At 38.1% G+C, this 72,089-nt stretch overlaps 1 protein-coding gene across 1 annotated transcript; it reads right to left on the bottom strand.

Annotated features, from left to right (window-relative positions):
- Window positions 1-26,869: 26,869 nt before the first annotated feature.
- Window positions 26,870-62,560, bottom strand: LOC101446863 (E3 ubiquitin-protein ligase RMND5A-like). Its single transcript, XM_071218256.1, is given in 5 exon segments — window positions 26,870-27,620; window positions 27,841-28,018; window positions 28,020-28,398; window positions 51,874-52,009; window positions 62,359-62,560. Coding segments are annotated over 5 exon segments (1,617 nt in total). The 3' UTR covers window positions 26,870-26,898.
- Window positions 62,561-72,089: the final 9,529 nt, after the last annotated feature.

The following is a 72,089-nucleotide window of genomic DNA, read 5'->3' as shown; positions in this document are numbered from 1 at the left end:
TCCCATTTTGAGGATTTCATTTACATTCTATTATTTCCTTGGTCGTTTTAGGTTCCCTACACAAAAACACAACATACCAAATAATATTGGGCTGCTCAATTTCCCCTGAACTCAGAGTATGCCTGCCATGACTGTTCAGAAGTTGTGCGTACCACCTCCATTTGGCATTGCAATTACATTACATAATTACACACTTGAAAACCCACAGAGGGAAGGTGGCTTTGTTCAAATGAAATTATAAACACTGATCTAAGCTGAAATTATATAGAAATGTGCACTTTTATTATCTTGTGGTTTAATTCACTCTCAAATGCACTCTGCCTAAAAATTTAAAGTAATACAATCTATAAGGTGAGAACTTTTGAGCTGGTTACCTTAGCTTATTTTTAGAACAAGAAAGTTGCATGGAAATATACAATTTCTAAAATACCTTTGTCATAGATATAATTACTGCCTAGCATCAGTGCAGCATTTCTGGAGAATGATTCTCAAATTACAAACAAATTGAAGACAATCACTGGAAAAATCATAATATGAGCAGCTACCAATGTTTAACTACTTAGGTAATAACTCATGACTTCAGAGACATAGAGTAAAACTCTTCTTTCCCCTTTAAACAGTAATGACTCTTAGAGAGACATAGCATGTCTATCTATGGAACATGATTTTTTATGCAATAGAAATGTATGTAACATTGCAAACTACATATTGGGCAGGTGATATTTATGTTAGATAATCATGCTGTGAATTTTATTAGAACTTCAACAGCATGACAGGAGTGAAGGGGAGCCAATTGGTGTGCTGGGAATGTTTAATTAAGATTACATTGCAAAAGGAAATATTAATATTTTCACTTGAGAAGAAAAGTGCTGATCAGAAAATAAATCCCTCTTTTATTGGTTCAAAAATATTAACGTATCAGATATTGTCAGTGCAATGAATATAACTACCTGAATTTGAGAACCTTGGTGTAGAGAGAAGTATATTACTATATACTTAAGTAGTACATTTATTCATTCATTTAGAGAATATTTTATATATGTAATATTCTTAGTTTAAGTAACTTTTTCCAATCTCCTTCCCAGCTGAACTTAGATATTGTTTTGTAAAAAAAAAAATGCTTATTTTCTACTTGCATACTAAAAGTTTTTAGTAGAAATCTGGGTAAACTCAAATATTTTCACAATAACTAGTACAGACAAGAGTATTTTCCAGCCACAAACAAGATTATAAAGTGTAGCATTTGTAAAACTTCAATAGACATACCATGTGTGAAGGAGTGAAATTCAAAAAGGTCTTCTGTAACTTAATGCAAAACACTGTTTTACCAGCAAATTTTAGATCCTTCCTCATTTTTATATGAAAATAAGTTCTCTCAAATTTCCTAAGAATTAGAACATTCCATTCAGGCTAAGGAGTAGGGTAACAGGCTAAGGACTAGGGTGAATAGTTAACACATTAGCTTGATTGCCTTACATACCATGAAATTAGAGACTATTTTAGCATTAATATTTATATTGTAGGAATAATACTAGCATATTTCAAAAGTACTGGAAGAAATCATTTTAATAAATAAGAAACTCAAAGATGTCAACAGTATGATTTACGTTGAGAATGATTTTACCTTGCATAGTGGGTCCCTTATTTATTTTTCCAATTGTGAATGTAAATTTGAATATTTTTGTACAGATATTTGTTTGCTAAGCTTAATGTTCATCCATATCACTGTTCCCCTTCCATGATATGGAATCGTCACTCGAAGACAGTGGGATGTGACTCACGATCAGCCCAGGGCAGTTAGGAAGTGAAAATGCCACCTCCAATCTCCCAGCTACCATCTGACAAATGGAGGCCCAGGGGGCATGGAGAAGTTGCTTTGATGGTTCGAGGAACCCTGAATCTCCATGTGCAGGAAACCACACACCAACCAGGAGCCCTCACATCGCACTCTAGAACTTATATCACAGCCTCTTGTCAATGCACCTTCAACATCACACTTTTTCAAACTCCTCTTGAATTGGTGAAACAAAACATCTCTTTCCCTGTCTGGTCCAGATTACCTTTGGCCCCAAGTAGAGAAACTACACATGATATGTGAAATATGGTGGAGGAGGAGAAGCCTTTACCTCTAGAGGCAATCATAGTTTAAGGGGACTTCTGCGCAGATACTTCTTTAGAGGCTCAGGCTGAGATAGCCACCTGCTCAAGCTAGCTTCCTTTGTTGCAAAGCTTCAGAAATCATAGAAGTCACTATTTCCTACATTAAACCTTTATAGACTGACTGATCCCTATCAAGCATGTAAAAAGTCCTACTAGGTAAGCTGGAATTTTAGGTGCATTAGTTATGTGCTGGAATTAATCTAATTAATGATATAATGCATTTTAAAAAATGTTTAATGAAAATGAAAATATTCATCTTCATAATACCCAGGACATCTGTTTCTTTTGGTTGTGTCTTTTCCCAATATTCAACATTAGGTTACATATATTTGCATTTGAATATTTCTCCAAGCCATGCACTTAAATTTGTCCAACCACTGAAAATGATTTATGTTTGTCTGAAATTTTAATTCATGTACACATAGTTAAAATTCTTAACACAAATAGGCCCTTTTACCATTCTTACATTACTCTTTTTCTTGTTTTTGAATATTTATGAGATAAAGCACGATAATAAATCTCAATACTTAGGTGAAATCTCTCTCTTGAACAGTCTAAATTAATTTAAGGGAATAATAAATTCTCTTGACACTCCTTTGAAGAAGAAAAGAATTCAGAAAGAAGAGAAAGGGATTCTCAATGAGATTTCAAATTCCAATTTTCTAATTGATATGACAAAAAATAAAACTTGATGACACAATAAAAATATTTTTTGTCAGAAAACAAAGAAACCAGTGCCATATACATACTGAAAAAAATATAAATGAATAATGATTGTTTGAGGGTTGGATATCCATGAAAAATAAGAATTACAAATAGATGAAATTATTCAAGTTAAAAACTATTTGAGGTAAATAATAAAATTTATGAAGGCACCTGGTTAACAAACTTAATATACAAAAATGAATAACTTTCCTAAATAGAATCAATAGTTAATAAATGTAATGAAATAATATATACCATTTTTAAGAGCAATAAAGATGGATAACATATCTAAGAATAAGATTTACAAGACAAGTAAACCACCAGTAAGAATAAAATTTTTTAAAATGCTTCTGAGGGACATAGAAAATATTTCAATAATAAAATAGCATATCCTATCTCTGGGTTATAAAACACTTGATTGTTTGGAAATCATTTTCCCATAAATTAGCCTATGTATTTAACTAACACCATTAAATGTACAAACAGGATTGTTTTTATATATAGATAAGTTAATCATAGACAATTTATGAAAAGAAAATCTGTATACACAGCTAAAGCACTTTTAAAAAGAAGGTAATGAGCTTGAACTAGAACTACTAGATATTTGTTTTAGTCTACTAAAGGCTGCCAATACAAAATACCAGAAACGGGTTGGCTTTTAAAATGGGAAATTTTTAGGGTAAGAGCTTACAATTCTGAGGCTGTGAAAATGTCCATATCATGGCATCATCAGAGATGCTGTCTCACCAAGGGTCAGCTGTTAGTAATTCTGGACTCCTGCCATATGGTGAAGTAATATGGTAGCTGGTCTCTGCCTTCTCCTCCAGGCTCGCTTTCTTCCCAAACTCAGCTGGGCGTGAAAAGACTTATGGCTTATCTCTCTCCTTTCTCCTTCAGTTTCTGCTGTTCCACTGATTCCAGCAACTGGCCTTTCTCTCAGCCTCTCAAGGTTTGTTTCTCTGTGGCCACAGGTGATCCTGGAGTCCTCTCTCATAAGGCAAGGTAATCTTTGCCTCTCCTCTCTCCTGCATCAATATAGGACTCCAGCCAAAGAATAAGAACTACCCTGGGTCCTGCAATCTAATCAAAGTTCTTTAACAGAAGCAATCTAATCAAAAGTGATCTAATCAAAAGATCCCTGAACTGAATCTAACTAAAAGTCCCACATCAGTAGGTTTACATGCACAGGAATGGGTTCACTTTAAGAAGAGGATATTTCTGGGGTTCACAAAAGACTCAAACCAGCAAAATGTTGAACACAACATAGAAAGATAGTAATTAAAAGAGTGTAGCACTTTAATTTCACTTCTGGCCAAGAAAGAGAAAAGGGCACTGGATTTACCTTCCTGCCTGAAATAACCAAAAACAAAAACAAGAGCAAACAGCTATACAAGTTATGGAAAGGAAACATGTATGAAACCATGGGGTTCCAGATATTGGACCATAGCCAACCAAATCCTGATCCAGGAGAGACAAGAAACACATGAGGTGAGCAGTGAGATTTCCTGAATGTTCTGCCTTGAGAGAATTTCCAGGGGGAACCCAATAGGGTTCCTGAATTGAGAAGATGGATCTGGGATTCCAGGAGACCAAGTCGGCTAGAGTTCATAGGACAGAGTAGCGAAGAGGAGAGACACAGAGATAAAACCTGGGAATCAGCAGAGGTTTCCTTTGAATCTTCAGTAGAGAATTGCAAAGTTCATGCATGTGTGGACACTACCTGAGGCCAGGTAAGGGACCCTTAAAAGAATTAGATGAAAGAGAACTGTGCAGTCACACGGGGCTGGGGATAGTGTGTATTCCCAACAGACAGACAGGAAAACACCACAGTTCACGGGCCATTGGGTAGAGTTTTCAGAAGGGCCTTGTCTTCACAGCGTAGAATAATTAGCTTTGAAATAAACAGAGATTTATTATCTCATAGTTCTGTAGCCTGGAAGTCTGAAATCGAGGTGTCAGCAGGGCTGTCCTTCCTTCAAAGACTGTAATGAAGAACCTGTTTCATTCTTCTTTCCTCTTAGTGACTTGCCAGCAATCCTTGGTGGCATTGGCTCACTATGAGGCAGTGTATTCCACTGTCTCAAACTGAATGTGTCCAGATTTCCTCTTCTTATAAGAACACCAGACATACTGGATTGAGGGCTACCTACTCCAGTATGACCTCATTGCAAATTCCTGGGGATTAGGACTTCAGTACATCTTTTGGGGGGATCCAATTCAACCCATAACACATGGATCTGGTCTTGCCTTCAAATCTTAAAAAGCAAAAACCAAAAGACTCAAATCCTTTCCAAATAGCTCAGCTGCACACCAGAGCAACACTCAAGGGTATTTATAGCCTTTCAAAAGGGAAAGTTTATCTATCATTAGTAAAAACATTTGAGGGAAAAGACAGATGGAGTCAACCACATTTTTAAGAAAGGGGAAGAGGTTGACAAATAAACAAAAATAAGTAGTAACAGACATAAAAAAAGCCAAAGCCATCCACAGACAAACAACTAGACATATATTTACAAAACATTTACCTATGCCAAACAAAAGGCATGGGGATTCTATTTTTATTTCTTCATTAGAATAAGGAACTCTATTCATTTATTACATTCATTCAGGAACAAAACTCCCAGTGCAAAGAATGTGCCTGTTAAAGTTCTGTCCTTGTAAACCTTGGGATCCAACAGGACAACACAGGTGAGAAGAGGAATGGTAGCTGCAGATGAAACCAGATGGATTCCACAGGTACGGGGGCAGGAGGTGCAGGTACCAAGCAGAGTGAGGGTTCCCAGCAATAAACAATGTTAAAGAATCTTTGCAAAAGAAGATTCTCCCCCAGGGAAAGACCAAGGAGAGGTGAAACCTGTTTCAGAGTAAACATATATAAAGCATGGAAAGACTAGAGGAGGCCTCCAAGGGAAATGAGCATGCGTGTGAAACATTATTCCTGGCTGCTCATTTGCTTAAATGTGGACAGGCAGAAATGTCCCCAGATTTGTCCACGCCTTCCTCCACATTGCTCATGGCTAAGATGCCAGGTAAACCTGACCTCAAGGGGATGCCCAGCAGAGTCCAGGTTGCTATTTTATTTTTGTTTCTGTCACAGAATTTCTTCCTTTGTAGATTTTACTATTAACCTTGTGTCTAAGCACATAACAAAGTGAGAACTTTCTTCGCTCAGTTATTAGTCTTGAAGGAATGTTGGGAGTCCTTGACCATATCTGGAAAAGTAATTTAAATTATTCAAGTGGTTCTACACAGTATGAAAAAGCTGAGGGATTTATAAATTCAAATAAACAATGGAGTACTAGGCAACTATGGCATAAGAAAAGCAACTGTTCGACATTAAATACTAGTGATAAAAAGGGGCGGCATAGAACCCCCCCTAAAATTTTTGAATACCCAGTGAAGCCACATTACCCATCAGCTGGAGGAGCTTCTAGTCCATGCAAGTAAACTGCACAGATGTGGACATATGAAATGTCAGGACCTGAAAGCTTCCAATGTGTAAGAATCCCACTTTTAGACATATACCTCAAAGAATTGAAAGCAGAACTTCAAACAAATATTTGTCCACCAATTTTCACAGCAACATTAACCACACTTGCCAGAAGATGGAAGCAACCCAAATGCCCATCTACAGATGAATGGATAAACAAAATGTGGTATATAAATGCAATGGAATATAATTCAGTTATAAAAAGGGATGAAGTGACAACAAGGATATATACTAATAGTTGAATGAAATGAGCCAGGCACAAAATGACAAATAGTGAATGGAATCACTGATACTAAATAATTAGGATAAGCAAACTCATAGTCAGAAACTAGAATATAGGTTATCAGGGGCCAGAGTGAGAGTTGAGAATGGGGAGTTAATCCTTAAGTTGTATAGAGTTTCTATTTGGGCTGTTGGAAAAGTTTTGGTATTGGATGATGGTGATGGTGGGACCACATTGTGCATGTAATTGATAGCTCTGAATTATATCTGTGAATGTGGTTAAAAAGGGTAAAGTTTAGGTTGTATATATGTTACTTGAGTAAAACTTTAAAAATACAAGCAATGAACTCTAATATAATCCAGGAGTTATTAGTTAATAGTACAATTATAAAAATGTTCTTTTATCAGTTTTAACAAAAGTACCACAATAATACAGGTTGTTAATAATAGGAAGGTAAATAGGAACTCTATATTTTATGTATGATTTTTCTGTAAACCTACAACCTTTCTAATAAAAAAATATTGAAAGTAAAGAACCCCAGTACTGCAGATTCTCAACTCTAGTAATAGCACAGTTTAAGAATGTGACATAATTTAGTCTAACTACTCAATGTATTAGTTATTAAACCTATTCCTATGAGCATTTTTCATTTACAATGTAAATACGTTCATGAATATAGCATCCTTCTTTCTAAAATAATACTTACAACATTAATACAGTTAGTACAAATTCTGGATTGATAATAATGGGATTATTGATCTGAGAGACAGAATATGGAACAAATCATTTGCTTCTGTCCAGAACTATTCTTATAGGAAAACCTGGGAGAAGGCTTCATGAATTATGCCAGCTTTTACATTACATATGGGCCTTCGCCTCCTCCTTCAGGCACTGCCCCATTGCTTCTGTCTCAGGACTTTAAAGCTTCCAGTAGAGGAAAAAGGATCAGATGGGCTCTGCACAGTATAAGATACACACAGTTTTCAGAGATGAAGCATATTCTAACATATTTAGATGTTTTGCAGAAAATGGCAGTGTATATGCAACTAGCCTCCATGTGAAAATGGCCAAGTTTTCTGTTGGTTCTGATTGGTAAAAAAATGCGAGAGAGGTGGGGAAAGTTACTATTGCTAAAATTAGAATCTTTATCTAACCTAGAGGAGAAGGTATAATCTTCGTGATCTACTAGACAGTCTAAAACTGACAGTACAGAAGATCACGTGGGAACTGAAAAAATGTCTGTGGGTTAATACTTATTGAAAAGAGAAGGCCATTGTCTTTCACTTTGTTGCAACAACATGCAGTGTATGAACATGTGAACACAAGTTGAGGGGAATATGTAAGAAATGGAATTTATTATATTGGGAGGTTAAAAATAGAGGTGTAAAGTCTTTGTCTACTTTACCATTTACCTTTATGCTATCTAATATATAAAATTCATGCATTAAATATGTTTTTCTATTTTCCAAAAATAAGACTAATATATGATCTTACAAAAGCCATTAAATATAAAGTGCATGCTTATAATTACATAGAAAAAGAACACGATGTCTTAAGTGATGTGACTTTAAAGATCAGGAATGTTTCCATGATTCTCCAAATGTACCCCGACAGCCTCTCCCACTCCACTGCGAAATACAACCGGCGGTCAGCCACAGCCACCGCTCGGCTCAACCTGAGCACTGCCTTCTCTTACTACAGGGATGGTGCAAATGTTCCCAATTCGTAGAGTGTTGTGAACTTTGAAATATTTATATAAAGCCCTTTGTGGAGTGGCAGAAAAACTACCAAAAACTTTTGCACATGGTCGTAATGGGAAAATTACAACTAATATAGCTTATGGATGATGGTTAACAGTAATAGTGTAATATTTTTCCAGCAATGGCAAAGACGATATTATATCAATTCTACACAAAAACAATAGGGGGTATAAGGGGCATGTGGTTGTTCCTTTTTGAGTAATGAGACCATCCTAAAATTCACTGAGGTGATGACAGCACAACTCTGTGATAAAAAGGGGAGCTACTGAGTGGACACTTTGAATAGATTGTACAAAGCATGGGACTGTATAACACAGGGAATCCAAGGGTGGAAGATGGACTGGGGTTAACAAAACAAATAGAGAATGTTTTCTCCTGAATATAACAAATATATAATACTAGTATAGGTTGTTAATAATCAGGTAGGCTGGGCGAAAATACACCAAATGTAAAATATGCACTATAGTTAGTAGCAATATTTCAAGGTTGTTTTTTCAAAGCTTTTAACAAATATGCAACAATGCAAGTTGTTGCTGGTGGGGTGGTATATGGGACCTCTGTATGATGTCATGAATGTTTGTTTTGTAACTTCACAACTTTTACTATACACGTATTGTTTATGTATGTTCATTTATGAATTATATACCTCAATAAAATTTTAAAAAACCTTTTTTGGATAATAACAATTATTTGGCTTTTAGAAAGTACTTATATCTGGATATTCTATCTATCTGAAAATTAAGTTTTTTTCTGGTCTAATTTAGCAATTATCTAATAATATTCTTGAAAAATATATATTTAACAAAAATAAAAATAATAATTGAAACTTTTAGGCTTTTCTGTGTCTTTGAGCTTATTCCTAAAGGGTGACTTCCCTTTAATTAGTAGGAATAAAACAAGGCATTAAGATGAAATTCTCAGGAGTGGATGTAGATCAAGGGATTGAGTGCCTACTTTCCATGTATGAGGTTGTGGCTCAACCCGTGGTACCTCTTTAAAAAAAGATGAAATTCCAATAGAAGGAAAAGAATTGTTCAATGTGACAAAATACTTAGGCCACCTTTAATTGGATACAATGATTTTGGCACAGCTAACAGATAAATATTTATCTGATTAGTACTTATCATGGAGATGATTATACTAAGATTTATTTTATTGATAACTGTCAGAATTTCTTCTGCTATTAAAACATAAGCCTGGATTATTTACAAGAGCATAATCCATCATCTCTGCTAAATAACATCCACCCTTATGAATGAGACAGCTACTAATGCATGGAATAAGATATCAGTGGGGCCTGAAATTTCAGAGAAAGGCCAAGGGCTGAGATATAGAATTGAAAATTGAACAGGGTGAAATTGCCAGAAAAGGCAGGAACAAAATAGTAGTGCACTGGGGGGGAGGTGGGGGAAGAAGGTTGCTAAATGATACCCAGCTCCGTGGAAATAGAAGTACTTAGCATATAAGATGTGTCTTATCTTCTCAGCAACCTTATGAGACAGAATGAAGGAAAGAGTCTAATTACCCCCTTGCCCAAGATGAGCCAGAACTTGCATGTGGAAGAAAGTGCCACCCAGTATAGTACCAACACCTGCCAGTGTTTTCAAGATTGGACAACAGTGTGGTGTGGCAGTGAGGTGGCGGATGGGAAGGTGTGCCTGGAGGAGCATGGCAGCATAGGAGTAGACGCTTCAGGTCCACCACAATGAGGCTGGAGGACAGGAAGCTGAAAGAGGAATGACCCAAAACTAGATGGTAATTGTTGACATCCTATCACAATGGAATGAGCAGTCTGTTTTTACTGTTCTCCCTCTTGATCCCTCACTACCTTCAAAACAAGGTGAGAACTCAGGGGCAGGCATTCCAAAGTCAGTCTAGGGCAATATTAAGAAGAGAAAGCAACAAGATGGAGTGAAGGTGATGCAGGACCAAGAGCAGACAATTGGGTAGCAGTGATGCAGGAAAAGGGGGATAATTGGCCTTGTTAGCTCCCTCCCTTCTCAGCACATTCAAGCGAATTAATATCACCACGCTGAGCTGAGTACCACATTAACTCTATTTTTTATTAGAAAATGTGAAACAGAATCACCAGTGAGAAGCATTTCTAACCGCTATTCTGCTTGCATAGTTTATTTATTTACCCCAGATGACTCTATCTTGGGCTAGAACTCCGAGTTAATGAGGCATTCGCAGCAAAATCTTCCTAGCAAAGGCAAAGGTGTAAAAGAGATTTTAAACATCTAGCCTCGTGCCAAGTGTGATTAGGAATGGATGCTCTAGGTTTCTCATAAAGAAATGCTCCCTAGACCAAGATTTTCATGCTAAGGGTAAATTGCACAATTTGATACCTCTCATTGAGTTCATGAGTCTGCAGTTAGGTTGAATAGAATTTGTTCTTACAAGGTAAAAAAGAAGGCGTTTAGAACTCCATTTCCCTTCTTGCTTTACAATGCAGCCCACATTTATTTATTTGCGTTCTAAGATTGTACCCAATAGGAAAGTGGCCTACCTGAGTCTACGGAGATGACATGGAGATTTGCCAGACACAAAGTCTTTCTGAGAATAAAGTCACAAAAGGGATTTTCATCAGGAAGGGCAGACCTTGCTTCCCGTCTTTACGCTGTCTGCTTTGTGAGACTGATTCATCATCATCACGACCCCTGCACAGGGCTGGTTCTAACCGGGACAGATGTGAAGGAAGCAGCTCGGCCAGCCCTGGACGTGCTTCCCCACCCTCCCCCACCGCACATATGTGTCATCTACATGACCTTTTCCTAGGGGATGGTGCTGGGCTTGCAGGATTGGCCTCAGGGTGTAACAGAGACCCCCTTCCCTGGGCTGTCCTCCGTGGTTCCATCAATCTCAGCATCTTCAAGTTGCCGTGGCCAGAAAAGATGGGATTCAGGAATGAAAGAGCTCCCCAAGCACCCACATCACCTCTTCTCCTTCCCACCCACAGAGGACTCACTCCCCAAAGGAAGTGCACTAGGACGCAGATGACATCAGGGGGCACCGGCTGGGGCCAAGGAGACTGACGATCCTACAGTTCAGTCACAAAGGTGAAAACAAACCCACGGAGTCCACAGCCCAGCCTGGCACAATTTCTTCCTTGTCTCTTGCTGAGCAAGGCCCAACCCCTGAGTCCTTTTCAGGTAGCTCAGGACACCAGGGGGCTCTGCTGTCGCTTTTAGCTTTTAGCTCATTTTATTAGAACTGGAGAGAACACCAAATGCTTCCCGAGCAAATCTGAAACTCGACATCCTGGTAACATTTTTGGGAACAGAGCTGGAGTGAGCTGTTACTTCTTTTCCCAGAAAAGCGAAATTGAAATGCTGACAGCTTATCTTGGCCTCTCAACCCCTTTTACCACATATACGACAGCCACAAATTTCTGATCATTTCAGAGTTGCTTTTCATGTATTATTGAGGAATATCAGATAAGAAAAGTTTAAATTTAGAATATGATCCTAGAAAGGCGAAGCTTTCACGTGAAAGACTGTGATGAACGTGCTTTGCTTCAACCTTGCCGGGAGGCCAAGGCAGCTATCCTGGTCATGAGCAGTTTTCAGTAGTTGAAAATGAGTCTTATTGAATTATATTTTAGTCATTTGTTATCAAAGCTCTGATAGAGTAAGCTATGAGAAACGGTGGTGTATGGAGACATTTTTAATGTCTCTAGGGGACCTATCTAAAAAGCATCCATATTTAGATGTAATTAATTATGTGAATAACCTAAACGGGAAGCTAATTTTCTTGGCTGGATATGCTAAGCACAGAAGAAAAACTCAGGGAGAGAAATGGAGAGAAATTGCATTGTTATTTTCAAAGACCTGATTTTTGGAAAAAATTCAAATCCATTTTTCATTTTTTCATAGATTTTTAACAATTACACACAACTTTTAATACAAAGGGAAATCTTAAGGATAAAGTGGCAATATATATGACCTCTTCCATTCATTATTCAGAATGGAAGGAAATTTCCAATGGGTACAATGAGTGAGATTCAATACTGGAAAACTACCTGTGAAACTGTTAAACCAGCTATACCTAAGACCAGGCGTGGAAAGCTGATTTATCTTGGCCCTTTTTTTGTGTCAATAACAGAGAGTGGGATTTGACATTCATGGTATTTGCATGACTTTCTAGCAATTCTGTACATAAAAACTTTTGTTGTAATAAATATACAGCTATTGCACCTTACTTACTATAATAATAAGAAAAAGATATTATTATAATGTATTTGCAAATATTAATCATTAGTAATTTGGCTCCTCTATGCATCATTTTAATGAGATTTAATACTGGAAAACTATATGTGAAACTGTCAAGCCAGTTTCACTTAGAGCCAGGCATAAAAAGCTGATTTATCTTGGACCTTCTTTGCCTCAGTCATAGAAAGTGAGCTGACATTTATGCCATTTGCATGACTTTATAGCAATTCTGTGCAAAAAAACTTTTGCTGTAGTAGGTACATAGCTACTGCATTGTACTTTTAGATACTGTAATAATAACAGGAAAAAGATGTTTTTATAATGTATTTGCAAATATTAATCATTAGTAAATGAACTCCTCTATGGGTCATTTTATCCATAAATAGCATTATAGTATAAAGTGGTTACACACAAAAGAAATTACTTAGTATCAACTTGAAACTCTCCTAATTCCTAAGAGAAGTAACCCTAGGCAGTGAATGTTAAATCTCATCTTTAAACACATAGGCATGTTTGTACCTTGAATAAGATAGTAGAATCCACTGATATATGCCATCATTTTGTAGAGGAATTAGAAATATTAAGGTTATCATGTTATTAAATTATTATTAAAATAACTCTAAGATGTTCTTGCATCAATTCAAATGACAAGAAGGGAGAAAATAACCAGCCTTTTATTATGTGAAGGAGAATTGGTTGTCGAGTCTGAAGAATACCCTGCAAAACTAATGCTTGCATGAAAAAGTGAATTAGGGTAAAAATACAGAAAATTAGATTACACTAAACCTTTACATTCTTTTTATTTTTCTAGGCCAAATAACTTTTAGGAGTTTTAAGTTTTTATTTATATTTTTAAAACAATAAAAATACTGATTTTTCTCCACATTTAACTGACTCCACATTTAACTTTTAAAATAATATTTTTGTCCTTTTTGCTATTGGTTTATTATCAAATTGTGTAGATTCATAATATATTTGAAATGTATGCTGTAAGTTTATTTTCATTAATAATCATAGTATAGTTTCTGTTACAGAAGACAAAAATTGATTAATGATGTGAGAGCAATAAAGTTGTGTGTCTATCGTGAATAATGCCACTATGAACATTGGTCTGCAGGTGTCTGTTCGTGTCTCTGCTCTCAGTTGTTCCGGGTATATGCCTAGTAATGGTGTTGCTGGGTCACATGGCAAGTCTGTATTCAGCTTCTTTAGAAAGTGCCAAACAGTCCTCCGCAGTGGCTGTACCATTCTACATTCCCACCAACAGTGAATAAGCGTTCCTATCTCTCCACATCCTCTCCAACATTTACAGTTGTCTGACTTTTTAATAGTGGCCAGTCTAATTGGTGTGAATGAAACCGCATTGTAGTTTTCATTTGCATTTCCCTGATTGCTAATGATGATAAACATTTTTTTTCAGGGGTTTCTTCAACATTTGTATTTCTTCTTTGGAGAACTGTCTTTTCAAGTCTTTTGCCCATTTATTAATCGGGTCGTTTGTCTTTTTATTGTTGAGTTGTAGCATCTCTTTACATATCATGGATATTAAACCCTTATCGAGTGTGTGATTGCCAAATTTTTCTCCAGGTGAGCTGTCTGCCTTTTCACCCTTTTGACAAAATCCTTTGAGGTACAAAAGTGTTAAATTTTGAGGAGGTCCCATTTATCTAGTTTTTGTTTTGTTGCTCATGCTTTGGGTATAAGGTTCAAGAAACTACCACCTACTAAAAAAACTCAAAGATGTTTTCCTACATTTTCTTCTAGGAGTTTTATGGTTGTTGCTTTTATATTTAGGTCCCTAATCCATTTTAGGTTACCTTTTGTATAAGGTGTGGGATAGGGGTCCTCTTTCTTTCTTTCAGATATGGCTATCCAGTTCTCCCAGCACCATTTGTTGAAGAGACTGTGCTTGCCCAGCTGGGTGGGTTTAACAGCCTTGTCAAAAACCACTTGACTGTGGATGCGAAGGTCTATTTCTGAGTTCTCATGTTCTAATTTCAATTTCATTGGTCTATCTATCTGTCGTTATGCCAGTACCATGCTGTTTTTTACCACTGTAGCTAAATAATATACTTTTTTTTTTGGTATCAGGGCTGGGGTTTGAAACCCGGACCTCAAATGTAAGAAGCCAGTGCTCAATCACTGAGCCACATCGGCTCCCCTGAGTTGGTTTTCTCATTCATTTTGATTGTTGTTGTTTTTTTTTTGTTAGTTCTTAGGAAGCACTGGGAATAGAACCCAGGACCTCCCAGGTGGGGGGCAGGCACTCAACAGCTTGATCCACATCCCTCCCATAAGGAATAGGCTTTAAAGTCCATTACTATAAGTAATAGGCGATAAAGTCAAGGAGTAAGAGTTCTCCAACTTCATTCTTCTTTTTTAAAGATATTTTTGGCTATTTGGGGCCCCTTTCCTTTCCAAATAATTTGTTTATTTCCTTTTTGATTTCTATAAAAAAGACTGTTGGGATTTTTATTGGGATCGCGCTGATTCTGTAAATCAGTTTGGGTAGAAGTGACATCTTAACAATATTTATTCTTCCAATCCATGAACACAGAATGTCCTTCATTTATTTAAGTCTTCTTCCGTTCCTTTTGGCAGTGCTTTGTAGTTTTCTGAATACAGAGCCTTTATGTTCTTGGTTAAGTTTACTCCTGAATATTTGATTGTTTTAGTTGTTATTATAAATGATTTTTTTTTCTGTTTTCCTCTTCAGACTGCGCAGCAGTAGTGTATAGAAACATTACTGATTTTTGCTTATTAATCTTGTATCTCACCACTTTGCTGAACTTGTCTATTAATTCTAATAGCTTTGTTGTGGATTCTTTAGGATTTTCTAGATATAAGATCATATCATCAGCAAATAATGAAAGTTTTACTTTTTCCTTTCCTATTTGGGTGCCTTTTATTTCTTTGTCTAGACTAATTGCTCTAGCTAGAACTTCTAGCCCAATATTGAATAATGATGGTGACAGTGGGCATCCTTGTCTTCTTGCTGATCTCAGCAGGAAAGATTTCACCACTGAGTACAATGCTAGCTGTACTTTTTTTCGTATATGTACTTTACCATACTGAACAAGCTTTCTTCTCTCCCTATCTTTTGGTGTGGCTTTATCAAGAAAAGGGTGCTATGTTTTGTCAAATGCCTTTTCTCTATCAATCAAGAGGATCATGTGAGTTTTCTTCTTCAATTTATTAATGTGGTGCTAAACCAATTTTAAAACTTTAATGCTATACTGGAGAAGAAAAATAATCCGAAGAATGACTTATGTCACCCAGGCATTAAAAGTGAAAGGTAATAATTTTGTGGAAAAAGCAATTTAGAAGACAATAACACCATTTAAAAATATACGTGTAATTTATTTTTTGATGGAATAAGGGAGTTCCATGTAGGCAGACCTAATTTGGCCATCAGTGAAGATTTACTGTGATACATTAAAGTTTACAAATCTATCTCCCTTTCTTTACATGTGAAACCCAACCCACTACGAAAAGCTCATTGCTTTGGTCATGGAAAGCTAGTTCTTTTCCAGCTATATCTCATAGTTAGACTTAACCATCACTCATAGACTTATTGTTATGTTTTCTGCCTCTTGTTCTGACCAATTCATCATTTTAGTAAATGGCCACTGCAATTTGTTCCACTTAATTATCACACCTGTGGCTGTTCTACTTTGGGAAAAGTAATTTATTATATGTGTACCATAAAATACAGAAGAAAGCACAAGAAAAATGTCAGGTTTGAAGATAAATGTGCAAATTGTGAAAGATCTATGTGGACTTTATCTGAATTCTCTGATGAAAGAAGAATAATATATGTATGGGCCTAAATAGAACATATGCTCATGTATTGCCATATATTTGTTAATTTCCACTATCACCTATAAATACTTAAAAATTTTTCAAGAAGCTTGTATTGAATGCAGGCTATCAAAAGTTGCTATCATGCTTCCACTGCCTTGGAATGTTTTTCTCAGTGCTTCTTCTTTTTTTGTTCCTCATCACTGATTTTTTTCTCCACCTGAATGAATGCCATATTGCGGCCACCCCTCGGGCTGAAGTGTGGTTTGCTGGCCTGGCGAGGGGCGGTGGCCACGGTAGGCCTATTCCAAACCGCTGTCCCCATAATAGGGTGGTTGGTCGGGCCCACCGCCACCCCTGAAGGAAGCTCGGCATGGGAGCAGAGTGCCCTCGGGTCTCCCCTTCTCGGCAGCCATGCTTCCGTGGCCACCCCTCCTCCCGGATAGCGCCACACGATGCCTTCTTCTTCTTTCTCCCTGCGCAGGCGCAGGGCGGAAAATTCCAGTCTGCCCTTCCCCCCCTCCCCCCCCACAGCAGCAACAGCCAGGCATGGGCGGGAAACTCCAGTCTGCCCTCCACCCCAGCAACAGCAGCCACCAATCCCTAAACCCTGCCACTTCCCCCAGCAACAGCAGCCACCAATCACTAAACCCTGCCACTTCCCCCAGCAACAGCAACAGCCAATCCCTAACCACCACCCCTCCCCCGTCCAGTACCGCCCACTGACCTTTCTCCGACAACCAATCAGAACAGGGCATAGCTTCGACCAATCAACCTTCCCCAGCCCCTATAAAACTGTTGCCTCTCCCTCAATAAAGTTGGACTTGCGTGTTTACCTTGTCTCCGCGGTAGTTCTTCTGCCGTGCGCCCTCCAGTCCTGAGAGCCCCCGACAAGGGCCTGGCCTCCCTTGTCCCCAGTTCGTCGCCTGCTTCTCCGGGCGACCCCTTCGTCGCCGGCTTCACCGGGCGACCCCGTCAGTCGAACCGCGCAACCCCTGTGAAACCGACCCTTCGTCTGCTGCTGGACCGAACCCTCATCCCAAACGGGACCAATCCCTCGTACCAAGCGGGACCGACCCCTCGTCCTGAACTGGACCGACCCCTCATCCGCAGCCAGACCACACCTCTACCGACCGAGCAAACCGTCACACCATATGTCATTTTGCTTTCCTTTAATAAAGCAAAATTTCTCATTACTAAACATGCCTGGCAGTTTTAAAACTATCCTCCTTATTCCATATTTTTAAAAGTTCCAATCTCTTTAATTTGCGTATATAGACTGATGTCTATCCATATACCCTAGGTCTAATTTTTAAATTTTATCCCTGCCCCTTGCAGCTTTTTGCTTGCTGTCTGCTCTCTGTGTCCATTCACTGTGCATTCTTCTGGGTCTGTATTTATTTTTATTTGTTTCCATCCCCCCTCCTGTGACTTGCTTGCTGTATGCTCTGTGTGTCCATTTACTGTACACTCTTGAGCAATTTTTATTTTTTTTGCCTGTCTCCCTTTTTATTGCATCACTTGCTGAGTCAGCTCTCTGCAGCACTTGCAGGTCGGGCGGCACTCCATGGCACTTGGGGGCCGGTGGCTCTCCGCAGCATGTGGGCGAGCCTGCCTTCACAAGGAGGCCCCAGGATATGAACCCAGGGCCTCCCATATGGTAGACGGGAGCCCAACTTATTGAGCCACAGCTGCTTCCCACCTTGGTCTGATTTTAACTTTATTTTTATTCATCAATGTTAAGAATTCAAGTTATTTTGACACACATGTTAAATACTGTCAAAATAATGTATTATAGCAAAGCTTTGTGGGTGTTGTCCATATTTGAGGCCAACAGTGGCTTTTATTCTGGGATCTTGGTATGTCAGAATATTCCATTCTGCTCAAATAGAAGGAAAGCTTGTAAGAGATGTTAAGCATGTACTGGGTTTAGTGGAGAAGCATGCAAGGTCCAAGTACCCTTTTCTCTACATAAGGCACGGATCTTGTTACCTCTGGAGTGAAGGCAAGAGCATCCTTAAAGTGGCCACCCAGTAATTGGACCCATCTTCCTCCAGGTCGCCTCTGACGAGACACTCAGATCAAAGCTACAGTTGTTCAGCAGGTTGTTGGAGAGATACAGCTATACCTGGGCTCCCTTGTCCCTGTATCTCTGTGACAGAACACAGTAGTATTGGTAACAGCCACCTTTCTCCTGCTGAGTCACCTTGTTTGCCAAGTGCACAGTCAACAGGGAAGGTAGATGTGGGAAAGAGGAAGATGCACGCTAGGAATATTGCACAAGACAGGATTCAATAAGGCAGCCCTTCCCTGCTGGCCTCCTGCTCTTTTCTACTTGTTTCTCCTTCCTCTTGCTTCTTGCTCTATGTTTTAAACTCATTAAACATACAATGTGTCTCTTGTTACTTAATTTGATTGGTGACCCGTTCTGTTCTATAACCTCTGGGAGATCCAGGCTGGCATATGTGGAGGCTACCATTGTGTCAAGGAAATTCCCTATCACCACAGAGAAAATACACACAAGAAATAGGTGGTGGTTCATTTTATTAAAAATGGGGAAAATCCCTATTACTCTAGGGTTGCAAAAATCTCAAGAAAAGTCATTTCCAAGGGGAAAAATATATAAAAATGGTCAATGAAAAAAAGGACAAAAGATAAAGATACAATGAATAGTTACAAAAGTATAACTCATTAAAACTATCAAGATAATAGAAGAAAAGAGGAAAATTTTGTTTTTATCTCAGAGTAGGCAAAAATTTTCTGGATGTGTAGCCACAACATGATTCATAAAATAACACTGATAAATTCGACTTAATCAAATTATGATAAAGTATTTGCAAATATCGTGTCTGATGGAAAACTTACAGACAGAATATATAAAGAATGGTTAAAAGTCAATAATAAAAGACAAATGGGAGGGAAGCAGATGTGACTCAACTGCTCGGTGCCTGCCTACCAGGTCCTGGATTCTGGTCCTGGTACTTCCTAAAAGAAGACAAGCAGATGCTGCAACGGAGCTAGACTCCGCCCTTGCTGCAACAAGAACGGGCCACAAGCCAGCAGACGCCACGGCCGGTGAGGAGTGGATGTGGCTCAGGTGTCAGGCATTCCCCTCTCATGTGGGAGGTCCCAGGTTCAGTTTCCAGTGCCTCTTAGAGCAGGTGAACAAACAATGAGCAAACTATCTAGGGGAAGAGGGAAAATAAAGTAAATAAAATAATAATAAATCTTAAAAAAAAAAAAAGACAAATGGCAAAGTTAAAAATTGGGTGAAAGATGTGAAAAACAGTTCACCAGAGAAGATATAGGTATAACTAATAATCACAAGAGAAGATATTTCACACTGTTAGTCATTAGGGAAGTGTAAGTTTAAATGACAATGATATACTACTACACACACCGTAGAGAGGATACAATAAAAAGCATGGAAAGTGCCAAGTACTGGCAAAGGTGTGGAAAAACTAGATAAATTATACACTGCCGCCTGGAATATGAAATGGCACAGCCACTTCAAAAAAACAGTTTGGCAATTTCTCAAAAAAATTAAGCACTCACCTATCAGATGACTCAACAATCCACTCCTGGGTATGTACACCCCAAAAAAAAAAAAAAAAAACTATGTCCATGCAAAGACTTGTACACAAATGATCACAGCAGCATTATATATTATAGCCAAAAACATGCTCATCCATGGGTAAAGATACACAATATGAACTGCTGATATGTTCAACAACATGGAAGAGCCTCAAATAACACTATGCTAAGTGAAAGAAATCAGACACAAAGACTATTTATGGAATGATTCCATTTATATGATATTTCTAGATAAGGTAAAATTATAGAAACAAATCAGATTTGTAATTGCCTGGGGCAGGGGTTCTTAACAAGGGGTGTGTGAGCTTGAATTGAAATTAAAGAAACAGTCTTGTGGGGGCATGTTGGGGCGGGGTGATATATTTATTTAATAATAAGGGTCTGTGGTTTTCACCTGACTGGCAGAGGGGTCTGTGGAACAGAAAAGGCTAAGAACCCCTGGCCTAGAGTGTGGATTAGATGTGGGGAGTAATCGCAAACAGGTGTAAAAACATTTTGGAGGCAAAAAGAAATGTTCTAAAATTGATTTGTGGTGATGATTGCATGATTACATAAACTTTCACCAAGTGGAATTTGAGTATATAAATTATATTGATAACCCAATACAGCTGTTTAAGAAATCATAGCTTGGGTAAAGTAACCTAGAAGAGTTAATTGCTTGAAAGCACAGATTCTGCCTTAATCCCTTGTGTCCTCAAAGTCCTGCTCTAGTGAGAACAGGTGAGCAAGGGAGTTCTGGTTAGTCTTGTGCACCAATGATGGAATCAGAGTTTCATTCGATTAATATTTTTGACTTTGATCTTTGTGCCAGGCACAGTTCTAAGTGCGGGGAATGAGCCAAAGAAACACATTCACCGCCCAAACAGAGCGACTGTTCTGGTAGGAAAGAAACGTCGGTCTTGGCATTAAATTCAAACATAATGGGGTTCCATGAAAAAACGAAGTGCGGTAGGGGATAAAGAGTGACAGGGAACCTGCGCTAAATCAGTGGTCAGATGATACCCCTCTGCAGAGGGGATATTTGAGCAGAGACTATTTCACAGAGTTCACTGGATTTACTTTGGGGAAATTCAGAATAGAGATTCCAAATAATCGTGATATCCTTCTTCTTACCTATTTCTTTCCTGTCCACGTGGGGAGTTAAGGAAAGATGGTATCCTGACAGAGAGAAAGAGGATGCTAGAAAGACGTCCCTGTGGGTTTGAGCAGTGTTTTCTGGATGCAGGGCCCACTTTCCTTTCTCCTGTGGAGCCCACCCAGGGCTGTGCAGACATAAGGAGAGTAGGAATCTGATTCACCATCCCAGGAGGTCCTAGAGCCCACCCCAGGCTGCATCCCAGGACCACCTACAGGATGCAGGATAGGGACAGAGGAGGTCCCTGGGCTTGCAAAGGGTGAGAGGGCAGTGACCGTGGAGCAGCAATAGAGGGCGCTCTGCTGGGCCAAGACCAAGCCAACCCTTCCAGGAGCTGGGGGGCTCTGGGAAGCCATGAGTGTAAAGCGCAGTCCAGCTCAGAGTTCAGTGAATTTTAGATTGCACTGATAATTTGCTGGTAATTTACCCTTACATTGACTCCCACGTGAGAATTATGTGGGAGTTTACCATATAATTTGTTTTTCACAGGGAACATTTTATGAAAATGTTATGGTCATAGTACCCATGACGCCAGCATGGGGTTTGTGTATCTCTGACGAGGAGTTGGTGAATGATTCCCCCTGCATATATATCTCACTATATAGAGGTGGAGTGGACATCACCATCCCAGGGTCCACAGGTTGGAGGAATAGAGTATGGATTAGAGTGGACCTACTGATAGTCTATTATGGAACTATTGCGATTAGTAGTGGAAAAAATTGTAGCATTGATGTGGAGAAAGTGACCATGGTAGCTGCTGAGGGTAGGGAGAGGGAAGAAAATATGTGATGTGGGGGCATTTTCAGGACTTGGAGTTGTCCTGAGTGGTGCTGCAGGGATAGATGCTGGACATTGTATGTCCTGCCATGGCCCACTGGGTGGACTGGGGAAGAGTGTAAACTACAATGTAAACCATTATCCATGTGGTGCAGCAGTGCTCCAAAATGTATTCACCAAATGCAGTAAATGTGCCATGATGATGAAAGAGGTTGTTGATGTGGGAGTAGTGGGGTGAGGAGGGGGGGGGGGGGAGGTACCTGGGGACCTCTTATATTTTTTGAACGTAACATTTTAAAAAAATAGAGAAAAAAACATAAAGACACACTAACATCCACAGAAAGGCAAACTCTGATTACGAAAATACACCATTAGCCTCTGTCTTCCGTTCAGCCCCAGCTGTCAAAAACAGCTGGGTTCTAACTTTGATTTTGCATAAACTTGGTAGGGAAATGGCGGCCGCCTGATCATTTGGATTTTATCAGTTCAGAATAAGATCAGTTGCTGCAATGTTTAAATTTTCATTTATTTTTAGGGTTTTTTTTTTTTTGAGTGACAATAGATACTAACAGAAAAACATCCTTTCCCCTTAACCTTACAATAACGTAATATGCATTTTACACATTTGGAAATTTTGGACCTCCCTTATTGCCTGATATCAGCATTTTACTGACTATAAAGGCCAAATGCCTTTACATGATCCCTGCAGTAGGGATTCAGTCTTGTAAACTGGCCATTCTTAATGAGCTTAAGAATCATCAAGTTAATCACTCATTTTAACATTAAAATTAGTGAGAATATGCAGTATGGAATGCCCCTGCATTTCCATACTGTAAGCACTTTAAAATAAAGATATTTGTGCAGCTCATGCCTTCCTACACTGACGAAATAATGTTGACTGATGCCTTGAGGGACACTCACATTCTTACCAGAACAATCAAGCAAATCCTGATTGTTCCTCTTGCTTTTATTTACCGAAGATGTGGTGCCATTTTCCAAATGCTTCAAGTTTTAAAAAGCATTTGGATACGTCCATGTCAGATTATGCAGAACAATTCCAAAGCACTAAAAATGCCCTATGTTCGACACAGGCCATTATAACTTTTGTCAAAATCCGTAAAACAGTATGGTGCAAAATGCAACCCATAATGTAAATCATTGACCATGGTTGGTGGCAATGCTTCAATATTTGTTCATCAATTGTAACAATGTACCATACTCATATAAGATGTTTTCAGTAGGGGAAAATGTGACAAGAGGAAGGGTGGAATATAAGGGAATCCCCTGTATTTTCTTTTATTTTTTTCTTTATTTTTTATTAATGTTACATTAAAAAATATGAGGTCCCTATATAGCCCCCACCCCCTTCACTCCACTCCTCCCCCTCAGTGGTTCGAGTACCTGCTACCCTGTCTTTTCGATGTGACTTTTCTGTAACCTAAAGCTTCCTTGAAAATAAAGCAGGAAAAAAATAAGACACAGGGGGAACATATAGAAGAAGTTATCACTGCACATAAAAGAAAACATATGGTAATGAAAGATACAATGAAAAAATTGTTTTTAATATTTTGTACTTTACTGTTTTTTATTATTATTTTATTTTTAATTATTTTTAATCATTTATTTTTAACGTTGTTTTTGGGCAGGTTTTGGACTGCAGAAGGGACACAACTGTGGCAGGGAAGGATGACTGGTGCAGGGTGTGAGTGATGCGGACGTGTAGGGGTGGGTGCACCTGGGGCATCCCTTCAGGGAATGTGAATATGTTCAAGTGGTCATGGGGTATTTTCTCAGTGGGTGTGTCTCTACCACCAACCAGTGATGCATTTGGAAAAAGACCTTGAACAAAAGGGGGAAATATTAAATACAAATGAGTTTTTATGGCTAAGAGATTTATGGCTAAGAGTTTTATGGAGGAGGTCCCTCCAGAGGTTACACTTATGCACATCTCAGGAGGATCTCATTGAATGCCACAGTAAACTGTGCCTCAAAGAGGGTGCTTCTGAGGGCTCTGGAGACCTCTAGACACTATAGATAAGGTAGAAAAATCTCATTGTTCCCCACTGTAACAGTAGAGTAATTTATAATTTCCCTACATATGACTCTTCTGTACCTTTTATTTGAACCTATAATTAGCACTATACCCATTAAAACTTAAATCTTCCAGCTGTTCATATGCCAGCTGAACCTTGAATCGCAGCAGAGTTGCAGCCAACACCCCTCTCCAGTTCATCACACTCTCTCAGTACAACCAACAAAAGGACAACGATGGACAACTTCCATCGCTAAAATCAGAGGGTATCTACAAAAGCAAGCAAGACAGTCCCATCCATCTGCCCCATGGGATATAAGCACCTTCCCAGTGAGAAACAGAGCGGGCATCACCATCCTAAAATCCTTAGTTGCATTCCCACTGTATGTTTGCTCATTCCTCAATCTTCAGGATTTTAGGATGGTGGTAGTTATAGGAAGCAGTACATTTTCCAGGGTTTTTAGGTTAGAATTCTTTTCACTGTATCTGGAAATGGTAAGGCCAGTGTGATTACTGGATTTAAAGATTTTTAAAAATCCTCTTTTGTGGCAATTATGTCTTCTCTGCAGGAAAAACAGAATACCCATAACCCCCAATTCCATAGTTTGGGAAGTCCCAAAACTCCCCAATTCTCTTAAACTGACTCACTGGCATTATTCCACGCAAATAATAAAGCCAGCCTTATGTTCATATTTTTCTATCTTGTCTTTATGAGACTATGCATGTCTGCTGGGACTCCAGTGCTCCGTCACTACTGCCTATAATTATCCTTTCCCAACAGTGGTCTAATATACTTCACCACAGTTTTATTCCCTGAAAATAGACCAGGTTAACAAGTCTTGAAAGATAAATGCTGATAACCGAATTTATACTTTCACAGGTAAGACTTTTAGTGTGGACCACAGGCTATATCTATAGCAGACTCTTGTCACTCAAACTCAGATGTTAAGAAATAAAATATAATAATGATAAAGTTCATTAGAAAAAAATCTATATTTATTTGCTTGATGCTGGGAAAGTAATGATAAGCACGACTGTTCTAGTTGGCTAGGCTGCTGAAAGCAATATACCGTAACGTGGGTGGACTTTTGCAATGGAAGTTTATTAGCTTACAAGCTTAACCAGAAACCGATGCCAGGACCCTCTGACATGGGAGAGAGGCACTCAATCACTTGAGCCACCTCAGCTCCCTGGTTTGTTGTGTCTCACTGCCTTTTTTCTGTGCCTCTTTTTTGTTGCATCATTTTGTTGCGTCATCTTGTTGCCTCAGCTCTCTACTCAGGACAGCTCTCTGCATGGGCCAACTCACCATGCAGGCCAGATTGCCTTCACCAGGAGGCCCAGGAACCCAACCAGGGACCCCCCATATGGCAGATGGAAACCCAATCACTTGAGCTACATCCGCTTCCCAAGCTTATAGTTTTGAAGCCATAAATATGTCCAAACCAAGGTATCATCAAGACAATGATTTCTTCCTGAAGACCTACTGCTGGTGATCCTTGAGTTCTCTGTCAGGCCTAGTAACCGATAGCATCTTGTTCTCTATGACCCAGTCAGTGGTCAGATTCAGGGCTTCCCTCAAGCCCGTGTATTTTATTCAACAATCTTGTTGGGACTGCTTATATATTAATGTTACAAGGATAAAGTCAACCCTAATTAAGCAGATTTTCCAAGCTAGCGGCAGCAGAGTATATTCTCCATAATGGCATACCTATATATATTACACTTGCATACTCTTCTTAAAATATGACATAGTCACACTTCTATCAGTATGCGAGGTCTTGGTTCCCTCCTCTTCAAACTGGGTGGAATTTTGTAGCTCAACCACCAAAGTATGACAGAAGAGATATTGCCTAGAATCATCTGATGGCTCACAGCTCTTGGCTTTTGGCTAAGACCTAGTCTCAGGCTTTTAACTGGGGCACCAACCCGTGACTTCTCCATGTGGCTTGGCCTTCCTCACAACACGCTGCCTGGGTTCAAAAGGCAAGAGTCTTGAGAAAGCCTGAGGACCAGGCAGAAGTCATTTCCCCTTTTTGAACTAGTCCAGATTACCCTTTAATGTCTAATATTAACTCAAGACTTCAGAGATCAAGGTTGTTTTTTTCTTTCAAATTAAGTTTAATATTCTATTTAGTATTTTAAAATATTTTATCTCCATTCCTATTACAATATAAAAAGTGTCTTTTTCATCTGTAAAACAAATACATTTTGTGAGCACAATAGGTAACTCAGTCTTCCTTTGGGACCTAAATTTCTTTTCTATCTTTTGTCAATGCTGTATTGTTTCTCTCTCCCCACTGGATCCTCCCATAAAGAATTTAAAGATGCTTAAGTCTTTGTCACTTTGAAGAGAACAAAATGAAAAATTAACACCTTATTTGGCTCCATGTTTGCTGGAGGCTGCCATTTACTCTCTCCTTGACTTTACGACTAACATTTTGAGTTGTTCACTGTCTATCACATTAATCCTTTAACGTACTATAAATGTTTCTTTTACTTGAAATTCAATTGAAATGTCTCTCACTGAGTTCTCCTTATCTAAATGCCCCCCTTTTATTTTTCTAAAGAATTTTCATTTAATTATGTATACATAACAGGAAATAAAACTTTTTCACAGACATTCTCAAGGCTTACAATTATCAAGAAAATGACAAAAGTAAAAGTGGGAGAAATATTAAACACATGGTGGGGAGGTCAATTTCTGTTTCTACTCTTAAAAAGTGAAAAAAAAATCATCATATAATTAAGTACAAAACCTGCATTGAATGACAGCTGCTGGCATATTTACTTGATTGGAAATGAAGACCAAGACTATAAGAAAGCCCTGTGATAATATTCATCTGGCATCCTCCCCTCAGTGTGTAGATACTAAACTGTTGGCAAAGCTTTCTGGAGCATCAGCTTATATAAACACAGAGTCCTTGGTTAGTTGCGTGAAATTGAACGTTTTCTTCTGAAACACACTCGCAATTGTTTCACTTACAAACTGCCAACTAAAGTTATTCTCTCAGAAAAATATCTGTTTGGCATCTCCTGGACTTTGTTCCATTGGACAATATGGGCATTTTAATTTGCTCCCATTAAGCATTTTATTCAGGGCATCTCTTGATATAATATGACCACAGACCAATCTCATGGGTGGACTGTTATCTGTTGTTTGCTGACCAAGAATGGGACAGGCAAATAGAGAGTGACACCAGCACTTTTCACCAAGGTCCACTTCAATGGGTAATTCATCTTTCTGGTTCCAAACTCCAGGACCCTGCTTCTGTTCAATCACAACTTTGATATTAATTAAAGCTGGCAGCGCCACACAACCTGCTGGGAAACTGACACTGAGAGGGGACTCCACCGCGAGCCCCAGGAGGGCACAGGTGTCCCCTGTGAAGACGTCACAGATGTCAGCCCACTGGTTTGCATCAAGCAGGTGAACATAAGGTGATTTCTCCATCCCTTGTCTCAGACACACGAGGCTTCCCATCAAAACTTGAATATCTTTTTGATGATTTAGGACAAATCGCTGAAAATGTTTAGCATATTGTAATGCTTCTCGCTGATTTGTAGTTCCACCCATTAGCAGGCTAATAAAATACAGTCTGTGTAGCTTAAATTCCAAAGAGCAGTTCTGGGCTATGAGCATTTCTCCGTTTGATACTGCCCACTCCGGAGCAGGTTTCAGAACTCTGACTTTTTATGCTTCTAATGTTTGGTTTAGCTCCACAAATGGTTCTTTTTGTTTTTAATGGTTTTATCTATTTATTTTTTAATGTTGCAATAAAAAAACATGAGGTCCCCGTATACTCCCCACCCGCTCACCCCACTCCTCCCACACCAACAACCTCCTTTATCATGGTGGCACATTCACTGCATTTGGTGAACGCATTTGGGAGCACTGCTGCACCACACGGATAGTGGTTTACATTGTAGTTTACACTCTCCCCCAGTCCACCCAGTGGGCTTTGACTTGGGTCTACAGAAAAGACCAGATTCCTGGGAGAGCTCCTGAGCTCATCCAGCATTCCCCCTGGAAAGCAGAGCTCTGCCCCCAGCCTCATGGAGAAGCCCCTGGTGGCTGCCTGCCCGCAGCCATCTACGGCGACCCTGCTAAGGTCTGAATCAACAGTCTTCATCAACGGCGTTTCCAACCCGAGAAACACTGCTGCGAATGTCTTTGAGGTCCGAGGCCAACTTGGGACCAGTGTCCTTTCTTCTTTCACCGCACTGGGTCAAAACAAGTGAAAGCGTCCCGGCGCCTTCGGCCTCTGGGCGGGGCTCGGCAGGCTCTGGCGCCGGAGGCCGGGGGGGGGAGTCGATGAGCTCCTGCGGGCCGCGCGCGCACCGCTGCCCCGAGCCCCAGAACTCGGGCAGCACCTTCTCTGGCCCTCGCGCCAAGGTCACACGGGGGGCAGGGGGCGCCCCGAGCGGCCCGTGCCCGCCCACGCTCAGGCGCCGGGCCCCGGCCCCCGCATCCCGGCCCCGCTCGCCGCGCTTGGCTGTCCCCGCCGCCCTAAACGCCCCTTAGACTCTTATCCTTCCCTTTGGTAAATTTCCAACAGCAGGTGGCACACCTTGCTGGAAGATGTCACTTCGCTGAATAATGAATGAGGGATAAATGGAGGAGGAGGCTGAATAATTTGCTAATAAAAATAGGCCCTTGGATGATACTTTTGGACTTAACCTAACCCAAATACTTGTATAAAAAGGAAAAAAAATAAGTAAGAAAAAGTGGTCTTTTTAAAAATAAATGTTTTAGATTTTATTGGAATTAAACATGATACAAGTGAATAAAAGGCATTTATTCTATCAGGCATGTACCTCACTTCTAGAACCAGAAGCTATTTATTTTAATGCTCAGATATGTGCTTTAGTATATTGTACTCTCCATTATTCTTTAACAACTTGATGTGGAATAAGATATGACAAAGAGGAATCACCGGGGGTGAAGGAGGACTGTGATGTCAACGGATCGATTAGGGTTAAAGACCTCTTTTAGAGAAGTTTCTATGGTTGCAAACCAAATCATCTAAAACTGATTGGCACAATGTTATTTTTTATGCTTACAGATTTGATGGATAAAGAATTGGAACAGGGCACAGAGGAGCAGGCTTATCTCTGCTAAACTTTGAGGAATAGGGGCAACTTAAAATAGGGGCACCGTGGGGAGTGGATGTGGCTCAAACGGCTGTGTGCCTGCCTCCCATATGCGAAGCCCTGGGTTTGGATCCCTCTGCCTCCTAAAACAAAGCAAACACCACAGACACAAAAAATGAACAAGAGAAACAAATGAAGAAACCAGCCAGGGAGTGGCTCAGGGGTTGAGCGTCTGCTTCTCACATACGAGGTACCAGGTTCAATTCCCGCCACCTGGTACCTCAAAAAAAATCTGGGCACCCGAATCACCTGAAAGCTTGCTCACACACATGTGAGTGCGTGATGCTGGGAAGACTCACATGGGAGGTGGCGGGTATATCTGGGGCTCCTTGAGCATCTCTCTCTCTCTTTCCCTCCTATCTCTCCAGTCTGGTGACATCAGAGTAGGCAGGCTTCTTCCATATTGGCCCAGGGATCTGAAAAGCACAAATCTGAAGAGAGCCAGTGCCAAGCAGCTTTATCACTCTTTCTAACCTAGCCTCAGAAGTCAGGCAGTTTTGTTTTTCCTGCATTATTTTCTTCTTCACATTCAAAGGAAGAGAAATTAGACTTGGCCTTTTATAGAGTGGCAAAGAATTTGCAGACATATTTTAAAACCATCAAAATATGAGAGCAACTGAAATCCTAGAAAAGTAGCCTTCCTGGGAGAAAGAGTACTGGGGAGGTGACTGCTTTGGCTCCTAGGCTTCTCCTTAAAGAGGAACCACGCAATGAGTTGGGTTGAACAATGGGAATTTATTGGCCCATAGCTTCGAGGCTAGGTAAAGTCCAAAATCCAAAAGCGGATTTTAAGTAATATGCCAAACTTTAGTGAAACATATTTTATATGAATTCTCTACCCTCGATAAAAGGCTATACTTAGGAATGTAATGTTTAATAGACACAGCTGTTCATGTGAGTCCTTTATTACTTCTTTTCATATAGTTTTGAACTTGGCAGTGTTAAACCAACAGTTGGCGTTTGTGCTGTATATTGGCAGACTTTCAAAGATATAAGTGTTTTTTTGGCAAAAGTAAAAAGGCGTGAGTGAACCTGGTGGGAGGAATAAGGTATTAAATGTAACATTGCTTGATTTGGGTTAGCGTAACAGTTTTTAGGCTAATCAAGGGTGTGATTTTAGTAAGGGGATATAGGGTCTAATGTATGTTCAAAAAGTCTCAGTTCCAATTTTTGTCCTTAACAGACATTGTTTTATTTCCATTTTCTATTTTGTAAATAAAATTTCAACATGGATGTACTCCCATGGATCCCCTTAAAGATTTTTTTTCTGTTCCTGAATTTAATTTAGAAAACACAGATATACCTGCAGTCTTAGAGCTGAAAGGGAAGTTATAAGTCAAGAAGTACAATCCCCATCTTTCCAAATGAGAAAAATTGAGATCTGAATGTTTCAGTTTGCTATAATCAGAGGTTATGCCTTTATAGCTAGAAATACATTACTATTTTTCAATATTTAAATAAACAAACCATACTGGCAGATCGTTTCATGAAATCATAACAAAAAATGTGCACCAACTAATTTGGATTTGGCTGCACATGTTGAAATTACTTGATAAATTCAGTTAGTAGCATTTCTTACACTTGGAAAAGAAGCTTAATAAATCCAAATCTACTTATGGTATAACATGAGTGCCTCATTCATCTAAGCAAATTATTTAGAAAATAAACCAAAGTGTGGACATTATATATATATATATATATTATATATATTATATATGTATATGTATATACACCCTACTGTGAAAGCTACTACTATATTTTTTATTCCAATGCCCAATAAAATAGCTAAAATTTTGTTAAATAACTTCGTGGCTTCAAAATAAATATCATAAATACTACTTTTGACTTTATTAGATAAATGGATATTTATAAGACTATTTTCCAAAACCATTTTGATTATTAATATTACCTCCTTCAATGGTTGGTTATTGGAGTTTTTTTCAATAAACACAGGTAAGTAGATCAAGCCTTTTGGAATTAACCTAATATATAATTAATTTAGAATATGCTTTCATCAAAATTTTCGACTGACTTGGAATAATATGATTTTTTGTGCAATCTTTGAACTTTGGTTTCTGTCCTACAATAAGTGTACAAAGTCACTATTCACTGTATTGGCAACTATAAATTGTCTAGCTTTACATCTACATGAATTACATTCTGTGTGGGTTTTATTCTGAACGCACAGTAAATAAAAGCATTACTTATAGAAATATTAGATATAATAGGGGTATTAGTTTTTCATTGTTGTATTTGTTGTTCTCATCTTAATTTTCCAGGTCATTTGTCATCTATGAATAGCCACTGGATAAACCATGTAAAGTATCTTTCTCTTTCTCACTATGTTAGTTATTGGTCTTCATTTTGAATCTTTAATTCACATTTGTTTACTTATTGTGTTATTATTAGCAAAGAAAATAATCTTACCAACATACCAACTTAAATGGAGGCATAATGAAATCATGGCTATATCTAAGTTCCTTTCATCTCTATTTATCCATGTTCATAAAACAAAGTAAAGATGTAGTTTTCTTATAGTTCAGTCAAAGGAGAACATTTATTGGTTTCTGTCCAGTTAAAATAATTAGGCATATAACAATATATTGAGTGACTGTCTAAAAAGTAATTATAAATATTGTTATGGCAACCATTCATTGTGTCTTTAAAAACTCTATCCTGTATTGATACATCAGCATTCAACTACAGAAAGAGATAAGACATAGAGATGCCATGCCATTGCCCTGATGTTATAACCATCATTATGGGACACTTATAAGAATATTTTTTTAGTATCCTTATTGCTATTCAGAGAGAGAATGTTTAGAACATGTAAAATTTGATGTTTTATTGTTGGTCTCACTGTGGTAGCTTGGAGCTATAATATCCCAGAAAAATATGTTCTTAATTTTAAACTATTCTTATAGGTGTGTCAAGGTTACCTCAGTTCAGGAGTGGCCCAACTGAATTAAGATGGGTCTTAATTCTATTACTAGAGTCCCTTATAAGCAAATGTAACTAAGACAGAGAAAGTCACAGGAAGCAAGAAGATGAAAGTCAATGGGACCTGTGAGAGAAGGGAGAAGGTGCTGCCATGTGCATTGTCACTTGATGGAAAAGGCAAGGACCAAGGATCACTGGCAGCCAGCTCTAGAATACCGAGTCTTCTGGGAGGAAGCATTGCCTTGATGACACTTTCATTTTCGACTTCTTCTAGCCTCAGAACCATGAGCCAATAAATTCCCATTATTTAAGCCAACCATTGCATGGAGTTTGTTTAAGCAGCCCAGGAAACAATCACAGTCAAGACTGCACCATCTACTTTTCTCTGAGGTTCCAACTTGTCCACCTCCCCAACAGATCTGGGTCTCAAGACTTAAACATCAACTTTTATAAGAATATCCAGCCTGACAGCCTGCCTAAGAATCTTGGATTTCCCAAATCCCACCATCACACAGGTCAGTTTCTTAGAATATATATTTAGTTCTGTTTCACTGGAGACCCCTGACTGATAGAGCTAGGCTAAAGCTTGGCGAACCAGGTGCTCATCAACAGAGTGACAGGACAATCCACCAGGATACTGCCTGTGTTTCTAACTTACCGTTTTAATTTTAATAACCTTATTGAAGCAAAACTCATGTACCACAGAATTCATCCCTTTTAAGTGTATGAGTCAGTAATTTTTAGTAAATTTACAGTGTTTTGCAGTCATCACCATTGTTTAGTTTGGGAACTTTTCCATCATCCCAGAAAGATCTCCCTGCCTGTTTGCAGTGAATTCTCTAGGTTATTTAGTTTTATATCACCTTTTTTGTTTTTTTGTTTGGACATGTTTCACAGTGTACATACTAGAGTAGAGCCTGTGGATAGATAATACATAGATTTAAAAGATGGATGCATTCATTGTATATGTATGAGCTCTATAATAAATTCTTCCTGAGAGGTATGTAATGCGAAGGCTTAAATCAAGTGGGGGGAGGTAGTGAGAAGGGAAGGAATGAATGAACAGGAATAGGATCAACTTGCTTAATGTTATACTTTTGATCCCTGTGTGTTAAGGTGATGCATGTGTGGTTAATGCCAAAATTAGTAGCTTTTCTAAGTGGAGATTTTCAGGTCCCAGTGTTTTTTATAAAGTGGATTATTTTTCTATTTGTTAAAGAGTAAAGAATGAAACAAATGAGCACATCTTAATTGCACAAGAGATTTCTAACAGTACTTTAAATGTAGCTTTAGACACTGGATGAAATGGATTGCTTCATTCTGTACTCCAAATACAAGTCACTGGGGAATAAAGTCTAGGAAAATTAGATTCATCCAGAAGTAGTGCTCATGGGGTGACAAATGTGTCACCAATTCTTCAATTTAAGAAAGACTTTTGATCTTGGCTTCTTTCAGGTAGTGAACTTCCTATTATATTACCATATATTTTGATTTAGAATATTGTAATTGTCACAAAATGTGAAATTATGCTAGTTTCAGTAATATAAAAGAAATACTTCTTTAATATTGACTGTCAAGATATGAATAAATTCAGAATTCTAGTTTAACTGTCAGAAGAAACTAAGAAAATGCTTATTGCAATGGCAAACTAAATCTACTTTTCTCTTCCAAGGAAAGAAATGTATAATATTGCAAAACTCTGAACTCGAAATAAAAGTAACATTGCTAAATTATTTAAATCATTTGTTGAAATTACCAGGTGAATTCTAGAAGAACCAGTAATTAAAACACATTAAATCTGGAAACGCAGTAAAAATCCATGATTTCTCTGACCACAGAGGGAAAGACCAGTTTACAACCAAACCTGACACAATGGTTATTCATTGACCTCAAAAATACATCCTACCAAAGTTTCCTTGCTTTTTAGCTTCTCCACCCTCTCACTCTAATTCCATGAAACAGCACTGTATGATAAACACACGTCTATAAACATTTTATCATCATGAACAACATGCTTCTTGATTAATTTACTTGTTAGCTTTCTTTTTCAGTCCCTGAGAACACTAAGCATGACGTAAGCAGTTGCTTGGTTTCAACACATGAAAACGACCAGATTGCTGTTATTCTCCATATGACCCTCTGTGTGAGACCCATCAATCCTTGCACCTAATACTACAAGCACATCCGTAAAATGCTTCGTAAGAACTCTCCTCTATATGTATCTTGAAGCTTTTCTAATTAGGTTTTAAAAGTCACTGATGCTGTAAATGTTACATAGTCCATCTTTTCTCTTGTCACAACACAATGCCAAAGGAGAGTTTGCCATGGTATCACTCCATGGAATGACTCCTTTCTCAAAGTTTTTCAAAATTAATTTCAAAATTAATTAAAATTAATTAATTAAAAATTAATTTCAAAAGGCCATAATGAATTGTTATTGCATAGGGAAAGGTAAAAGCTCAAACAACATCCTCCTTTATTCTGTCTAGGAATTATAAATTGTGGGAGTTTGACATTGTTTAGGATTTCCAAAAATAGATATTGGATTATGTTTCTAAACTGGTCTGTACCTCTGGGCATGATTAACTTATGATTAGGGTTTTGATTGGGCAACATCAGTAAGACATTGAGTCCCCACCCCTTTGGGAACTCACAGAGAAACCTTACTGCAGAGAAGGGGGGTTGGAGTTTTGAGCTGAAGACTGGGAAGTAAACACAAGGAAGAGAGCAGAGCAGCTGAGTGCAGGGAGAAACCCGCCCTGGGTGAGAAACAAAGCATAGAGAGCCTGATAGTCTATAACTGACCTTGTGGACAGAACAGAGCAGCTGAACCTGGATAGAAATGAGCCCCAGGAGAGAGAGGAGACTTATCCCAGGCTGTAACTGAGATTGGAAAGAGCTGGGATCACGGAGTCTTAAGAGGAAGAAGGCTGAACCCTGACAGATGTCAGCAGCCATCTTGTTCCCACACGTGGCAACAGACTTTGTGAGGGAAGTAAATTATGCTTTATGGCCTGATAACTGTAAGCTCCTACACCCAAATAAGCACCCTTTACAAAAGTCAACAGATTTCTGGTATTTTGCATCAGCACCCCTTTGGCTGACTAATATATAATTTCATATACATTATTAATGTAACATTTATCTAATCTCTTTGGCTTTTTGTGAGAAAGCTAAGATCAAATATGGGGTGTATTTTTGAGGCTCAGTGGAAAGAGCAGAGTAGAGAATAGAAGAAGAGAACCTTTATGTCGATGATTTTCTCTCTGACGTACACTTCCTGCGTTCTAAGCTGGGGATCCTGTACCAAGTCTTCGATGAAAAGGGAAGCTGAAGTACACTGTCACTGTCACTGGTCCATGAAATAGTCAGCAAGAGTTGGATTCTTGCTCTTATCACTGGCAATGGAATCCGACCTGGTTAATAACCTCTCTTCTTTAGTGGAATGAAAGTAGAGAATAAATCTAAGGCCATTTATTCTAATATTGCCTACTGCCCTTCTTGGAAAGATGAGTTGACACCCCTTTCCCTCAATTTAAACCTTTAGCAAAGGGCACTAAATCATTCACCAAAACATTACACAAGTTAAGTGACATTAATTAGCACATTAAGAAGCCATATTATGCACAAGTAGGGCATATTCCAGCAATACACTGATGAGTCAGTGTTAGGAAATCATTATATTTGGATGTGCTAAAGACAACAATCAATTACTTACACTCTTCACAAGAATAAATTCCACATGAATCAGAAATTTAAATGCAAAAATGAAACTATACATGTGTTAAAGAAAGCACAAGGAAAGTCCAAAAATTGATAGTATACTATATTAGCTATGCATTTGCATACATTTCTGATGGATGTGAAAAAGCGCATCTCCACATGGGAAAAATATTTGGCAAAATTTAGGATGTGACTTATCAACCCATTTTCTGGAAGTCTATCCTAAAATAAAACTGAAAGAAAATGAAATGATACATGTAAAGAATTGTTTTCTGTGCCACTATTTATAATAGCAAAACCTGGGAAAGAAAATGGCCAGGTGGAGGGGCCTTGGTGCATTCTCAAGATGGAGTACTCTGCTTCTATGAAAACTATGGAAAAAAAAATCTTTGTCTCTGTTTCAATGTGTATGTATATATATATGAAGTGGGAGAAAGTGAGTGTGTGCAGATATATTCCAAGCTTTGGCTCCTTCACCTTTTAAAGAAAGTTAAAGATGCCTTATTTTAGAAATCTTCTCAAGCACAGTGGTTTGATATAGAAATTCTTGATAGCACAGGCATGAAATAGTGCCTGGAATGAAATGAACTGGAAAAATCCTGTAATCATCTAGGTGTTAACTCTGAAACCAGAACAGACACTTTGAACAATTACAGGAGTGCCAGTGGAAGCAAGAGGCTGCTGAGAGTTCAGCTTTTGTAGGTGAAAGCATTGACCAGCCCTGTTGCTCAGTCCTGAGACCCAGTTGTGGCAATGGCTGTGGCTGCAGCCTGGATTCTAGAAGCTGGCTGACTGGGGCCAGGGCTGCCAGAAGAAACCTCCTCTAACAGATGGGTCTGAGGGTCAAAGTCAGCCTAGGGTCTCCGTGTGGAACCAGTGGCAAGTTGGCCTCAGTTTCAGACCTCTGGGCAGCAGCACTTCCAGCCTCCCACCAGCATCTACCTGGAGGTAAAGGGCTAGTGTCTTCATTTTTATTTTGTCCCTCTGTATGTGGGCATTCCCTGGTCTGGCAGACCTCTAAGAGCACAATTAGGTTCTGGCCTAAGTTTCAGCTCTTTTGACAACAACAGCCTCACACCAGCGACTACCAGGACTTAAAAAACAGGCACTTTTTCATTTGTTGGGTTCCTGTTTCTTTCTTGTGTTATTTGATCTGGCAGGTCCCTGAAGGCCCAGCTTGGATGCTCCGACTTGGTTTCTCTCAGAAGCAGTGATATCTGATCTTGCACCAACACCTACAGGACATAAAGAGGCAGTGCACCTCTTTCTCTTTTCCTTTTTTTCCTTCCTTCCTTCCATCCACCTCTCCCTCCCTCTCTCCCTTCTTCCCTTCCTTTCCTCCCTCCCTCCCTCCTTTCCTTCCTTCCTTCCTTCCTTCCTGTTGGCTTGTTTATTTTTCTTACTCTATTTTCTGTTTTATATTCTTGGTCTGATGGATCACTGAGAGTTGAGCAGAGATGGTGGCCTAGATTTCAGGCTATTGAAAGTAAATTCTTCTGGCTTCCCACCATAACAGAGAGTTGGAGAGGCAATGCATTTCCTTTTTTTTTAATGGTAATTTTGTATGTTCGTTAATAATTAAATCTCCTCTCTCTCTCTCTCACTCTCTCTCTCTCGTTCTTAGTCTGGCATACTGAAGAGTGGGGGTAGATTTCCAGGGAGACTTTAACGTAATTCAGAATGTTCAATTATCAACAACAAAAAAAAATTACAAAAAATGTAAGAAGACGGGACTGTATAGTCACAGGAAAAAAATATTCAGTGGAAAATATCCTAGAGGAAGTGCAGTCTCTGGAGTTAGCAACCAAGATCTTGGAACAACTCTCATAAAAAGGGTCAATGAACTAAAAGCAAACATGAAAAAATAATTTAAATAATTAGAGGAAATCAGGAAACCAATTTAGGAACAAAAAGAGAATTCAATAATGAGATAGAAATTATAAAGAAGAACCAAAATGGGAATTCTAGAACTTGAAAGTACAATAACTAAAGTGAAAAATTCAATGAAGGGCTTCAAGAGCAGACTGGAGGAGGAAGGAAAAAAGAACCAGCAAACTTAAGGACAATATTAATTGAAATAGTCCAGGTTGAAGAGAAGGAAGGAAAGGAATGAAAAAAAAATTGAACAGAGCCTGAGGAACCTGTGGGAGACCATCAAGCATGCCAATCATAGTAATCTGAGAAGGAATAGGGAGAGATCAAGGACAAGAAAAAATACTTGACGAAATAGTGGCAGAACTGTTCCCAAATATGATGACTGATATAAATAATGCAAACAGGATGAATCCAAACAGAACTCATTTGATACAAATTATGATCAAGTTGTCCAATGGAAAGACAAAGAATCTTACAGCATCCATGTGGAATCTGAGCCTCCTCTTGACACAGAGGTGCAATGGACACAACCAATCCAGCGTCCACATAGAAAAGGTGGCATTGGATTGGGAAAAGTGGACATGGTGGCTGATGGGTATGGGGAAAGGCGGGAGGAGATGAGAAGTGGAGGCGTCTTTGGGACATGGAGCTGCCCTGGATGGTGCTTCAGGGGCAGTCACCGGACATTGTAAATCCTCACAGGGCCCACTGGATGGAATGGGGGAGAGTATGGGCTATGATGTGGACCATTGATCATGAGGTGCAGAGGTGCCCAGGGATGTGCTTACCAAGTGCAATGGATGTGTCATGATGATGGGAATGAGTGTTGCTGGGGGGGGGGGGGGGGAGAGGTGGGGTGGGGGTGGTGGGGTTGAATGGGACCGCATATATATATATATTTTTTTAATGTAATATTATTACAAAGTCAATAATAAAAAAAGAATCTTACAAAGAGCAAGAGAGAAAAGTGTTCCATGTAAGATATCTTTAATAAGATTAATATCTGATTTCTCAATAGAAAATGAGGCCAGATGGCAATGGAAGGACATATTTAAAGTGTAAATTGGGAAAAAAGGCTAACAACAAAGCCATTCTTCAAAAATGAGAGGTAGATTAAGATATTTCCAGACAAACAACAGCTGAGAGAGGTTGTTAGAACTAATCCTGTCCTACAGAAAATGTTGTAGGGAGTCCTCCATGTTGAAAGGAAAGGCCAGTAGAAAATGTCTCAAGCTGGATAAAGAAATAGAGATTTCCAATGTGAGTAAATGTATATGCCAATATTATTTCATTTACCACTTACAATGTTCTCTTTTACCTCTTATAAAGCTGGAAATTCAAATGCATAAAACAAATGTGAGGCAGTCTGATATTAATTATGAATTCAAAAAAGAGATATAGATTTTGTTTGTAAACTAGTCTGTTCCCCTGGGTGTAATATCTTTTGATTATATTAGATTCAGAGGACCCTGTGGCCCTGGGAAGAGAGATGAGCCTGATAATTTACAGCTGACTGTGTGAAGAGACCGGAGCAGCTGAGACCCTGAGAGATGAACCTTATGACAGTCTACAGCTGAGATTGGAAGAAACTGTACCCATGGAGCCTTAAGAGGGAAGAGGAAGGCAGGTATCACCCACCACCTTGTATCAACATAGGTCAACAGACTTTGGGTGAAAAAAGTACCTCTTGTAGTACATTGAGTTGAACTCTTTAGGGCCTTGTAACAGTAAGCTTCAACCCCAAATAAATACCATAAACCATCAGATTTCTGGTACTTTGGATCAGTTACCCTTTGACTAACCAATACAGAATTTGGTACCAGGATAAGGTGGTGCTTTTATAATTACCAAAATGCTGGAACAGTTTTATAAATAGGTAAGGGGTATTTTTTTGAGGAGCTGTGAGATTCTTGATGGAAAAGGCCTAGCTTTGAAGAGTCTGTTGGTAGGAATATGGATGCTAAAGAGACTTTTTATAAGGTCTTAGAAGTAAATGATGAAATTATTGGAATATTTGAAACTGAAGGAAAGGTGATTCACACTTTAAAGTTGCAGAGAATTTAGCAGCATTAACTCTTGATAGCTTATGGAAGGTAGAATTTGAAAATGGTGAGCTTGAGCATTTAGCTGAAGAACTTTCCAAAGTAAACTTGGAGAATGTAGCTTGGCTTCTCCCTGCAGCTATAATAAAATGTTAGATAAGAGAGATAAACTGAGGACTGAATTGTTGGGCACAATGAAACCAAAAACTGATTCTGGAAATTCTAAGTCTCTGGAAATCAAGTCCCCAGATGATAGTGCCCCATTTGAGGGCTTAACTAAACTTGAAACTTGTAAATCAGGATTGGAAATGCAATTATCTAGGAAAGACTTGTAGAATGTCTTGGACATTGATGGCTTGGACCCCTGCTTCCTACATGCTAAACCAACAAGGTTTCTGTGAAAGCTGTATGAACAAAACCTGTCAGTTTGAACTAAGAGGGACATGGAGGGGAGATATGGAAGGAAAAATGGCTTTAAGAGGAAAACTATGGAAGCTGAGATCTGAAATTAAGACATTTCCTTGGACCAAGAGAAGGACCACATGCATGTGTACGGAGAGTGTGAGTTTGCCCTGGCATTTGAAGAGGGTGAATGTTCAAGCCCACTGTTCAGGGAGAGTTTTGACTCCCCAGGCTACAGGGAGGGTGGAACACATTCCCCAAGGGTTAGGGAGAGTAAGGTTGACACCCCATAGGTCTGAGAGGTGTGGGCCTGCCCCATTTGATTAGGGAAGGCCAGGTTGCCAACTCATTGCTCTGAGAGGGTTGGTCCTGTAGTTCAGAGATTAGGGAGAATGGTACATCCACCTCATTGTGCTTAGAGGGTGGAGACTATCCCAAAGATTGGGTAAAGTGTGGCCAACACCCCAATGTTCTTGGAAGGTGAGGTCTGAAGCTCTGTCACCACCCAGATGCTTGATGAGAGTGGAAGCAAGAAGATGGCTGTTGGGCAAGCCTGTGGAAAGGGTTGGTCCCCATGTGGCCCCAGGGAGAAGAAACCATAATCTTGAGAATGACTCTCAGACTTTGACATTTAATGAAGTATGCCCTGCAGGAACTGTAGGGGACCCATGACTCATGTTTCCGTCCCAACGTCTCCTTATGGTAATGCAAACATTTATCCTTTGTCCATCCCTTCATATATTGGAAGCAGATAAATTGTTTTATAAGTTTCACAGGTCTATAGCCAGACATGACTTTGCCTCAAGACAAACAGAATTTCTTTAAACTGATTGTGATATGATTTTTTACTTAGCATTGTTACTGTTCTAAAGTTTTTTGGAATATTATAATATGATTTTGGAATTCAGAGGATGGAGTGTGGTAGTTTGGCATTATATATAAATTCTAAGGAGATACAGATTATGTTTGTTAACTGGTCTGTTCCTCTGGGTGTGATAACACTTTGTATAAGATTCATCTGAGACATCTGATTAAATTATATTATGACTAGGGCTTTGATTCAACCAGGTCGTTAGAGTGAGATGCAGCATTGAGTCCCTCTCCTCTTGGTGGGCTGATAAAATATACTCTCACATGGAAGTATACACACAGAGAAGATACACAGGATCCTGCAGCCCCTTGAATAGAGATGAGCCTGATAGTTTACAGTGGACTTTGTGAAGAGACCAGAACAGCTTAGAAGCCCTGAGAGATAAGCCTTATGCCAGCCTACAGCTGAGATTGGTAGATGCTGGACTCATGGAACCTTAAGAGGGAAGAGGAAGGCTGATGCCACCCACCATCTTGCATCAACACATCAACAGACTTTACGTGAGAAAGTACCCCTTATGGTACCTTGAGTTGGACTCTTTAGGGCCTTATCATTGTATACTTCTCTACCAAATAAATGCTCTTTATAAAAGCTAGCAGATTTCTTGTACTTTGCATCAGCACCCCTTTGGCTGACCAATACAAAATGTAAGTTTTGGTTACTGGGCATAAAATACACAAAGATGTAATTTGTGCCATGGACAGCATAAAAGGGAGGGAATGAGGGTTACTGTGTATGTGTAGGTTATTGAAATAAAGTAGGAATCAACACAAAATAAACTTAAATAGATTTAGTATGCTAAAATTAATCTCCATAGTAAACATAAAGAGAATGTCTAAAATATCTACACAAAAAGAAAAGATAAGTGATAGAAAATGAATCATTTTCTATGGCAGATGCAACTCTTGCTTTATCAGTAATTTCCTTAAATTTAAAAGGATTAAACTTTTTACTCAAATGGCAGACTGGATAAAGAAACCTGACTCTACTATATGCTGTGACAAGATACCCATTTTATATCCATATATACAAAAAGGTCAGAAGTGAGAAGGGAAAAACTTCATGCAAATAGCAAACAAAAGAAATTAGGGTGGCTATATTAATATCAGGTAAAATTTACCCTAAGTCAAATTTGTTATAGAAGATGAAAAAACATTAAATATCTGTGGAAGGATCAATTAAATAAGGCGATTTAAAAATTATAAACATAGAACCCTAACAGCAGAGTGCTAAGATATATGAGACAAACAGATGGAATTGAAGGGAGAAATATAAAAAAAGAGTTGGAGATTTCAATAAACCATTTTCAATTTTTGATAGAATATCTAAACAGAAGATCATTGAAGAAATATAGCCTTAAACAACACTATAAACCAAACAGATCTAACTGACATATATAAAACACTTTATGCAACAATGGCAGAAGACATATTTTTTTCAAGTGCAGGTGGATTATTCTCTAGGATAGATCATCTATTAAGGTACAAAAGAAGTCTAAAAGAATTTAAAAATATTTAAATCATAAAAATGTAATCTCTTTGGCCATAATGGAAAGAAGCTAGAAATCAGCAACAGAAGGAAAACTAGAAAATTAAAAGTATGTGGAAGTTAAATAACACATTCAAACAACCAATGGATTAAAAAAGAAATTACAAGAAAAATTAAAAAATACTTAGGGACAAATGAAAACGAAGACACAGCATACTAAAACACATGGGGGAAATGGATGTGGCTCAAGTGATTGGGCTCCCATCTACCATATGGGAGGCCCAGGGTTTGATTCCCAGGGCCACTGGGTGAAGGCAAGCTGGCCCACACAGTGAACTGGCCAGCATGAGAGAGCTGGTGCAGCAAGATGATGCGACAAAAAGAGACACAGAGGAGAGACAATAAGAAACACAGCAGACCAGGAAGCTGAGGTGGCACAAGAGATTGACTACCTCTCTCCCACTCTGTAAGGTCCCAGGATTGGTTCCCTGTGCTGCATAAAGAAAAGACAAGCAGGCACAGAAAGTATGCACAGCAAATGGACACAGAGAGCAGACAACATGTGTGTGTGTGTATGTGTGTATAAATAAATAAACATTTTTAAAACAACACATGGTATGTAGTGAAGGCAGTACTCAGAGGGAAACTTATGGCTATCTGTGCCTATGTTTAACAAGAAGGAAGATCTGTAATAACAACTTTTCCTCTTGAGAAGCTAGAAATACAAAAGCAAAGTAAACAACAGAAAGCAGAAGAAATAAATAATTACAATTAGAGCAGAAATAAATGAAATACAGAATAGGAAATCAACTGAGAGAATAAGCAAAATAAAAAGTTGGTTCTTTGAAAAATTCAATAAAATTGGTAAACTTCAGCTAAACTGACAAAGGAAAAAGTGAAAATATGCAAATAACCCAAATCGGAAAGGCAAATGGTTATAAAACTGATGAGCTTACAGAAATAAAAATATTTACAAGAGACTATTATGAACAATTTTATCATAACAAACTAGATAATTTAGAAGAAATGGAAAAATTCCCAGAAACCATATCAATTACACAAAATGACTCAAGAAGAAGTAGAAAACATCAATAAACCTGTAACATGTACAGAGATTGAATCAATAATCAAAACCTTCCACCAAAGAAAAGTCCAGGACCAGATGGTTTAACTGTGAATTCTACCAAACGTTTAAATAAATGCCAAACCTTCTAAAACTCTTCTGAAGAATTCAAGAAGAGTGAACACTTCTTAATTAATTCTATGGGACTAGTGTTAACTCTGATATCAAAGTCTGTTAAAGACATCACAAGGAAAGAAAATTTCAAGCCGTTTCCCTTATGAGTATGGATGGAAAAATCCTTAACGAAATACTACCAAACAAAATCCAGTGGCATATTAACAAGTTTATACATCATGACTAAGTATGTTCAACATACAAAAGGCCAATATCAAAATATGAAAAATTAATGTAATACACTTCATGAATAGAATGAAAATAAAGTTATCTCGATAGCTGCAGATGAGGCATTTGATAAAGTCTTGTAAATTCTTGATAAAAAAAACTTAGAAACATGGAAAAGACAATTTATGGAAAAAAAACAGTTAACACAGTTAATAGTGAAAGACCTAAAGCTTTCCCCATCAGATCAGGAATGAAACAAGGATACCCACTTTCACCACTCCTATCAATATTGTAAGGAGAACTCTTGCCAGAGCAATTAAGTAAGAAAAAGAAATAGGTATCAAAATTGCAAAGGAAGAATAAAATAAAAATATCTATTTGTAGTTGACATGATCTTATATATAGAAAACCTAAAGGAACCCACAAGGAAGCTATTAAAGCCAATAAGTTCTTTCAACGTAAGTGTTAGGGTACAAGATCAACAAGCAAATACAGTTGTGTTTCTATTCACTAGTAATGCACAATATGAAGAGGAATTAAGAAAACATTTCTATTTATGAGAGCAACTAAAAGAATAAAATATCTAGGAATAAATTTAAGGATACAAAATACATGTATACTAAAACTACAAAATGCTGCTGATAGAACCTAAAGAAAACCTAAATGAATGACAAGGTATTCCATGTTCATGGGTTGGAAGAGTTAACTTTATTAATATGTCAATATTACCTACAGCCATATACAAATTAAGCACAACCCTTGTTAAAATTCCAGCAGCCTTTTTTGCAGAAATGGAAAAACCAATATTCAGATTCATATGGAACTGCAAGTAGCCCCAAATAGCCAAATCTCTGTTGAAAAAGAACAGGGTTGGATAACTCACATTTCCCAATTTCAAATTGCTTTTACAAGGTGACAGTAATCAAAACAGTGTGGCACTGGCACAAAGATAGACAAATGGATCAGTAGAATAGAGTTGCAAGTCTGGAAATAGACTCACAAAACCTATGGTAAATTGATTTTTGTTAAGGGTACTAAACATGGGAAGAGGGGAAAGAATAGTCTCTTCAACAAATGGTATGGGAAAATTGGATATCCACATGTAGAAGAATGAAGAGAGACCTATATATCACACACACACTTTATATATATATACACACACACAGACATACACGTATATATATATATATATGGATATATCTCAACTCAAAAGAGACCAAGGATCTAAATAAGAGATAAAACTATAAAACTTTTACAAGATAAATAGTAGCAAATCTTCATGACCTGATTCCACAAAAGATTCTTAAATATGACATTCAAATCATGATCAACAAAAGAAACAATTAGATAAATTTGATTTTGTCAAAACTGAAGTCTTTTCTGCATCAAAAGAAATTATCAAGAAAGTTAAAAGACAGCCTATAGAATGGGAGAAAATCATTTCAGGTCGTATATCAGATAAGAGCTTAATATCCAGTATGTATAAAGAACTCCCACAACTCAACAACAGAAAGATAAACAACACAATTTTTAAAATGGGCAAAGGACTTGTATAGACGTCTCTCCAAAGAAGATATACAAATGGCCAGTGAACCCAAGAAAAGATGCCCAACATAATTATCCATTAGGGAAATGCAAATTAAAATCACAACAAGATACTATTTCACACCCACAAGGATGGCTATTATTCAAAAAATGGAAACTAACACATGCTGGAGAGGATGCAGATAAAGTGTAACTCTAGTGCCTTGTGATGGGTTGGTGGGAATGTAAAATGATGCAGCTCCTGTGAAAGAAATATGGCAATTCCTTAAAATGTTAAATATAGAATTACCGTTTTTCCTGGCAATCCTATTTCTAGGTTTAACCCAAAGAGAATGAAAAGAGGGTCACCAACAGATCCTTGCACACCAATATTTATAGCACCATTATTTATAATAGCCCAAAGCTGGAAACAACCCAAATGCCCTTCAACAAAAGAATATGTAGACAATCGGTGGTATATGCACACTATGAAATATGACTCAGCCACAAGTGAAAATGAAGTTGTGAGATATGGTGCAACATGGAAGAACCAGGAAAACATTATAACCAATGAAAGAGGCAAGGAACATAAGGATGAAAATTGTTTGATACCACTTCTAAGAGATTACTAGAAATGGTAATTTTGCAGAAATAGAAAGCAGATTAGAAGTTACTGGGGGAGGCTTAGGGAGGAGGGAGGTTTTTGAGAAAAAAAATGAGGAGTCTTTTTGAATTAATTGCTAAATTATTAGTCAAGAAGTTGAAGTTTCTCTTTAGTGGGCACAAAGAGCCTTTCCAATCTATTAATAACTGCCAGGAGACTAGGCACCTGTTTTCAATGTGCTCCCATTACCTCGGTGTGCTCTGTATCACACTGAACTGGCATTTTCTTTCTTCTGTGCTAACTCTGGTTTTCCTTCTACCTGGAGTTTTCTTCCCCTCTTCTTCCTTCCAGACCTACATCAAAACCCACATCTTCTGAGTATGTTTCTCTAATGCTTCCAAATAGAAACAATTGCTGCAGCGTATGTGCATTCCTCATACATATCCACAGTTTAGGACCTAAGTTATTATAATTATTTGTTTTCAAATGTATCTCTCTGCTCTGCAAGAATTATGCCTCAGGAACCGGCTCAAATGACAAATTATATACCCAACAAATGTATATTAAAATGAATACAGTATAAATGAATTCAAAATAATAAAGTCTTACATTTAATTCAACTCCAGAGTAACTGAGCAGCAGTTAAAGGGATTTGAAATCTTTCCATTACTGCAAATAAAACTAAACTTCCATGAAGTAATCACAACTTACCAAGTTTTGCAGCTCTATTAGCTATATCTTAATTGCTTTGTTCAAACAAAATTTAAATGTTAGCTGATTTCTATCATTACTTTTTATGTACTTAAATTCCCTTTAGCCTCTTATTTACTTAATCTATGCCTCATTTCTCCATATTTAAAGAAATTGCTTTAATAATAGCAACATTTGTTATTCATCAACCATCATAATGAATCATTATAAAAGCATTATAAATCTCAAAAACAAAACAAAAAAACCACCTTAGATCATCCAGGGGGAAAAAGGATGTCCCTTTACAAGTGAGAAAATTCCCAGAATTTGCAGGCCACATGATTTGTTATTCAGAAATAGCACATTAAATAATAAAAATTACTGACTGTCTGGAAAATCAGGGATGGACCCAGGGGCTAGGGGCTAGAATGGATGAAGGTAAAGTTAGTAAGACAGGCAGAGGTTAGGGACAGAATGTGAAAGAAAAAAAACTGCAGTCAAAGTTCAGCCAATGACTGAAACATGGCTATTACTGGGTTATCTAATGGGTTATTTGACAGTTCTCCCAGCAGATTGTGTCAACTTGGTTATGCTGTCCAGTTGTTTGGACAAACACTGGCCTAATTGTTCCTGAGGAGGTAATTTACAGATGTGCTTAGCAGTTACAATCAGTTGCCTTGACGTAAAGGAGATTGATTGTCCTTAGCAAATCAGTTAGGGGGCCTTTGGTTTGTTTGTTTTGTTGTTTTGTTTTTGGCATGCCATGCCATTTATTTACCAATTCGTTTTCAAAACCTGTGTTAACCTTTTTTTGTGTGGATTATAATTTACATTATAGTTTAATCTCTGGGATGAATCATGGACTAGGGTAGACCCTGCTTTTCTACTATAGACTTATTGTTATTCTAGCAATGGAAGAAATTTTATCATTCATGTGGAGGCAGAGGACACCAGGGGTTGTGCGGGGAGGAAAACGGAAAAGTAGGTGTAATATTTGGGCATTTTCTGGACATTGGAATTGTCCTGAATGACGTTGCAATGACAGAAGTCTTGAAAGCAAGAACGATGGTTTGAAGAATCAGAAGAAATTCTGGCTCTAGACTCCACCCCCCATTCCTCCGCAAACTTCACTAGACTCTGACTCAGCACTTCACCTCCCTTCTCCTGGAACTTCTGGCCTCTGATCTGCCATGCAGAATTGGCACTTGCCAACTACCACAATTGCCAGAGCCAATTCCTTATAATAAATCACACATGTATAACTCATGCATATATCCTATTGATTCTGTTTCTCTGGAGAACCTTAAATAATACAGATTTTGATATAAGCAGTGAGAAATTGGCAATATTTGAATAAAGTTTATAGACCAGAGTGCCTTATTCCAACCTTAATTTCCTGATTTTGATATTTGAACAATGTTACGAAAGGAATTTCCATTATTTTAAGAAATATACATTGAAGATTTAAATCAAAGACTGTAATGCTTATAACTTTTATCTGCAGTTTTTCTCTTCTTTATTGTCTTCCTCCTCCACCCCCTTTTCCTCTTCCTCCTTCGTCTTCATTTTTTTCTTTTTTAAAATTTTATTTCTTACTTTTAAAGAAGCTTTAGATTACATAAATGGTAAATCAAAAATATAGGGGATTCCCATATATTCCATTCCTTCCTGTTCCCACACTTTCCCCCATTAACAACATTTTTTATTAGTGCGGTTCATTTGTTAACAACTGATGAAAACATACTGAAGCATTGCTACTTAGCTTGGTCTATAGTTTACATTATGGTTTACACTTTGCCCCATACAATTTTGTAGGTTTTGGCAAAATGTATAATGGCCTGTATCTGTCATTGCAATGTCATGCAGGACAATTCCAAGGTCCCCAAAATGCCTCCATGTTACACCTACTCTTTCCTTTTCCTTTTCTTCTCCTCCTTCTTCCCCTCCTCCTCTTTCTTCTCCCTTTCTCTCTGCTTTATTATTGCTTGTGTTTGTGTGCTTGTGTGCATGTGTTTGTGTATATGTACACGGACACAAAGAAGTCAGTCAATATTAAAGGAATATGGCAATTCTTTGTATTATTTTTTTAACTTTTCTGAATATTATAAATTACTTTTTAAAAGTGAAAAAATAAGCCGTGAATAAATGAACATAGGCATATTTCAGAGGAATGCTCATTAAAGCTATATGAATATAATGCCCCTCATTTTCTAGCTTCTTTATTTCCAGCAAGTTTGAATTTCATAGAGCAGGCCAGGGGTTGGAAATCTGGAGAAATGGTGTTGACGTCTTTAGTCAGATACTTTTGGGGAGGCCAAGAGAACTAGGGAGAGTAGTCTTAAGTCAGAATTCTTTCTGATTCTTGAAACCCTCAGATCTCATTTTCTTCTTTATTTTCTTTTAAATGTTACATTCAAAAAATATGAGGTCGCCATATACCCTCTACTCCCCCACCCCACTCCTCCTGCATCAAAAACTTCTTCGATCATCGTGGCACATTCACTGCACCTGGTGAATACATTTTGCAGCACTGCTGCACCACATGGACAGTGATCTACATTGTAGTCCACACTCTCCCCCATTCCACCTAGTGAGCCACGGCAGGACACACAATGTCCAGGATCTGTCCCTGCAGCACCACCCAGGACAATTCCAAATCCTGAAAATGCACCCACATCATATCTCTTCCTCCCTCTCCCTACCATCAGCAGCTACTGTGGTCACTTTCTCCACATCAATATTACAATTTCTTCCCTTACTAATCACAATAGTTCCCCAGAAGAACACCAGTAAGTCCACTCTAATCCATACTCTATATCTCCATCCTGTGGACCCTGGGATGGTTAAGTCCAGGCCCCCACTACATCAAGAGGGGGCTTAGATCCCACATGGATGCTGGATGCAATTCTCCTGCTTGCAGTTGTAGGCACTCTTGGCTCCCTGGTGTGGTGGTTGATCTCATTTTTAAGACCTCCAACTGCTTGGATGAGGACCCCCCACATTTCTGAGGGTCGTCAAAAATGCAAATGCTAATCCCATCTAAGAAGTACTTCCATAGTAACAACCAGGCCACTATTTGGCCAAATAACTGATCAGCATAGTGTAACCAAGTTGACACATCAAATTAACCATTACAAGTCATAACAACTAACTCCGTGTAGTCAATTTTGCTAGAAAAACTTTTGGAAATATGGTTGTAGATTGTAGCATTTTTTCAGAAATGAATTAATGTTCATTCTTTTATTTATTCAACCAATTAGTACATTTAAATGAATGTCCACTTTTTTTTTTGGTAAGATATTGTTATTTACAGTGCTAAATACTAGTTATGGAAAGATGTTCAAGGAGTGAACTCTATTCTCAGTGATAAGTCCAATGTTGGAACAAATATATGAGCTAAAACGACATACTATGGTAAACACTGTAATAAGATATAGATGCAAAACTGTAGGTCCAATTGATTTTTTTTTTTAGGTACCAGGACCAGGGATTGAACCAGGAATCTTATAAGTAGAAGGCAGCTCTCAACCTCTGAGTCACATCAGCTCCTCTGAGTTGTTTTTTTCATTTGTTTACTTGCTTGTTTGTTTGTTTTTGGGAGGCACCGAGAACCAAACCTGGGACCTCCTATGTGGGAAGCAGGTGCTCAACTGTTTGAGCTACATCCGCTCCCCAGACCAATTGATTTTTGACTCCATCAGATCAAATGAATCAGTACCATCTCAGAGATTTTTATGGATAATTTACGGTTTAGTTCTGAAAAGATAAATGTTCTTTCAAACAACGTAGACATCTACATGACTTTAAAAATGAACAGATGTATAGAAGTAAGGGTAGTAAAAGTTCCTAAAAGAAAATCTTTTTATTGTTTTGGATTTATATAAAATGGTTAGGTGTTATCTGTGTGCATATTTGAATTATACCTTAATTTGTTTATTATATTACCTCTAACATTTTAATAGGCTAATTATAGGTATGATGCTGCTATATACAGTTGTCTAAAAGTTATTTAATCTTAATGAATATATTTCAGTTGTCTACTTTATAAATTATATTCTTGGAAACCAAATAATCACATGCATGTATTCTAATGATCACAAGTGCCGAGCAGAAATTTTCCTAATGTGGAAGGTATTTTTACTTAGTAAAAATAAGTAAAAAATATTTTTATTTACTAAAAATAAAATACATATCATGGTAGTATTCTGTATACTCATCTACATTTCAGGTATGTTACATATTTTATTTTTTTTAGACTCATGTAGTAAACTTGGAAATGTAGGCTAGGCAAAGCAAATTGCCCTCAGCAAAGATTTCAGCTGTATTTACCAAATAAAATCTTCATGTTTTGGATAAAAGAGATATCAATAGGAATGCACTTTTTAGCAAGATGATTTTCTCTTTTTTTTAATAGATTTTTTTATATAACATCAGTTCACAGGGCATATAGGAGATATTACATAAATATTTTATATTTGCCATAATTCCATCCTAATATTTAAAAATATATAGTATTCTATTATGACAACCTATGTCCTTTATTTTCCCATCAAAAGCTATCTTTTGTGTTTGGACAAAGACAATTGCTCCTGAATTTCATCTTTAATACTATAATTTTGCTGTAAAGTTGTTAACATGCTCAAGAAAGGTGCTGTCACAATATAATTATGAATTTCTTTCATAAGTAAAGCATATAAGATATTCTAAGTAGAAGTCAAGCTCCAGTTAGTAGCACCAGAACAAGGCAGATTTCAGTACATTTGTGCATGATTTTACATGTAGTGCTTGAGTATACCACATACATATATGGCCATGCATTCTTGGGAAATGGAAGCAAAGTAATAATAATACGCAAGTATGGCAGATTGTATTTTCCAAAGACAGCTACAGCTTTTCCACTCCTCCCATGTGCTCTTATACTGTGTGACCTTGTCACTCTTCCCAATAAGAGGTGGTGTCATGTCTTCTCCCCTTGAATCCAAGTGGGCTTGTGTCTGTTGGAACACAGAGTATGATGGAACTGACACTGACATTTCAGGCTAGGTCGGTTAAAGTCAAGTACCTGCTACCAGTGTTATCAAGAAACTCCCTTTCCTGAGGCTCCTCCCTAAGATGCTCCTTCTTAGAAGCCAGTATGCTAGGAGAAGTCAAAACCATGCAACACCCTCATTAGATACCCTGGTAAAAATTGTAGTTGCACCAGCCTTCAGGTTATCTGAGCCCTGGTGTCAGAACTATAAGTATAGAAGTCTTCTGGAGTGAATTACCTAGGTTTAGGTTTAGGTTTAGGTTTAGGTGTTCCAACTTCAATCTTTAAAGTCACCCCCCTGTGATTCCAGACACCATGGAACAGAGGAGTACCATCTTCACTGTTGACTACCCAAATTTCTAAGCCATGGAATACTTGAGCATAAAGAAAACGTTTTAGGTAAAAAAATGCGGAGTTGTTTGTTACACAGAAAAGCCAATTTGAAGAACAAGTTAACCTAACAGGATCTAATTTTCCTTGTCTTAAATTATTATGCCACATCCATCTAGAAATACACTATCACAACATTGTAAAGTGGATGCATTTGTTTGATTATTTATTTTTACAGAGATGGTGGGTTAAATTGAACTATGTAATTTTATTTTTGAACTGTATGTATCTTTATCTTTTGTTTTTATCTGTGAGATTAACTTGAATTTATGAAGAGTAATGATTTGGCTGTTATTGCTCTAGCATCATGCATAGACTACTGAGATCATTTGCCGTGCTTAGGCTTCATGAAAAATATTCATACTTAGGAAATTCAGAGCCTTGAGATAAAATGTCTTAACCCAGTAACCATAACTGAGAGCAATAAAAAGGTGGCTGCTGGGCGCAGGGAGTGGGAGGAAGAGATGAGATGTGGGGGCATTTTGGGGACTTGGAGTTGTCCTGGGTGGTGCTGCAGGGACAGTTACTGGATGTTGTATGTCCTCCCATGGCTCACTGGGTGGACTGTGGGAGAGTGTGAGCTATGATGTGGACCATTGACTATGAGGTACAGTGGTGCTCAGAGATGTATTCACCAAATGCAATGAATGTCTCATGATGATGGAGGAGATTGTTGTTATGGGGGGAGGAGTGGGGTGAGGGGGGTGGGGGATATATGGGGACCTCATATTTTTTAAATGTAATATTAAAAAAATAAAGACAAAAAAAGAGATATCAGAATGAAACATATTTCAAAGCAAAGCTAAGAAAGAAACACACACGAAGCACCTGACAATTCCACTCCTAGATGCATACCCAAAATAATTGAAAGCAGTGACTCAAACAGATGTTCATAGTTGCATTATTCATAATAGTCCAAAGGTGGGAAAAATCCAAGTGCCCAGCAACAGATGAATGTATAAAAATGTGGTATATCCATACAATGGGGTATTGCTCAGCAATAAAAAATAAATGAAGTGCTGGTACATACTGCACCATGGATGAAACTTGAAGACATTCTATTGTATGAAATAAGCCAGACACAAAGAGACAAATATTATATGGTTTATCTCACATTAAATACTTAGAGTAAGCAAATTCATAGAGACAGAAATCAGAATAATTAAGAGGGATGGGAGAGGGGGGAATGGGTAATTAGTGCTAAATGAGTATGATGAAAATAGTCAAAGTACAAGGCCAGCAAGCCCACTCAACCAAGACAGAATGACCTCTTCAACAAATGGTGCTTCGAGACCTGGATATCAATATCCAAAAGAATGAGAGAGGAATGCCATCTCATGCCCTGTATGAAAATTAACTCAAGATAAATCAAAGACCTACATATAAGAGCCAAGATCATAAAGCTCATAGAAGATAATGTAGGGAGAGATCTATGAGATTTGTATTAGGAAATGCTTTCATAAACTTTACACCCAAAGAGCAAGCAATGAAAGAAAAAAATAGATAAATGGGACCTCCTCACAATTAACTTTTGTGCGTCAAAGGAGTTTGTCAAGAAAGTGAAAAGGCAATCTACTCATGAGAGAAAGTATTTGGTAGCCATTTATCTGATAAAGGCCTAATATCCAGCATATATAAAGAAATCCTGCATCTCAAAAATAAAAATATAAACCACTCACTTAAAAAATGGGCAAGAAATTTGAATAGATACTTTTCCAAACAGGAAATACAAAAGGCTAAAAATCACATGAAAAGATGCATAATATCACTAGCTTTTAGGAAAATGCAAATCAAAACTACAATGAGATACCATCTTATACCCATTAGATTGGTGGTTATTTTAAAAAAATAGAGGACTACAAATGTTGGAGTGGACATGGAGGAAAGGAAACACCCATCCACTGCTGATGGGAATGTAGAATGATGCAGCCATTGTGGGGATGGTTTGGTGGTTCCTCAGGAAGCTAACTATAAACAGCCATATGATCCAGCAATCCCACTCTTTCAGAAGAATTGAAAGCAAGGACAAGAACTGATTTATGCAAATCAATGTTCATAATGGCATTATTCGCTATTGCCAAAAGTTGGAAACAACCCAAGTGTCCATCAACAGATGAATGATTAAGCAAATCGTGGTGTATAAACACAATGGAATATTACTCAGCTTTAAGAAGAAATGAAGTATTGACATATTGGGCAACATGGATGAATTCTGAAGACCTTAGGTTGAGTGGAGTAAGCCAGTCACTAAAGGACAAATATTACATGACTTTATTGATATGACCTATGCAAATTGAGCTGACTTTCAGAGCTAAAGGCTGGAAGATAGATTATCAGGAGACAGAAAGGTGTAGAGTGTGTTGGGCAGGTACTCAATATGGGAAAAACCTATGACAAGTTATAAGGGGGTGGTTGGCCGGGGAATGGGGGTGATAGTGGTGCAGGAATGTAAATGGAGTCAATGGTACTGGAATACGAGGGTGAGTGGAGGGGGGGTTGGGTTGGACTGTCCATGGAACTGAGGTGAGGACTAGAGGAAAGAACAGGTGAACTCTGGGTACTTGTAGGTACTTGTAGGTTAAAATTACAACGGTGGAAATGTTCTTGTAGCAACTATGGTGGGGGAGGGTTATTGGTGCAGGGTGTTGGGGTGAGGGGATATGTGAAAAAGTACATACCTGAGGCATGTTTCTATGGAATATAAAAATGCATCTCTTGTCATAGAATGTTATTTCAGTGGGTGAATACCCACACAATAAACAAGAAAATATTAAACTCCCATCCTGGAGAGACCTGCTAGGCTCTCAAATAGAGGGGAAAGAGTATCTTGAGAAGTAATCAGTACCTAATAAAAGAAGATGAACTAATACATCAAGTCCTCAATATTAATGCATGTAACTATGAACCTCATTTTTCAAACATTGCAACCTAGTGGTTGCCATGGATTGTGAATGGAGGGGAAGGGAGGAATGTCTGGTGCATGAGACATTTTGGGGCATTGGAATTGTTCTTCATAATCTTGCAAAGGTGGATACAGGCCATTATACATTTTGTTAGAACTTGTGAAGGTGTATGGTGCAGAATGTGAAACCATAGTGTGGACTGTTGACCATGGTTAATGGCAATGCTTCAGTGTTTGTTCATCAATTGTACCATACTCAGTAAGATGTTATTGATGGCGGAAAAAGTGAGAGGGAAGATGTGGAGTATATGGGAATCCCCTTTATTTTCAATGTGATTTTTCTGTTACCTAAAGCTTCTTTGAAAATAATTTCAGTTATTTTCACTGTCCATAAAACTTAACAGATCTTACAGAATGAAAGACTGTCATTAATTTTTTTCATATTTTTATTTATATATATTTTATTTAATTTTAAAATTTTTACTATTATTCCTATTTATTTATTTTTGGTTTGTTTTTGGGGATATTTTGGATTTCAGAAGAGTCACAACTGAAGCAATATAGGATCACTGGTACAGGATGCCAGCGGGAGGAGATGTGTGGAGAGGGTGCACCTGGGGCATGCCTCGATGGAATATAAACATGTTCAAGTGTTCATGGGGTGTTGTCTCAAGTGGAGACACACACAATATCCAAAAGAATATTGAATTACCATCCTGGGGAGTGCTGCTACTTTCTCTAATAGAGTGGCAAGAAACACTGGAGTACATAGGCAGTGCCTAGTGAAGGCGGACAGATCAGTATTCCAGGTCCTTGATATTGATACTTGTACACATGACCTTGTTCTTGTGAAATTGAAACTTAGCCTAGTATTATAAATGTCCTAAGAGTTACCTCCTGAAAAGCAACTTGTTACTCTAGTGTGGTCTTTCTTTAAGCCAAACTCAGCATATAAATTCACCACCTTCCCCCTGGCATGGGACATAACTCCCAGGGATAGGCCTTCCTGGCATTGAAGGATTATTACCAAGCACCAACTAGTGATGCATTTGGTAAAAGGCCTTCACCATAAGGGAGGAATATTAAATACAAATGAGTTTTTATGACTAAGAAATTTCAAAGAGAGTCAGGAGGTCATTCTAGAGGTTATGTTTATGGCAGTCAGTGAGCTGACTGCCACAGTAAATAGTGCCTCAAGGAAAGGTACTCTTGAGGGTTCTAGAGATATCTAGACACTACAGGCAGGAAAGACAACCCCAGGAAACTGGCACCCTGTTGATAGGCCTTTCCTTGGAATATATGATAACCTATTCCTCAATATATCATAGTTGAACTTATTTATAATATTCCTATGCATGGTTCTTATGGCCCTTTTATTTGAACCTATAGTTAGGACTATACCTGCTATTTATGTGTCTGAGAGACTTAAATCTTCTGGCTGTTCATATGCCAGTTGAGACCTGAATCTCAACAGAGTTGCAGCCAACACCTACACTTCAATTCATGGGACTCACCCAGGACAACTAACAAAAAGATGATCAACAAAGCCCAAAAAATCCCAAAAAACAGAGAGAACAACTGCAAGCAAGACAGTTCTACCCATCTGTCCCATGGGACCTAAGCCCCTCTCAATTGGAAGCAGAAGAGGCATCACCATCCCCAAATCCTCAAGACTGAGTCATGGATGAACATGAGGGGGAATTTCAACTGCAACCTAAAATAGCCTTATTATTATTCTAGCAATGGAAGAACTTGTTATATTGATATAAAGATAGTGGTCATCAGAGGTTCTGAAGAGAGGGAGAGGGAAGAATAGGTGAAACATGGGACATTTTGGGGACATTGGGATTGTTCTACATGGCATTGTAATGATGAATACAGGTCATTATACATCTTGCCAAAACCTATAAAATTGTGTGCTGGAAAGTGTAAACCATAATGTAAACTATAGATGATGGTTAATAACAATGATTCAATATATTTTCATCAATTGTAACAAAGATAGCACACTAATGAAAGATGATGCTAATGGGGGAAAGTTTGTGAGGTAGAGGGCATGAGGTGTATGGGAACCTTCTGTATTTTTGATGTAACATTTATGTAATCTAAATCTTTAAAAATAATAAAAAGAGAAAATAAAAGTAGTTCATGGTGAATGTTACACATTATTATCAATGTACTTAATATCAAAGAATTGTCCAATTAAATGGTTAAAATGTATTTTATATTATATATAATTTATCACAATTAAAAATGAATAAATGATTTAAAACTGCATCCAACATGAAACTTATTTTATAAAGATTAAAGTCCATTACAATCCTGAGGTTCTGAAGCTTTTTTTGTGATTTGTAAAGTTCAAATACTTCAAGTTAAAAGTTTTAAAATAATGTAAAACTTAACACAAGACAACAGTGAAATGAATGTGTAGAGTCTTGTCCTATTAAATATCATTTTCAATAGGCAAACACTTTAAATTATAACTTCATTTTAATTATCACATCTGGTTACAATGTGCTAATTCATCATTTACCATTCGTCATTCTCAAAACCTAAAAAAAAAAATAATGGATGCAAATTTGAATTCAGTGGCACCTACAAACATATTAAAATCTGGTTGGTAGCATTTAGCAAACTAATGCAGAAACGTGAGAAAATAGTGTGAATAATTGGTTTTATATAAATAATCAATATCATTTACTAATTCCCATCTAGACTCAGCCCCATACCAATTTCTATAATGAAAAACTAACTCCATTGTTGCACATCAGTCTGTCTTTGTGATCTGATTGTGAAAATATGAATCAAAATAGATCATCATGCCTTTCCCCTACCTTATTGGTGAAATTAGAGTTTAAAAATATGGTGATGGATTTATAGATGCAGAGTAATTGTGTGTGAATGCTTTTTTATTTCTGATACCTTTAATTATCAGCAGAAACGTTTCCATGATCACAGTACATGCAATATCACATATGACATTAATGATCTTGCCAAAATCCTCCTCAATTTGTTGCAAAATTACACTACACAGTGAAAATTTATGCCTGATATAGCCATATGGTCAGATATTCAATAGACTTGGGTATTATCAATTGCTACCATTTTAGGCTAAACTTGCTAATTTTGTAACATAAAAATATAATGATAAATGAGCATATGTGTACTCAATAAAAGAATTAATAAAAGAATTTTTAAAAAATTACTCAATATTAGATAACCAAGAAAATTAGCAGTAGGATATTTTGCCAAAGTTGTGCCTCTGGCCAAGAGCTTAGAAGTTGGCCCTTGAAGAAGCGTAATGAGACCAGCATGTACCAAAGAGGAAAGTATCAAATTAATGCTTTTACCTAATTATGGGCAAAGAATGTTATAGAAGGTTGTAAAGAGAATATGATTATCCAAAGCAGAAAAACAAGTTTAAATCTCATTTCTTTAATACAAGAGCTTTATGACTATATATTAGTGTGGCTTAATTGCTCAAAATTGCAGTTTTCTTACCTCTGGAAAGGGGAACATAAATTTAGAAAAAAATAAAAAATCACAGAGTAACTATTTATAGTCATATTAATTACTACTATTAATATAGGTTTTTAAAAAAGTGGAAACAACAATGGGAGTTGTGAATATCTGCCTCTCTCCCTCCAGCTGTGGATTTGAGGAGAATTCCAAGCATCAACTAGTTACATATCCAGAATGTCTTCTGATAACACATACCATTGCTGGTCAGACACATCATGCATTATTATAGAATCATGGAACAAAATAGGAGGAAATGGGTTTCTGAAAAAGCACTGAAGACCAACACAAAGATCATAGCTCAAAAATAAAATCTTGACTAGGAGGGAAATTTTCAAAGAGTTTCTTTGACATCATCAATTGAACATGTCACCATGAAAAAAACCAAAGGATGTAAAGGTAAAAAAAAGATAAACAAAAGATGAAATTAAAAGCAAAGTCATAATCTAAATGAATGCAGTGTAATTATAATCTTGTTATGTCCTATAGCTTTGAAATTATGGCTTCTCTTCTGCTTCAGGGTATGCTTTCTTGGAAACTTTCCACCTGGTCTTCACTGCATCAATGTGATTGAATGGCAGTTGGAGAGAAATGCACAAATATTGGCTGGTCTTAAATCTGATTCATGTTCATCAATATCTAGTGGGTCCTTGATGCTACCTATGATCATACTATATACCCTTTCCGTTTACTTTCCCACTCTCCCATGTGACCATTTCATATCTGCTACTTTCTCCTCAAGCACTCCAATTTTCCATTCCTTTCCTCACTCTCAGCAGATTGCCATACCTCAATAAAAAGAGAACTTTCAAAGCTACACACATACCAGCATCTGAACCCACATACTCTAACTTCTGGTTAGCAGATATGAACTATTCAGCTCCTACCTACAGCAAATACCTCCACTGGTTCATTTGCTCCCATTTCCTCTTTCCTACTCCAAGGTTAAGTTTCAGCAATTTTCTTTCTTTCTTACGTCATTGAAGTTTCTCTTTCTACTAGAACATTCCCATCAGCATGCAAATAAGGTGTCTTATTTGCCATCCCAATCACAAGTACAGAGATTAAAATAGCCATCAAAAACTTCCCAAAAATGAAAAGACTGGGGCCAGGCTTTTCAGGTGAATTTTACCAATCAGTCAAAGATTATCTAATACCAATCTTGCTTAAGCTCTTCCAAAAAAAAAAAATTTTGAATGGGAAAGAAACTATGGAATTCAATCTATGAAGCAAACTTCACCCTAATACCAAAGCTAGATATAGATGCTGCAAAAAAACATAGAAATTTGCAGACCAATATCTCTAATGAATATAGTTGCAAAAATCCTCAACAAAATACATGCAAACTGAATCCAAAAGCACGTTAAAGAATTATACAACACGATCAAATGGGTTTTATCCCAGGTATGGAAGAAAATCAATTATTGATTTGAACACAAGAAAATCAATTATAATAATAAACCATATTGATAAACTGAAGAAGAAAAATCACATGATCCTTTCAATTGATGAAGAAAAGGAATTTGACAAGGTACAGTGCTTTTTAGATAGAAATACTCCAAAAAATAGGAATAGGAGGAAGCTTTTTCAGTGTGGGAAAGTGCATTTATGAAAACATGCAGCTGGCTTTAGACTCAATGGTGAAAGACAGAAAGCTTTCCTGCTGTGATCAGGGATAAGACAAGGATATCCTCTGTCAGCATTGTTATTTAATATTATGCTGGAGGTTCTAGCTAGAGCAATTAGGCCAGATAAAGAAGTAAAAGGCACCCAAATATGAAAGGAAGAAATAAAAGTTCACCTACTCTCTGATGTTATGATCCTATATCAAGAAAGTCTTGAAAAATCCACAACAAAGCTCATAGAATAGACAGGTTCAGCAAAGTAGTGAGGTGCAAGATTAATACACAAAAATCAATAGCATTTCTATACACAACTGATGTGCAATCTGAGGAAGAAATGAGAAAAATATTCCACTTATAATACTGACTAAAACAATCAAATATTTAGGAATAATGTTAACCAAGGACATTGTATTAGTCAGCCAACGGGGTGCTGATGCAAAATGCCAGAAATGGGTTGGTTTTTATAAAGGGTATTTATTTGGGGTAGGAGCTTATAGATCCCAGGCCATAAAGCATAAGTTACTTCCCTCACCAAAGTCTATTTTCACTGTTGGAGCAAGATGGCTGCTGATATATCTGGGGATTCGGGTTTCCTGGGTTCCTCCCTTCCAGGATCTTGCTTCTCTTTCTGTGTGAGCTTACTTCCTGTGGCTCCAGATAAGGCTTTAGTATCAAACTCCAACATCAAAATTCCAACATTGAGAAGCCCCAACTTTGTCCTTTGCCATGCCTTTTATCTGTGAGTCGCACCCACCAAATGGTGGGGACTCAATGTCCTACTGGCACAAGAGGTTTATATGGTTACTTAATCAAGCAAACCTCTGAACTGAATATAATCTAATATGCCCAGAGAAAAGTATCAGTTTACAAACATAATCCAGTATTTCTCTTTGAAATTCATCAATAATATCAAGCTGCTACACTCCAATTCCAAAAAGACATTACAATATTTTAAAAAGACATTACAATATTAAAATAATATTGAATTCCAAAAAGACATTGCAATATTTTAAAAAATCTTAAATTAGTTTCAATGCAAGTACTAAATCATATCACAATTTAAAGAAATACAGTTTGTCTTGGGGCAAAGTCCTGTTTGCTATAGATCTCTGAAACTTACGAAAGAATTCACCTACTTCCAATACACAAATGGACAAAGGATAAACATTTTCATTACAATAAGGAGAAATTGAGAGGGAAACATGAGTGTCATGGGTCCTCTACAGTTCAGTAAACCTGCAGGGCATTCTCCATTTGATTTCACTCTGAGTCATTCTTAAGATGATGAATTCTTTTCCTTGGTGCCTTACGGGAAGCCACTCTTTCCACAGGCTTGTCCAATGGTCATTTTCTTGTTTGCACCCTCATTAAGCATCTGGGTGTCAACCAAGCTCCAGACCTCACCCTCCAAGAGAGTTGGGGTGATTGCCACATGAAACCCAGTCTTTGAGTTATAGTCTTAACCCCTCTAGTACAGTGATGTGAAGACAACATTCCCCCTAACCTTTGGCATACAGCTCAACCCTCTCAGAGCAACGAGTTGACCATCTGATCTTCCTTAACTTTGGCATACAGGCTCAGAGTAATGAGTTGACCACTTGGCCTTCCTTAACCTTTGGAGGACAGGTCCACCCCTCTCAGACCTGTAGGGTGCTGACCTTAACCACCCTAATCCTTCGGGAATGTGCTCCACCCTCTCTGTACCCTGGAGCAGCAAAATTCTCCCAGAACATCAGACAGGAACATCCACCTTCTCCAACTGCTGGGGCAAACTCACCCCCTCTGTACACATGGATGGGTTTCCTCTCTTGGCCCAAGGTGATGTCTTAATTCCAGATCTCAGCTTCCATTGTTTTCCTCTTAATGTTGCTTCTCCTTTAGTCTCTCTTTTCCATGTCCCTTTTAGTCCAAGCTGACTGTTTTTTTTTTTTTTTTTTTTTTTTTTGTACAGTTCTCTCACAAACCTTGTTGGTTTAGCATGCAAGAAGCAGGGGTCCAAGCCATCAGACAGTAAGTCTTTCCACAAATCTTTCTGAGATAACTGCACCTTCACTCCTGGTTTACAAATTCCAAGTTTAGTTAAGTCCTCCAATAGGGAACTTTCATCTGGGAGCTTGATTTCCAGGAGCTTGGAATTTCCAGAATCAGTTTGTTTTTTCTTGTGCCCAACAGTTCAGTCCTCAGCATATCTCTCTTGTCAAGCATTTTGCTAGAAGCTGCAAGCAAAAGCCAAGCCACATTCTCAAGGTTTACTTTGGAAATTTCTTCACTAAGTGCTCAAGCTCACCATTTTCAAATTCTACCTTCCATAAAAGACCAGAAGTTAATCTTGCTAAGTTCTCTGCAACTTTGAAACACAGATCATCTTTCCTCCACTTTCCAATAATAGATTTATCATTTACTTCTAAGGCATTATAGAAAGTCTTTTTAGCATCCATATTGGTATCAACAGTCTCTTCAAAGCAACCTAGTCCTTTTTCATCAAGCATCTCACTATTCCTCCAAAAAATACGCCTTACCTATTTATAAAACTGTTCCAGCATTTCAGTAATTGTGAAAGCATTTCCCCACTCCTCAGTACCAAATTCTGTATTAGTAAGCCAAAGGGATGCTGATGCAAAATACCAGAAATTGGTTGATTTTTATAAAGGGTATTTATTTGGGGTAGGAGCTTACTGATACCAGGCCAAAAAGCATAAGTTACTTCCCTCACCAAAGTCTATTTTCATGTGTTGGAGCAAGATGGCTTCCAACATCTGTGGGGGTTCAGGTTTCCTGGGTTCCTCCCTTCCAGGGTCTTGCTTCTCTTCCTGTGTGAATTTACTTCCTGAGGCTCCAGATTAAGACTTCAGCATTAAGCTCCAACATTAAGAAGCCCCAACTCAGTCCTTTGCCATGCCTTTTATCTGTGAGTCACACCCATAAAATGGTGGGGACTCAATGTCCTACTGACACAAGAGGTTTACATGATTACTTAATCAAGCAAACCTCTGAATTGAATATAATCTAATATGTCCAGAGGAAAAGATCAATTTATAAACATGATCCAATATTTCTTTTTGGAATTCATCAATAATACCAAATTGCTGCAGACATAAAGGAACTGTGTTTCAATGACTTCAAAATTTTGTTAAAAGAAACCGAAGAGACTTGAATAAATGGAAGGACATTCTGTGTTCATGGATTGGAAGCCTAAATATTGTTAAGATGTCACTTCTACCCAAACTTTTTTACATATTCAATGCAATCCCAATAAAATCCCAACAACATTTTTTCAGAAGTGAAAAAACAATTAACAAACTTATTTGTAAAGATAAAGTATTCCAAATAGCCAAAAAGATCTTTAAAAAGAAGATTGAAGTTGGGGGACTCTCACTTCCTGACTTAAAGCATATTACTTAGCTACAGTGGTAAAAATAGCATCATAATGGCTTAAAGACAGACATATTGACCAATGGAACTGAACTGAGAACTCAGGTAAAGACCATCATATCTACAGTAGATGATTCTTGGCAAGGTTGTCAAATCCTCCCAGCTGGCCAGAACAGTCTATTCAATAAATGGTGCTGGTAGAACTGGATATCCTTATCAAAAATACAGAAACAAGACCTGTTTCTCACAACTTATAAAAAAAAAACTTAACTCAAAATGGTTCAATGACCTAAATATAAAAGTTACATCCACAAAACTCTAAAAGAAAATGGAGGAAAACATCTTCAATGTCTTGTGGTAGGTGGTGTTTTCTTAAACCTAACACCAAATACAAGAAAAAATAGATAAAAGGGACCTCCCCAAAATTAGATATTTTGCACCTCAAAGCACTGTGAAAATGGTGAAATCGCAGTCAACTAAATGGAAGAACATATTTAGCAATCACATATCTGATAAAGGGTCAATATCCATGATATACAAAGAGATCATACAACTCAACAATAAAAAAAACTACTCAATTAAAAATGAACAGGAGACTTGAAAAAGACAATTGTCCAAAGAGGAAATAAAGATGGTGAAGAAACACATGAATAAATGTTTAACATCACTACCAATTAGGGAAATGCAAACCAAACTACAATGATACATCATTTCACACCTACTGGACTGGTTGCTATTAAAAAGATGGAAAACTGTAAATGTTGGAGAGGGTGTGGAAAGATAAGAACTCTTATTTACTATTTGTGGGAATGTAGAATGGTATAGCCACTATGGAGGACTGTTTGGCAATACCTAAGGAAGATGAATATAGTCTTGCTATGGGACCTGGCAATACTGTTACCAGATATATACCCAGAAGAACTGAAAGCAATGACATGACCAGACATCTGCACTCCAATGTTCATAGTGGCATTATTCGTGATTGCCAAAAGTTGGAAAAAACCCAGACGTCTATCAGATAAACAAATTATGCTAAATGCACACAATGGAATATTATGCAGTGGTAAGAAGAAATGTGGTCATAAATCATATACAGCATGGATGAATCTGGAGGACATTATATTGAATGAATCAAGTCAGATACAAAAGGATAAATACTGTATGATTATACTGCTATGAACAAAATATATTGTGTAAACTCAGGGAGTAAATAATTAGAATACAGGTCACCAGAAAATGGAAGGAGAGTAGAGAATGGAAAGCTAAGTGTTAATCTGTGCAGAATTGGTAAAAAGGTTGTTTTTTAATCTTTGGAAATGAGTGGAAATGGCTAAAGCATATAATTGTGTTTGTAACTAGCAGTACTATAGTATGGGTAACAGTGCTTGAAAGGGCAAGTCTAAGGTCAGGTACATTACTAGAATGAGAGCTAAAAGCTGTAACACAGGACTGTATAAGATAGTAAAACCTCTGGTAAAACATGGATATGGGTGATATTACATATATGACTGCTTGTACAAAATATAAATACAAATATACTAGAGAGAAGGAAAAAGAATTGCAGCTATGTGTGACAGGAACAAGACAAGGATACCCACTGTAACCCATATTATTTAATATTGTGCTAGAGTTTCTAGCTAGAGCAATTAGGCTAGATAAAAAAATAAAATAAAATGCATCCATATAGGAAAGAAGGAAGTAAAACACTATTCACTGATGATTCAATCTCATATCTAGAAAATCATGAAAAATCCACAATAAAACTCCTAGAATAGATGAGTTTGCAAAGTTGTGTTATACAAGATTAATATGCAAAAATCAATAGTGCTTCTATACACTAGGATATGCAATCTGAGGAGGAAATCAGAAAAAAAATTCCATTTATAATAGTAACTAAAAAATCAAGTATTTAGGAATAAACTTAACCAAGGACATAGAGAATCTGCCTTTAAAAAACTACAAAACATTACTAAAAGAAATGGAGATGGCTTAAATAAATGGAAGGACAGTTCAGAGTTAATGGATTGGAAGACTAAGTATCATTAAGGTGTCCATTCAACCCAAACTGATTTACAGATTTAACACATTCCCTATAAAAACCCCAACCACCTTTTTTTTTTTTTTTTTTTTTTTGTAGAAAGGAAAAGGCAATAATAAAATTTATTTAGAAGGGACAGTGGCCCTGACTAGATAAAAATATCTTTAAAAAAAAGAAAGAAGTTGGAGAACTCTCATTTCCTGACTTTAAAGCATATTACTTAACTATAGTGGTAAAAAGAGCATGATACTGGCATAAAGACAGTTATGTTGATCAAGGAAACCACATCAATAACTCAGAAATAGAGTCTTAAATCTACAGTCAAGTGATTTTTGTCAAAACTGTTAAGGCCACCCAGCTGGACCAGAACAGTACTCAACAAATGGTGCCGGGAGAACTGGATAGTCATATCCAAAAGAAAGAAAAAGGACCCCTATCTCACATCTTATACAAAATAACTCAAAATGGATGAAGTACCTAAATATAAAAGTGACAACCATAAACCTCCTAGGAGAAACTGTAGGAAAACATCTTCAAGATCTTGTGGTATGTGGTATTATAGTTTCTTAAACCTGACACCCAAGGAATGAGCAACAAAAGAAAAAATAGACAAAGGGGAAATCCTAGAAACTAAACACTTTTGTACTTCAAAGGCCTTTGTCAAAAGGGTGAAAATGCAGCTGACTCAATGGAAAAAAATATTTGGCAATGACGTAGCTGATAAGGGTTTAATATCAATGATACATAAAGAGATCATACAATTTAACAGTAAAAAGACAACCTATACATTTTAAAAATGGGTTTGTTGCCTTCAGATATGAGCTGTTCCATCTGTGAAATTTCACTTTCCTGAGTTTGTTGATGTCAATGTCTGGAGGCATCTATCTGTGCATCATTTTTGGTGTCTGCATTTTTTTATTTCTCCCTTATAAGGACTCTAATAAGAGGATTAATCCTACCCTGGATCATGCCCCACTGGAGCAATCTAATCAAATAACCCTTAACTCATCTAATATAATCAAAGGCTCAACATAGATTCAATATAAGAACATAATATTCTAGCTTCCAAAAAGAATCAACACAATACAGACACCCAAATGAAGAATAGATTTAGTCCAGAACCCCAAAAATCTAACTAGGTGTTGTGCCTCCTTTATATTTATAGGAGAGGTCAGTTACAACAATTTGTTCTACACCTTTGAAGGAATATCTTGACATGAACACACTACTGAATGCCAAGAAATTTACTAAGATGGGAAGACCCTGAATTTTTGTTGGACTTATCTCTTAACATCAGACACTCAATAATTATATATTAGTTGCTACTTTATGCTTGCTAGGTCCAATCACCATAATGTCATCAATAGAATGGAACAATGGGAGGCCTTAGGGAAGAGAAAAGTACACAATTTCCCTGAAGACTACATTATAACACAGAACTGAAGAGAGATATGCCTGTGAGGTAGGGAGGGAGGACATGAGATATACTGCTGGTCTTGCCAGTTGAAAGCAAACTATTTCTCATGGCCTTTATTAAAAAGTATTGTGGCAGTTTCATATTATTTATGAATTTCAAAAAGGAGATATTGATCACGTTTGTAAACTGGTTTGTTTCTCTGGGTTTGATACCCTTGGATTATATTAGATTCAGCTGAGAGCTCTGATTAATTTAAGATTAGGGCTTTGATTCAACCACATCTTAAAGTGCAACTCAGCAGTGAGTCCCAGCTCCCTTGGGCTGATAAAACAGACTCTCTCACAGAAGTAGACACATAAGAGAAGGACATAGAGGAATAGAGGTGGCTCCATAGACACAGCAGAGGCCCCAGGAAGAGAGATGAGTCTGATAGTGTACAGCTTAACCTTGTGAAGAGAAAGGAGCAGCTGAGTCTGGAAATTAATGAACTCTGGGGAGAGAGATGAATTTATGCAAGCCTGATCTAGTGCTGAGATCAGAAGAAGCTGTAACCATGGAGCCTTTTTTTTTTAAATTATTTATTATTATTTTTTTAAATTACATTATGAAAAATATGAGGTCCCATTCAACCCCACCACCCCCGCTCCCCACTCCCCCCACAGCAACACTCTCTCCCATCATCATGACACATCCATTGCACCTGGTAAGTTCATCTCTGAGCATCACTGCACCCCATAGTCAATGGTCCACATCATAGCCCAGACTCTCTCATGTTCCATCCAGTGGGTCCTGGGGGGATCTATAATGTCCCGTAATTGTCCATGAAGCACTATACCATGGAGCCTTAAGAGGGAAGAGGAAGGCCAAACCCTCACAGACATCACCCACCATCTTGTTTCAATATGTGGCAACAGATTTTGGTAAGGAAGTAACCTTGAGTTGGACTCTTTAGGGCCTTTCAACTATAAGCTTCTACCTCAAATAAATACCCTTTATAAAAACCAACGAATATCTGGTACTTTGCTTCAGCACCCCTTTGACTGACTAATAAATGAGTCAAGAAAAAAGCATATGCCAGAACAATAGCTGCACATGAGGTTCCAGGGGAATTGTTGATTTTGCTGAACCAATTATGCCACATCTGAAACTGCAGCTGCAGTTGGGGTCACCACCTAGTTACGTTTACTAGGAACCACTATCATCCTCCAGGAACCACCTGTTTTCTGAGCAGGCCAAATAGGAATCCGGAATGGGGTGATGGTGATAATCATCATTTCTGTATTCTGCATATTCTGATGGTAGGATTAATCTCAGCAATTCTTCCAAGAATGCAGTTTTGACTTTGCTTTGCTATTTTGTTAAGTACAGGCAGTTCTCATGGCTTCTACTTGGCCTTTCTTACTACCATATCCCTCACTCCTTAGGTCAGGGAGCCAGTTTTGTGAATCTGCTAGTTGCTGAGTATGTCTATTCCAATTATGCTTTGTGGAAAAGGGGAAATAACCACAGAATGTGTTTAGAGACTCATGTAACCCATTGTGAAACAGACTTGAGATACAATTCCATTGATCATTTGATATCTGTAAGCTTTATTCTGACTGTTGGAACCATTAGTAGCATGTTGGTTCTCCTGGAATTAATGCCACTCTGAGTCAAAATGTTGGATCATTTCATTTTCCCAAAATAAAATACCCTTGGTAAAAGGCTATAGGTGGGTTGGAAAAGTAAAATTATAAATTTTAGGCAATGTAGCTTGGTCCTTTCCCACATTCTAGAGGTACGTGTCAGTAAACAGTCTCAAGCTGGAAATTGAGGGACAGTTATCTGTTTTGTTCTCCAAGCCACACTTTTGTTCACTTGATTTAGATCTCTTCTGCTTATACACATCAAGTGAGTATTGAGTAGACTGACCATTTCACCCACCCCAAACTCAGCCCCATTCATGACCAGGTGCAATGTTTGTTGGTTATCAGAAAAGAGTCCTTTATGATTATTCAACTTCACATTAAACCATGACAGTCTTTGTTTTGGACCCTGCCTTGGTTGTTTAATCTACCTGCTCCTAGATTCTCCCCATCCCATATTTTCTGCCTGCATTCAGCTAGACTATTTCTCCATCCTTAAGTATCCTCACATTTCCCAGGTTGTTTTTACCAAAAAAAGGTGAGAAGATTATAGTATAATACATATTTCTCTGTAACTTGCCAAACAACAGAGCTCAATACTGTGACTCTTCCAGGTCAGGTGGTAGGGCTGCATCATGTTCCAAAGGGGAGGCTAGGAGTCTCAGAAGTTCATCCTTAATTCCCTTGGACCTAGACAGAACTCCTCTCTTTTGCCATTTTAACTGGGCTTCAAGGGATGTCATGTGACTTTGACTAGTCTAATGTTTCCAGATCACCCAGAATGGGCTAATAGGAATGGGTTGTCTTGTTCAAATGCTATATATATATTTAGAGTTTGAATGGCTGGGGCCAAATTACTTGAAACAATTGAGGCATCCAAAAGCAGACAGTGATGGCTGGTGCTTCCCTGAAGTCAGCTGGTGTTGGGTGTGAACAGTCTGAAAATTTGCCCATCTGGTGTCTGCAAGGCAGAATCATATTTACAATTGCTTCATTGGAAGATGATCTACACTTGAATATTTTCAAGACCATTTGGAATTTCTCTTCCCTGTCATATCATTTCATTTCCTTGGGCAATCCAGAGTCTTCCTCCCGTTCTGGAATCTCCAGGAATTTGGCCCGTACAGAATGTAGTACTACTGTAGCCTCACATCCTCAAAACTCCCATTAATTTGAAAGAGAGGAGTGAAGATTTTTGAGGTCATTGAAATCAATTGCTTGAGCCCAGGATTGGTCTCCCTTTGCCCTGTCACTAACTAAGTGGCAGCTATGGTCCACCTCCTGCCACAGTCAGTTGAGGTCAGTGATTTCCAGTTTGAAATCCAGGCATTACCATTTTTGGACATTTTGCAGCTGCTGACTTCATGTCCTTTTTCCCCAACACTCCACCTGCCAGTGTGAAAATGACATGGCTGAGGAGATGAAAGATCCCGGTTTGGTGCAGACAAGTTTCAGATCCATCAAGAAGAAGATGGAGCAGCACCTGGTGCCTGGGCAGGGAGTACCTGGACTCATCCCACATCGTGGGGAACATGAAAGTGGTCCTCCCCACCAAGCAAACCCTGATGAAAATGATCCCCAGGTGAGCACAACGCTCCTTCCATGGCATCCAGTCTGCCAGACATTGCCATTGGAAATTGGGGGTCAAGAGCTTCAGGTGACTCCTTGGATGAGTATGGGGCTGCAGGACAAACAGCTCACAGTTATTGAGAGGACTAAATAGGAGGAGACTTAGGAAGTGTTGACCAAGTTAGTTCAAGTGTGATGGGCTGTTATAGGGCCTGGGATGGACAGAATGATTTCCCACTCACCTAGGGAGAAGTCTCTGACTCAGTCCTCAACTACAACAGGCCATAGCACAAGCCTATTTCCCTTTGTAAAGAAGATTGACACTTCCATCCTGGAGTTCTTCAACCAAGGTCTAGTCAAAAGGCATTGAGGTGGCTGGAGAAGTAGAGTCTGCCAAATTGGACATCTGGGAATGTGATGATTGGGCTCAATCAATATATAGGGATTTATAGGGATTTTGTGTGTAGGGAAATTGCACAGATTAGTAGTTGAAGGAATGAAGGGGTAAAAATCCCTGCCACTGGATGTCCATTCCACAGAGAGTCAGACAATTACACTAGACCTCACAAATATAGGGAGAACATGAATGTTAGGTGTGATACTTTAATGTCTTTCTCTAGGGATGAGAAAGTCCTCCAGGTCACTCAAGTACAAGGAAGACTCATGGACCTAAGGAAAATGTGAGTGGAATATTTGTAAACTATGAGGGCTTTAAAGTCCACAGCTGAGTCAGAAAGTTTAGGTGGGGGTAGTCCCTGGGAAGCTCAGGACAGATCCCTGTGTCCCACAAATTTCATGATTTACAACTTGGTTTGATTTGTCACAAACTGCCTCATCCTCTGAACAGAATCCATGGTCCTGGGGAGGACATGTGTTAAGAAAAATGCTAAAGAATTTGCACAGATGTTCTGTCGAGGGTTCTCAGCTATAGGAAAATGGGTTAGGCTGTGCTCCTTTCACTAAGAGGAAAATAAGACCTGGATGAGTTACACTCACAGGCACTCAAAAAATATGGCAGCTCTTGGTGACTGGGCCTCAGGCTGAGATACACTTTGGCCATGGAAATGTGGGGTAGAGGACCCCACTGACCAGATATTAAGTGCCCCTGCTTTTTGAAGCACAGTGCAAAGAGGAAAGTAGTCACTGCCTTCCCTACCTTCTGGAACTCAGATTCCTCTGTAGAGAGAGCAGGGAAGGCATATATGTGTGAAGGGTCTCTGACGTAGGTAAGATTTGTTCAAATATTGGGCATGAGCCTACTATGTTGGACAATAACCATCAGTCTGCAGCTAGGGGACAAACAGCGTTTGCCAGGTATAACAGCATTTGGGATGTAGGTGCAGGGCCTGGGAATGGGCAGGGTTATGCAGAGGAGCCCTCCTTAAACACACACATGGATACTTTTGGGAGGGAAAATGGTATTAAAGGAAATCCTGTCTGATCTGCTGTCTCCACTCCATTCACAATGACATCTGCTATCCCAAACAAGAGTGGACCATGACAGTGGGGACATTTCTCAGCCCCAGGGCATTCTTGCCTGGTTGGACTCCATAGATATGAATATTAGTGGCTTGACATTTCAAGGGAGGTCCCATCTTGCCCGTTACATATTTCAGATTCTGCAATCAGGAGAGTCCATTCCAGAAGGTGAGGATGTCTGCAAGTGGGTGCCTGTAAGCCTCAGGAGACAGTATGGGTGGAGAACCCAGGCAAGATCCACCTGGGTTGTATTTGTCAAGGAATAAGAGGAAACTCAGAAGGGGCATAAGGTGGCCCACTACCCACAGAAGTATTCTGGTTTAGTTATGGTGGCTTTTTTTTTTTGCATCTGAAAGTATTGTGACTATTTTCTCCCTTCTAAAAAATCCTGGAAAGGATGTCAGGGTGGGGAACCCTCCTTCTCTTAAATTTCAAGTATCACCTCTATGGCCAGCTCAATGGGCAGTGGTATCTCCTTGTCCAACCACACCAAAGTGCAAAGCAGCACCTATAGAGCC

This window comes from Dasypus novemcinctus, chromosome 2 (genome assembly GCF_030445035.2).
Source record: "Dasypus novemcinctus isolate mDasNov1 chromosome 2, mDasNov1.1.hap2, whole genome shotgun sequence".
In the NCBI taxonomy this organism is placed as follows: Eukaryota; Metazoa; Chordata; class Mammalia; order Cingulata; family Dasypodidae; genus Dasypus; species Dasypus novemcinctus.
This window is presented reverse-complemented; position numbering and strand designations above follow the sequence as displayed.